Source organism: Cinclus cinclus, chromosome 8, assembly GCF_963662255.1.
Source record: "Cinclus cinclus chromosome 8, bCinCin1.1, whole genome shotgun sequence".
Classification (NCBI taxonomy): Eukaryota; Metazoa; Chordata; class Aves; order Passeriformes; family Cinclidae; genus Cinclus; species Cinclus cinclus.
Genome location: NC_085053.1, coordinates 12,488,223 through 12,560,311, shown reverse-complemented (window position 1 = coordinate 12,560,311; position 72,089 = coordinate 12,488,223). Strand labels below are relative to the sequence as shown.

At 39.1% G+C, this 72,089-nt stretch overlaps 1 protein-coding gene across 1 annotated transcript; it reads left to right on the top strand.

The window, feature by feature from the left end:
* Positions 1-36,566: 36,566 nt before the first annotated feature.
* SNX7 (sorting nexin 7) lies at positions 36,567-65,246 on the top strand. Its single transcript, XM_062497421.1, has 9 exons — positions 36,567-36,740; positions 42,489-42,671; positions 44,505-44,615; positions 45,027-45,191; positions 46,104-46,305; positions 48,149-48,348; positions 51,763-51,849; positions 57,274-57,426; positions 65,166-65,246. The coding sequence occupies exons 1-9, from the start codon at positions 36,567-36,569 to the stop codon at positions 65,244-65,246; spliced, it is 1,356 nt and encodes a 451-aa protein (XP_062353405.1).
* The last annotated feature ends 6,843 nt before the right edge of the window (positions 65,247-72,089 follow it).

Genomic DNA, 72,089 nt, shown 5'->3' with positions numbered 1-72,089 from the left:
GAGTAAATGAAGGGTAAAACTGCACAGAAATTGAGATAATGCATAGAAAGAACAAGACTTCATATAACTAACAAGAACAAAGAAAGCTTTATTCAGCTAAATTCACAGAAATTGGTTGTTGTTTTTTTTATTGAACAAAGCAGTACATAAGTGTGTAATAAATAACCACAGACAATCAGGACAAAATTCAAAATAATATATGATAATGTAGTAATATAGTCCCAAATAGGTATTTATGTGTACACCTAACTAATCAAATGGCTCTTGTCACAGGTCTGCTGTGAGCCATCACCTGGATTTAGCATACCTTTGCACCTTCCTCTGATAGTAAGAATTACAGTGCAGAAACACAATGTGAGTCCCAGTCTTTCACTTTCTTCCTCAATTAAGAAGACAAATATAACAAAAATGGAGAAAATAACATTGACAAAGAACTGCCATGGGGGTACAGCCTGAAATACGGGGCTGGCTGAAGCTCCTGTCTGAGGGGAGGCACTGCACAGTTGAGGGCCCCTGCTTTCTCACGGGACAGAGGATTGGGGTGCCTCCAGCCTCCAGAGCATGTCCTGGTTTAGCTGTCCCCTCCATCCAGGATGTTGCCAGTGTGTCCTGGCTTAGCTCTCCACTCCATCCAAGATGTTCCCAGCATGTACTAGCTTAGCTGTCTGCTCTATCCAGGATGTTCTCAGCGTGTCCTGTTTTAGCTGTCTGTTCCATCCGGGATGCTCCCAGCACCCACAGCCTGCCCGTGTCCCCTCCCAGCCTCAGCACTGGGAGGTGTCCCCATGGCCCTGCCTTGCAGTGCTTGGCTGTGCCGTGGGTTTTTGCAGGAGGCAGCATGAGCAAGGTCCCCTTCCCATCGGGGAGAAGGAACAAACACAGAGCTTTCAGCTTCTCAACAAACACTACCAAATTCAAGAGCTTCCTCTCAGGAATCATTAGAGGCACTTTGTGTGGCATTGTAACTGGAGCATCTAAACATCTTTTAGGTTCCTTGTAGCACAAGTTAGTGACTTGATAAAAAGGGCTGAAAATCAAGGACAGAATACTGCTGAGTTACTCAAGTAACAAAGAGGTGAATAGGTAAGAAATACCTGTATTGCTTCACTGCAACCAAAGGAACAAGGAAACCCAGAGCTTTCCAGTCTAGATTCCCATGGAATCAAACCTGAAGATGTGCAGGAAGACATTTACCCTGGTCCACAATCTATACAACGTGTTCATTAGATTTTAAAATAATAGGGCACTATATCTCTTCACCTCAGGGTGTAGTTTCTTGTGATTTCCATTAAAAGTTTTGTTGACAGCAGGGTTTGTTCAATGAAGTGTGAACAAAATGATGGCTTTACGGAGTTTTACAAAGTAACTTACATTCACAGAAAGCTCCCCACACCTCTGTATCAAAAACAATTTGCAGAATTAAATATTTAACAAACAAGTTTGAAATCTGCAGTGATTAAATTAGTGAGATAATTAGCAAGATATTTAAGGTTAATGTTTACGAGTAGGTTAATTATATCCTTTCCCAAATCTCTGTTTTCATTTCATTTGACACATGTTGCAATAACAGTGAAAGTGAGGCCGCGCTTGCAGAGGTAGCAGCAAGGCAGCATGTGCCACCAAAGGTGACTAAACGCATGCTTCTGAGGGAACTTTTGTCCAAAATACAGTCTTAGAGCCTTATGTTCTTCATGTTCCAGCAATTCTCCATCTTTTACAGTGAATTCCTTTGAAGAACACTTCAGATCTGTATAAAGAAACATTTTCTACAGAACTTAAGGGATTTCATAGCTTCAAGGCTTCATCTAGGTCTCTGATGTTAATGACGAAAGTGGTGGCGTTTAATGCTCTATACTGAATTTAGTCTACATGAACAGCTCCTGTGTACAAGACTAAAGACCCAAGGCAATGTAGAGAACTGACATTCCCTCTGATTGGATGTCAATGAGGTTACATTACATTTATTGTAATGAAATTAAGAACAGAATTTGCTAAATGATCAGAAGGATGGTTGTAGAGAATCAAGAAGGGAATCATGTGCTTCAATAAAGTTTTAAAAAGCTATTTAGGAGCTATTTGTGCACAGGCAACAGGACATGACATCTGGATTAACTTAAATAAAGCTACTCTGAAAACATGTCAAGTCACTGTGGCCATAGGCTCTGAGAAACCAGGGAGCACAGCCATGCATGCAGTGCAATGCTCCCTGGCCCTGAGCTCAGCTATAAGATGATGCTGTTGAAGGGAAAGGTGCTGAAGCTTCCCAGTAGCAGAAGCAATATTTTTCAAGCATCTGACCACTATTGCCTCTTCTTCCTGAAAGAGTCTGTACATTTGTTGTCTTCTCAGCACACCAGAGCCCAGGACCAAACTTCCCAAAACCTGATGGGACTAAAATCCTGCATTATGGGGATGAGCCTCAAAATTTCCACCTTTAAACAAGGGAAATTGAGACCTAGATATTGTCAAACATTACAACATTTGATATTCGGATCTTATTTAGACAGCACATGTGATTTGTAACCATTACATCTGCCCCAGTACAGTTTACAAGGTTTCCTCCTTGGTAAACATACAATGTGTAGTCTGCTAAAAGACTCCCAGTCCAGCCGCCCTCCTTCAGCCACTAGCAGCCTCAGAAAAAGTTAATTTTTCATTTATTGCCAATTTTTGATTCTTTCATCTGGAAAGACAGCTGCCTTTCCCATAGGGCCAGGGCTGCTGGGGGCCCTGTTCTCATGAGCCATGGGATCCTGTCCTGCCCCAGTCCCTTGGAGGGGGTGCTGTTGGCTGTCACGGCACAGCAAGGGGGGCTCCTGGAGAGACTCTGCTCCTTCTCATTCTCACACAGCTCCAGTGCTCCCATTCCCTGGCATCGCTTCCTCCCCAGGAAGAGGGTGATGCTTGCTGGCTATTAACTGACACTTGCTTTCCCTCGTGTGGACTCATGGCCCAACCTTCCCTTGGGAGAAGCAGAGCCAAGGCTGCCAGGCTCCTGCCCAGCTTCTCGACCCCTCCCCTCCATTGTGGGGTTATAAAACTGTTACTGGGAAAGTAAAGCACACCTACCATGCTCCAGGGGGGAGGGAAGCCAGGACTGTAGGGGACAACTGCATAAAATGGTTTTTGTAAAAAATTATCGAGCTACCATTTTACTGAGCAAAAGGATGGATTTGGAAGTCTTATCCCTGTCTAGGGAGGATGTGCTTTTCTATACCTCTGCAGCTACAGGAGTCAACTTTCTGAGCTAAAGGAGTCACCTTTTAAACTAGAGTGAGCCACAGCAGTCGGTTCTTGGGTTCTGCATTCTAAGAAACTCACTGCGCTATGTTGAAACTTTGTTTTCTGAATTTTTTAAGGTGCAAAATGTTACTCAGTGTTGTTTTGTTTGGGTTTTTTTGTTTTGTTTTGTTTCATTCTAGTATGGTGCTGTTATTTGATATATTATTTGATCATTTTGCCACACCATTGCAAAACATTAACGTGCCCATGCCTGCTGGTCACTGCTGATAAGGAGGCTCACAAGACAGGAGCTGGTGCAAATCAGTCTCTGTCCTTTTGAAAAATTAGTTGAAGTAATTTTACATTTTTACTTTCCCAAAGAGACACTGCAGCCATTTCTCTTCCTTTCTTGTTTATTGTTCAAACCACTGCAATGTAAATATATACTTCTCTATCCTACATCCCTACTGCCAGACAAGCCCTCCCCTGCAGTATTTCAGGGGCAAGCACAGAGATGGGGATGCTCTGGGCTGCACTGCATTTGCACAAGTGACTGCTGTGAGTATACATGCAAGTAGAGCAACTGATTTTTGAAAGGCAGTTAGATACCCAACCAGTAATTGTGTGCACAATTACTGTGATTACATATGTAATCACGGTCATTGTGCTTTTAAATGATGCATGTGCTATTCTAAAAATTCACTGTATTACTAAAATTAATGGGAGCTTTGTCATCAATTTAAACTGATGGAGGATCAAACACTATGCATTGTGGCAATATCCAAGACGTATCCAAGAACAAACGCAATTTTTGCAACACAAATGCTAAATTCTCAGTATATTGAAACAGTAAAAGACGGATGGAGACACAGCTTTTTTAGCATTTATAGGTATATATTCATTATGCATTCATTAATAAATTATCATTTTTGAATAGAGTTCTGGATTTGATTCAAACTACACTGACCTTAAGAGAAAACCGGGGCTCTGGATCAAGTCTTCTTTCCCTAATGTTTCCAATTAGCTCAGGTTATAGAGCTCTGCATGCATTTGTTCATGAAAAAATCTTTGGCTTTTGACTGCCTGGTCTTTCAAGAGTTAAACAGGATTTTGCAGTGAAGATGCTGTGCAATACAGTAGGTATAGTGATATGTAGTATTTCACATCTAGTCTTTGTCCATGTTCTAACAATGTGCATTAAATGTGTTACTATTGTCTCTTTTCCCGATTAGTTTACAGCCCTGTAGTTCCAGCTGTTTTATTCTGAAACTCTTAAAACCCTGTCACTAGGGAGTTCTGTGTAATTGCCCATAATATGCACCACATTATCCATTTCAGGAACTGTGCTGAAAGACAGCAGCAATAAGGGGTTTTCTAAAGGCAGTCTGGTTTACACTAATGGATCTAACAGGAAGGAAATGCAATTTGAAAGAAGCTGATGCATATGTTCTATTGTTGAATATAATGTTTGATTTAATTATTAACTGTCTGTGATGGAAAGTCAGATCCTGCTCAGTTCTGCTTACAGTTTGGTACTCTGCTACCAGTAAAAACAGATGAGATTCAGTCTAAAGATTTAAGAGTTCTTTGTAAAGTAGTGACATTTAATTGTGCTTTTATAAAATATCAGCTGAGGAACTTCAATTGCACACTTCTTCCATGCAGACTGGCTTCCTTTTATCAAGCTAAATATACAATATAGAAGCCAACTCTCTTTCATTTTCCCTTGCATAAATCAGGAGATTCTCAAAGTTAACAATCTGCTGTAAATATTTAAATAAATATGACCAAATTGAGTTCATATTCACTGCTGTTCATGACCTATTCATTTTTATTTTATTTTACTTTCATGTCATACACATAGCACTGCAGTCAATCTACTGTATCACTGAGGATGTTCACAATGGACCCAAGTGAATTTTTAGGAAGGAGTTAAAATGTGCTGGCATGACTATACCTATCCTTCTTTTATCAGGGACAGAGGATTTGGCAGCTCGTTTCAATCCAATTCTATAATTGGTGTTTTGTGATGTCTAGTAAATTGTTGCATTGTGTTACAAAGGTCCCTAATTCCATGGGTGGGTGTTAACATGCTGTAAGGAATGAATTCATTATGGAGAACTCTTACCTGAAATTCCATTATCCCTTCTTCACCATGGTGACTCCTATCAAACTCATTCATATAACGTAATCTGGGAAGAAATAGGTACTGATGCTAAACAGCTGTATTTTCAGAGGAGCTTAAAGGTAAAAAAAAAACAAAAAACCCACAGCTCTTCTGCATGATTCAGACAAAAACAGTAGTTTAACACCACTAGTAAACAAAATAATTGAGCAACATAATTTCAGTTTTGCACTTTGTATCTGTCTGGTGAGATTATTATCTTTGAAACTATCTTAAACAGATGCCGAACTGCAGCTGAAATTAAACAATAGTAATGATATTTGGAGGGCATCCAGAATGCAGCTTTTGCTAAACATACCTTTCTACAAGAAGTGCACCCAGCATTAGATCTGTGGGATGCACCTTACTTTGCAAGCTCCAAAGAGATTGGTTACTTTTGTCAGGAAGGCAATAGAAAGAAATTTAAGTTCCTAGGAAATGCACCACTATGCCTCAGATCCCTAATTGATTTTGACAGCTTAAGAAAAAGTAGAGTCCCTGTCCCTGGCATACTTGTGTTATTGGTGTCAGTTAGTAAACTTCAGGTAAAGAGTGTGAAAGAGCCATTAGAGCAAAATCCATCTCACAATTATCTGGAGAGTTTTGCTTGTAATCTGTTCTCGGTTGTAAGGATTGGAGAAGATTTTCTGAAGACCTCAAGCATTTTGAATAATTTGTTTTAGAGAAAGCATTTTGAATAATTTGTTTTAGAGAAATACCTAAGAGCTTAGATCAAAATATATCCAGACAGCTTTAGCCCATGGCTCCTGGCAGAGCAGATTTCTGCTGGATCTTTCCTGGGTCAAGAACATCATAACACCAATCTTTCATAGGCTGTTTCAGGACTCCTGAAAAGGACCTTCTAAAAAGCCTTGCCAGAAACCAACAAATGCCAAGGTGCGCAGCCTCTTTTAAAAAGTTAACAATAAACCCACAAAACAGGTATGAACTGAGGTCAGCTCTCGTTTTGCCTAAAGTTTTCCCTCAGTTACACTGTTACTCCTACTCCCAATTAAAAGTTTATTGAAGCACTTTGCATACTCTAGTGTATTGAAGAAGCAATTGTTGAAGTGAAAAGGAAAACTGTCAGTTCTGAAAATAGCTTGGACTACTCATGTGTCATTCTCAGTGTATGCTGAAATATCCAGAAAAACGTGGCTCACACTGCAGATTGCATCAGATACCGACACATGTATAAGCAACTCTCTCCCCACTTTCTCCTCCTGAGGCTCATTTTTACAAAACGCATGGTTAGAACTAAGCTGTGCTTTCTGCCATTGGAGTAAACTACAATGGAGCAGAGCACAAAGGAAATTTATTCCCCATGCGTGTGTAGGATCTGCCTGTAGAGCTCAGTGTGAGAATCAACGGCAGACACGTGTAACAAGCACACTGCAGGGGAGGAGGAAACAGCCTGCTTCATTTTCTTGAATCCCATGACCAGACCTCAGGTACAGCTCTGTATGTGCCAGTGTCAGATTATTTGCAGATGACAAACGTGAAGTTCTTGTGCAGGTCCTGGGGGCTCATCCTCCCATCTCAGCCATGCCACAACCCATCTGGCCTGAGCATCCCCAGTGCACCCCCAATGCACCTGTGTGACCAATCCATCCACTCATTCCCTTCTCAACATGCAGCACCCTGCACTGTTCATTCTTTGTCTCCATCCCAAAGTACTGCTCTGTGCTGCCTTAGGCATGTCCAAGAGGGGGACTGCAAAGGGTCTCAGTGGCTACACAGAACAGCAATGGAATAAGGGTGGAAATCATATTCACAGGGAGACAGAACTGAACTCACGCAGGTGTTTCTCCATGTCTGCTGTGACTCCTCTAGGCAGCAAAACAGGTGAGTTTCCTGCATGCTAATCAGGAAAAAACCATCTGAAATATGCATCTGCACATGAGCATCTGTGCAGAGTTTCTCCAAACCAGTTCTCAAGTGCATTTTTTCCCTGTACGGGCCTCTTTTGTACTTTGTTGTGCCAAGAGGCTCATTTTGTATAGGTGGAGAGACCCCTATCCACCAGTCATCAGGGAGTGCTATTAATATGCAACATCTTGAATACATGAGCTGAATGACAAGCTGGCAGTGTTTGAGAATGTGTGGTCCAAGTTTATGTCTCTCCCTGAAGAGGCGAAAAGCCCCTTCCCGAACTCTCTGCCAGACTGTGCAAGAGATGAAAGAAAGGAGAATGGGCAACCTATTTTTTTGCTTCTCTCTTACTAATACCTTGATGCGATTGTTTCCTTCCCCAGTGACTGTGACTATGACTGTGAATGGCTGATTTCAAATAGTTTGCTACTGACTTCCAATGTTGAAACAGAACAGGACTGCAGAGTTGTTAATTTTTTTTTGTTAATGCTTGTGGAAGAAATTTGAAACATTCATTAAACCTTTTGTACAAAAAATTGTCTGTTGGATTCATGTGTCATTCTCGACCTTCTGTCTGAAATGTCCCAACAAAAGTGAGTTAAATTGAGGTCCTGAATTTTGGGCATTTTTGTATTTCACTTTTGGTCACACAGTGTCACCACACAAGGCTCAACTCAGTGAGATTTTAAGCCTGGAAAAACTTGCTGAGTTTTATGTGCCTGAGTAGCAAGGAAGGATACTAGCATGTCTCATTATTGATTAGCTGCAGTTTGGAAGGAAAAATAAATGGGTGTTTCTTATACTTCTCACCAAGAATATGGGAAATGATGTAAAGGGAAGAGGAGGAATCAGTCACCATCCCCGGCCTCTAAACCAGCCTGTGGCTGTTCCCAGACATTCTGTGGGGCTCAGGAGCTGGACTCTGCTTGTGCAATTTAGCTGCATCTACTGAGATACTCACCTAGGTCCTCCTGCACAAGAAATGTGCTGGATGCCGCTATGACATGGCATAACAGAACCATGCTGTAGTTGGTTTGCAGCCTAGGTGCCATAAACACATATTTTTGGTCTTCATCAGCTGATCATCTTTGGGGTAACCAGAAAGAATTAGAGAAGCAAAGGCCACAGATCAAAAAATTGCTTCCAAGTCTTGTGATAGAAGAACCAGAAGTACCCTGACATGCCCACATGTATCCACGTAGTTTAGGAGCAATGTCCACTGTGCAAGCATAACTGAAACAAGCCCACCCAGAGACCTTTCCTTGGTACAGTCATTCCCACTGAGTCCATGTGGCCAAGCAAGAAGCTGGTTTACAATTCTCCATGGCAGTGTAGAGTTAGGACGTGGTTTTGCTGTACTCAATCCCAGCTGGCTGGGGCCTCCTAAGCCATGAGTTTCAGATCAGCATCTCCCCAGCATTATCCTTGCACGAGCCTGGCCTGATCAGCCTGGGCTCCACCCCAGCCTCCACACAGAGCAATAACGGGAACAGCAAACTGGGCTTTTCAGACACCAGCTGTTTCCCTGGCATCGCTGCCTCCCTCTCTGCATGTGCCTTTGTCATTCCCTGAATCTCTGCCCACTGCACAACTCTTGGAATCAGTTAAAATGACTTTCGGTATGTTTTCCTCTTGCCTTAAAGGACTCGTGTGCTTTGCTTTTCCCTCAGTCACAGTAGCACATAGAAAATGGTCTACATGGAAAATGTGAAAGATGGTTTCTATGTAAATTGAGGTAATGTCAGCCAAATTAATTTGTTCATTCAACACCTATAAATAATTTTGTATTCCACATTTACAAATTTATATTATTTCTTATGGGGAATCTATTTTCTCCATATTCAATTCATTTTTTCACTGCTCCAACCATTTTTCACCTTTCAATAGAGCAGGTTCATTTACAAATTATGCCTATCAATTACAAGGAAATTACATCTTTTATTCCTTATTATGAGATTGAAGTTCTATCCCTTTTTTGGGAAGATTATGTAGTGTCTTACCAAAAATTCTTTTTGATTCAGGGAACAGAGGAAAGTAGGGAAGGTCAGACAAATGCTGCCAAAGTAATAAAATTATTAGCTACAATTATCAGCTTGAGTAAAAAACAGCTACAGTTTGTAGAGTGATGTGGTACAAATACATACTCTTATAATGTTATGGCCTTCCTTAAAATTCATTCATGCAAATTCGTTAAAATTTAGGTGAGTTATTAAGAACCCCATAAAATAGATAATCTATTAATGCAGAAGGCGCTAGCAACATTGATACTTTAAATCTAGGAAATACGGTTTTTTATCAGCTTGCCCTCAGAAAGGGTGAAGAGATTTTCCAGGATAAGAGACACCTGAGAAATTTAAACTTTCAGGCTGACATGTCTCTGTTGTTGAGTGCATGTAACCTCCCCAAGATCACAGACAGGTGCCAGGCACAGGTCTTCCACAGAAGAGAAAATCAAAGCTTTGAATCATACATTCAAGGGCCTCTCACTGAGAGAGAAGTGAAATAATTTTAAACAAAATTCTAGGTATTGATTAAACACCTCAGCAGCGGGGATAGTGGCAGCAGAAGCTGGGGGGTACCTGGGCTGTTCCCCAGCTCTGGCCCTGGCTTTGCATAACACTGTGTCTGGGAGCAGGGCAATTCCAGCTGTGCCAGAGCAAGTGTGGGAGTGTCCCCTCAAGCAGCCAGATGAGTCACCTCCTGTGTGGGCAGCACCAACCTCTGCTCACTAGAGAGGCCATGCCTGCAACATCAAGCATCCTTTCTCCAGGCACACTGTGGTGTTTTCCAGTTACAACCCCTCTGTGTATGGCCAATATCCTTGTAAACATCCTGTTCCTTCTGCGAGCCACGGTGGCTTTACACCAGCAGGCAGCAGTGGATAGAAAACATCTCAGAGTTAGAATTCATCATTTCAGCCTCCTGCTCAACTGGCCCCCAGAAAATACCATACACATCTAGGCTAGGGGCTATTTGAATGACATCAGATAGATTCCTCTTACCCTGCTGAGGGTATCCTCTGATCCCACCACAGTGAGGAATAACTTCCCCCTACACTGTCAGCAGGACAAATGTGGATTTCTTCAAAATAATAGAGATCTGAAAATAAAAGGATATTGATTTAGGCCATCTTGTCAATCACAGGAAAGAGCAGTCCAATGGGTATAGCATAAAGAGAGTTGGTAACAAAATGTGCTTTCCTTTCTGAAGACCAGCATATATACATGGTTTTAACATTGGATGGATGGATGGACTACGAACTTCCAAGCATTTCCTCTGAGACAAAGTATTTTGCTGGAGACAAGCAAGACCAAGAGACTTTCCACATGACCAAAAATAATGACTCAACCTACAACTTCATTAGCACCTTAGAAGGGCAACAGCAGGAAAATCTGAGCAATGTGCTATGCAGCTGAACTTGGAAAGCATCTGGTAACTCTCTCCTTGTTCAGATCCCTCAGCCACTGCTGGCACTCACATATTGCCCAGGTTCCTGATACCTGGTTGTCTTGGGATGCTACTGACACAAAAGCCTCCACCATTTGGATTTTGCTGTGTTCCCTCTCATTCAAAACAGGAAGGATGCTGCCAGCCTCAGGCATGCTGCTCCACTCTGCCCAGTAACCCCAGATCATACAACCAGCTATGAAAATGCACAGGGAGGCAGCCCAGGGTCTCACAGCACAGGCCTGCACAGGCTGACCCATGCATGGCATGGGACACTACACAGCCTTTATATTAAATAGAGCTTCAAAGCTCCAAAAATATTAACAGACACCAAAAAATAGAAGCATAAAGGTCCTTTAATAGCGCTATGCTGCCCTTGCCACGAGCTCAAGCGCTTAGTGAGGAAGTGACCTTTACAAAATTATTGTTTATGATCTCTCCGTGTGTGCCAGTATAGGCACAAAGAGTATTCCAATTTATTTAAAAGGTTACATATCAAAACTGAATATGCAGTACAACTGTGTTATCACATTGTATAGCTTTTACACAGGAAATCCAATCCTTGAGTATGACTTCTAGGCCGGATTCTCTCACTATTCAAACTAGAGATGAAGAAGCAATACATAACAAAATAATTCATTCATCCTACATTTCTTGGTTTTGAATTATCTAAAAATCACTCACTAAATTTCCCAAATAATTCCTGGCTTTAAATTACTCACAAATTTCTTCCAATAAACAGTATTTTAGCTTGCAAAATATTTGAACATGGAATCCAAGGTACTCAATACCCTGGAAAGCTAAAGATGGTCATGTTGAAAAATTTGGTTGTCTCAGTTTCAGAACCTGATTCAATTTCTTTTGAGTTCTATTACCCTCTTATGGTACCTTATGCATCATAAACAATCTCCCCCTCCCCTGCTGCTTGCTAGAGGCACTGGCTTTGCCTGCTGAGGGAGACTGACCCAGCACTGCCTGTTACCTGCCCTCAAGCTGGCTCCAGTAACCAGGTGGGAAACCACTCCCCTGCTCTGAGGGAATACCTGTGCCTGTGTATTTCCTTGCTCCACCAGTAAGAAAGTGCCCTGAACCAACCATAGGGAATATGCCATTCATTTGCCAAGGAAAAGAGGATATCAGGACACATTTAGTCCAGCAAAATAAGCTATTACACTCCTGTGCACAACAATGGATAAACTCACAAAATAAAAACTAAAATGAAATTTAGAAGTGCATTCCTAGACTGCAGTTGCCAACGAGGACCTCTCCTCCCCTGCAAGATTAGTAGCATGGGAGGTGCTAAGGCCAGGTGCAAACCTTGCTCAGGCTGTTCCCCCTGAGCAGCCCCTTCCCCTTGTTCAAGGTGGGTGAGCTCACGTTCCTGAGCTGGCCCATGGGGTCCTGTGGTCACCTCCACAGGTGGTGGTGACTTACCAAACTGTCATTTCTATTGTGTTCCTTAGTAAGAATATTGTTTTCAGCTTCAATTTTTCCTGCAAGTCAGTGGGCTCTAGATAATGTTTAAGCTGGATACACCATGAGGACAGTCTTATACAAACATCTTATTACATCTAGGACTTCTTAGGTGAAGTCAGCTTCTAATTGAAACCACACATCTCATTTTGGAGCTCCAATTACAGTCATTGCATGTACACCACTTTTTCTAAGCTACCCCAAACTATCAGCCATTGCAATCTACCATGTTTCTTGTCTTCAGTGGTTAAAACCCAAACAGCCACTTCCTTAAAATTATTCTGTTTGGACATAGTCACTGAACTTGGCTGTGATCATGGCCTGACAGCACAAATGAGGAGAAATTTGCCTCTAAGATTCACTTCATGCTGAAGAACAATGTTCAATATATTTCTTTAAAAATCCTCAAATGGAAATTGAAAATCTGCACAGTTTCTTATTTTCTTGTATATTCTGTTTCTGCTTCTAGGTGAATCCCGTAATTCACAAGGTAACGGTTTTCCAAAGTGTTCCACCTAGCTAAAATCTTCCTGGAGGCCTTCAAATATGCAGTCCCACAGAAGAGACCACAGATATCAGGCAGCATGATGTAAAATCCAAATTTCACAATTAAATATGTAACTAAAAAAATATTTTCTGCAAGTATATGAAATATCTAATTGAAAATTTGCTTTTGCAAATATTCATGAAAGTTAATTTCAAGTGCATGTATGCTAGTAGAGAGCAAATTCACAAAGTCATAGGCATGATCAATTTGGAGTTAATTTCTGAATTTAAATGAATATTCATACACACTTTGAACTATTCATTTAACTTCAATACAGACTCATCAGCACTCATTTGCACCTAGTTTTTATTAGTGCAAATCAGGATTAAAAACACTGAAATCAAAAGTTGAGCATGTCTGAAAAATCCTTAAAAATCACAATTAAATCAGCCTTTCTTATCTTGAGAATGGAATAAATCTAGCTTTCTTTTTCTAGCTTCCTTTTCTATCAAAATTTGAGAATGATTTGTTAACTTTTGAAGTTATTGTTCAGCTGTCAGCTAAAGCTATTTATATGCTTTGATACTAAACATTCCTTTATATAATGGTGCCTCTTCCTCCCAATTCCTTAAAAATTAATCATCCACAATACTTTTCCCCACATTTCCTTGGATTCAGTTTAAATGAAGTTTATAAAACTCTCATAAAATTGTCTATTTCAGGCTGATTTCAAATGCTACCAAATTGAATATTAAAAATTCTTCCACTTATGAAAAAAATTGACAATATAATGAAAAAGGAGGATTATATTTTAGAGAGCAAACTTAAGCAATGGGACATCAATGAATTATTGAACCATTTTCCTAAAGAGCAGCAACAGTCACACTTAGGCTATTTACATGCTTCGTGTTCTCATGTGACTAAAGAACTAGTGGGATATGATAATACAGTAAAATTGCATTGTTTGAAAAGCTTTAGTCATGGAACTTTTTCTTTTTTCCACATCTCATGATATATTCTCTCTCAGTTTGAAGGGAACTCAGCAGTTCCTCATTTTATTTGTCTTCAAATTTATCTGGAAACTCTGGGATGACCCCTGAAGCTGTTTAGAAAGATGGGATGATATTAAAGGTCATATTTTCAAAGACTTCACAGGTGATTCAGAAGTGTAAAGGTCTATTCTCCTGTAGGATCCATAATGTCCTAGTCACTTCTAGAAAGGGCATAAATCTGTGACTATTTAGCTCTTTTGACTGTCAACATTACTTGATCAGAGCAATGCACAATGACATACACTGAGTTGCATCACAAAAGCTATCAAATTACATTAGAGTTAATCGAGTTTGTGCTCTGTGATATCAAACATAAGCCTTTTCAGAAGATCCAACAGTGAACCTGATGCCCATCATTCTCAAAGACTAACCATTCCTTTCTTCCTCCTTTCCCCTGGAAAGATGAAGAAGAGCTGTAGAACAACATCTCTTAAGAATGCAATGGAACTTTCTGGATGTCGCAAATGCAATATTTGCAGTTGTTTGCATTTATATGGAGCTAATTACTTCACTACAACAGCATTTTCTGGGAAGTGTTTGCAACAAATGACAAATCTAAAAAAAAAGAGAGAGAAAGAAAAAAGGGTTCCTCCTCCCCTTTTATTTTTGAACCATTTTTTCTTAGATTATTTTAACATCTAAAATCAATATTTTTCTCTCTACTTATTTTCTTCAGAATGCAGCTTCTGGGCATATTTTACACAAGGCAAAGTGAAAGGCTTAGCTTTGAAGTCACAGAAAACTCAGTGGCCAAGTGTATCAACAATTCATGGAAATACATGTGAAGGCATAGAGCACAGAACTGGTACAGATCAGAGAAACCACCGGAGCTGCTGTATCAGTTCAGCTTCATTTATTAAAAGGAATTGACAAGATATTCTGTATTGGAGTCTCGGATATATTACTTACAGAACAACAGGTCAAACTTTATGAGAAATTTCTGTTACTGCCTTTCAAGGATGCAAAGGTCTCACTGCAGGAGGATCATTTAACTCCCCTGAGATAAGACATTCTCATTCCATCCTCTTCACCTTTATTTCTTAGATGATATTCACTCTTGTGCAATAATCAGTAATTATCTACAGTTCTGAAAATACAAACGAAAAATGACATTTCCTTAAATCCTTTGCTATTATTAGAATACTGAGACAGTCAATGATAATTGATTAGCTAAGACATGTCTTAGTGAAGGAAACTGGTTTAACACAAGTTTTAATTTCAGTTGCAGAATTCTGCAGTATTCTTTCCTATTCAGCAGAAAGAATTTTTATCCTTGTCCTCTTTGTTTTCTCATTCACCCTACAGTCATTTATTCAACTCTGTGGTTGTGAAGACTGCAGTAGCTGTTAGTCTACATGAAGAAATTATTATAGGCACACCAAATAGATGGTATGCAAATATACCATTGTGATTCATATGTTTCTTTAGGCTAATTTATATTTTAATGAATTTGGTCATTGGGAATTGAAGTACTTGAGCTTCAGAAAGAGGTTGTTGAAAACCTTTCACTGAAATACATAAATTTCAAGCAGGTTTTCAGCCAGCTCAAATCACTGTTGAGATCCTTTATTTAGTGAACCAACATTTCAATAAATAAGACAGAGATACAACTTTTGTATAATAATCCATAATTTGATACATGAGAGCTAGGGATAGCAGAGAAAGCCATGCCCACTGAGACAAGCTATTTCTGAGGTACAATACAGTTATAAACCACAATCTGAAAATTATTCTAAAATCACCTTGCCATTGTTTTGTTGCAGGAGTAGCTTCTTTCAGGAGATAATTTAAAGCAATTTGAAAGATGCCATCAAGATTGAATAGACAAGTTTCTAGTCATAATTGGGAAACACAGGAGTGGCTCACGTGTTGGGCAGAGGCAGGAATAGCCTGGTGGGAACACTGATAAGGTGGAAGTGGTCAGTGTTGCAGCCTGGTGTCACCAGAGCTGCTCTGAAGAAGATCGTCCATACCAAGACTTCCACAGATACTAAAGAACTGTAAAACAAGCATAGTTCTTACAGAATTTTGGCGGGAAAAATCCAGAACTCAGGTTGGTGAAAAGAATTCAGGCACCAATGAAACTGCTTTGGGGAGGGATGTAAGCCTTACACACACCAGGTGTGACAAAGATTTGCCAGTGCCTTCTGAATTCATACTGAGGCTTTAAGGTGCTCATTTTCCCTGAAAAAAAAGAACAAAACAACAAACCCACTGAATTTGAATTTTACCTAGGCTAGATACAGTCCAACATCTGTAAAATCTAGATTTCCATTGGCAATGCTCAGCTACAGGAGATCTGAGTTTTTAAAGAAGCCCCTGCACAATGGACATTTTGGAGCTCTGGCTCATTAGCTGTGGATTACTGAGCTCACTGCTGCTGGAAAGCCTGCGCTGTCATGGTCAAGCCAGAGTCGTCCGTGGTGGCCGCTGTTGGCTCTTTAAATAGATTACTTCAGTTTGGATAGAAAGAACATGCAGATTTAAGATCACAATCTGGAGGATAGGGAAAGACAGAATGAGATTAAGAGAGATATCACTAAAAAACCTCACACGCTGAAAACAATGGCAGTAAAATCACAATGACAGAACAATCATTTATGTCATACCAGTTTGAGAGAACATCGATTTAAAAGGTGTAATCAGATCCATTTATTGCAAGGACTAAAAAAAACATGGAAACTGTGAAAGTGAATACAAATACATTCTTTGCTGTATTTTAAACCAGTAGCATAGCTTTACCCAATTAGAATGAAATCCATCTTATAAGAAATATCTAATTAGATATGGTAAACTTATTTTATTTTAAAAGAAAGACATTGATGACTCCTAATTATACACATGCATGTTCTCTAAGTAAATTACTCATTGTCTAAGTCATTATGCCCAACATGCTCTTATACAACAGTGGCATCTAGTGGCCAGCGGCCAGGCTCTGCTCTGGCTGGAACAGGGAGACGGTCAAACGCAGGGGTAATAATAAACACCACCGGGTTTTTTGTTTAATAGATCGCATTATTTCAGATAACGAAATACGTCATGGATTGTTATGCTCGTGTTAATTACAGGCCTTTTAGCATCCTAGCAGAAGGCACGAACCGATTGATACTTGGGCACTGGGAGAGGAAAGGAAAGCCCATCCACTGCCAGTCCAGTGGAAACTAGGGCTGTGCCAGGTGCTTTCTGCCACGCCAGAATCGAAACACGGAGCCTCTTTCTGTACCTCCAGAGTTGTTCCCTGTAGTCCATTTGGTGCAGGTTTATCATTCAGGTTGGGAGAACTTTTGCCGTCAGCCGGGCGTTCAGCAGGGGGCTGAGCGGGCGGGTCCATGGTACCGCACAGCCCCGGCGGCCCCACGGGCGGCAGCACCAGCACCGGCAGCACCGGGCAGTACCGGCACCGCTAGCACCGGCACTGGCAGCACCAGCGGTACCGGCACCGGCAGCACCGGCACCGGCAGCACCAGCACCGGCAGCACCAGCGGTACCGGCACCAGCGGTAGCGGCGCTGGCAGCACCGGGCAGTACCGGCACCGCTAGCACCGGCAGGAGCCCCCAGCCAGCCCCGCACGGCCGAGGCAACCCGGAGCACTCGTGCGTTCTAGCGCACACCACCTCGCATGAAGCTGTTCGGCTCCATGCCCCACACCTCGACTGGAGTCAGCAAAGTCTTTTGCAAGCCCCTTTGCTTCCTGTAGCCACCCACTGCACGCTGGTGAGAATACAGCAGCGTGTGCTGCCTCTGATTGCAGCACTAGAGATAAAACACCCAATGGAATAAATAATTACATTTTACAGACCTGCATCCTGGAAGTATTTGTAATTAATGAGAAACAGAAAAAAAATGATGTGATGACAGCATGCCCCAAAAGCAATGCATCACCATGGCCCTGAATAACCTGCCATCAGCTGAGCATTGTATTTACCAGTAAATCTTATTTTACAAAAAATAATAAGTTTATATTTTAGAACTAGCTGGAAGCTCTGGATAACAACATTTTGAGTATAGACTCTTGCTACAGATGTCTACCACAGGCTTCAGTGAAAGCCATGTTTTAAAAAGTGTATGCCTCTGAGATCCAATACTGATCTTATTGGTCAGACATGCAAATCTAAATAGTAGGTCTCAGCTCCTCGTTGTAACAGGCTACTCCTATTTCCAGAAAAGCCCTGAGGCTTGACACCACAAGTCCTGACAATCATGGAACTGTCAGATTGGCAAAGGGTGATCTTGGTTATCTGTGATAGATTCCACCTCAATTCACAGGAATGCAATACTATTTCTACGAGTCTACAAATTCAAATGTATTCCGGGCAGATTTGAGCCCTTATTTCTTGACAAATAAATATCATAATTGAGATCATTAATTAAATTTGGAAGGTCTTCATGTGTTTTCTGAAAAAAATCACAATACATTAAACATGGATTTACAGTATTATCCACTTATTACAACTAGTATTGTCTTATTTTTAATTTCTCCTGATCAATCACACTATGAAAAGACTGACAGAAAATCTTGTAGAAATCAGCTGCTTTGTCCAGTTGTTTGGGAGGTAAAATACAAGCCGCCAAGGATTTCCTGCACCAAACCTGATCTCTAACCAGTCTGGGATTTTCCCAATTCTCTGCTGCTGGGTCCCACTCACCTGTTTTTTTTCTCAATCCAGCCGTCCTGCAAAGGGCTGCACTAAGTCAGCATTCTTCGACTGGATTGTTCCAGTGATCAATACAGAAAGGACAATGATTTATTTATAAAGCAGCAATGCAGCACTGCAAGAATTAGTTCTGTTCTGGAAATGTTTCCCATTTTACACATTTCCTACATGAAAGAATGTATAAACACAGTAACCTTCAGTATGAATTGCAGTGCAAATCACATTTTAACTGTACTCCTTCATTTGCTTCTTTTTGGGAAGGATTGTGTGGTTTTGCTGTTTGGCTGTTGGGGTTTTGGGGGGAAGGGCATAGGGGTGTGTTATTATTTATTTCTTTATTTATTTAAAACTTGTGTATTGATTTAGCAAGGAACAGGTAATAGCCGTATCAATTTTCTCACAGTGAGATGTATTGGTAGAAAAACTATTTTATAACTAAACAGAAATGACTGATCTATTGGCTAGCATGAGCTATTCTATTGCACATAGATTACAGAGCTGATATATAGATATAAATAACTTAAGCAATATCTGTATTTTAGATATGCTTCAACTAACATAGGCAGTGTTGTTAAAAGCAAAAAGGCCACATCAGCAGTATAACATACACTAGAAACTGATATTTCGTGTAGGAAATGGAATATATGTCTCTGTGTTCCTTATCATGTTGATTATTACATTTGGGAGAAATAACATTGAATATTATTATGGCAGCTTGAGAAATAACAATATATCTGAATCTGCAAAAAATACAGCTCATAACAATCTGGGCACACACTCTGTTTCCTAAAAAGTAAATGTGATAGAAAGTATGTTTTACATCTTCAAGAAGAGATTTTCCTCCCCCTTTTGGGTTGTATGTTTCTTCATAATCATCATTTTGCAATTTAATGTCAGAATGAAGCACAAAAGAGATTTTTTTCCAACAATTGGAATTGCCATGGCAACACCCTAGATCTCAGATAAAGTTTGGTCCTGTACTGATAGTCACATTAGCATTTGTTTTTGTGCTAAGTGCAATACTGCATGTGAAAAGCACCTCAGTCTCTCTAGTTATGTATAAGAAGATGTAATTTGATTATTTCAGAAATGTGAAATATAAAATTTTGACAGCTACATAGAAAGCTTCACCTTTAAAATCACATTTTTGAAATGACACAAACCATCAGAAGAAAATCAGGTACGGCTTTCAATATTAAAAGCAGTTATTTGCATCTCTAGTCTCACTTATGCTGAATCTGAGTAACTGTACACTGTCCCCTTCCCAGAAGCTCTTAACTTTCTCAAACATATTAATCTTCAGTCTTTGAATTCACATACATATATAAAGAAACTGATGAATTTAAGCAACACCTACTAAAGAATTAAAGGAAACTATTTTTACCAGACATATTTATAATTGCCTTACACTATTGCAAAAAAACAGTTGAAGACAGACATTTCTTCTCTGACACACAAAAATCCTATCCAAACTATAAGGAAACTAAACCCTTGAAATTACAAATATTCTGTGCTGGCAAATCAACATGTCTGTAAAACATATACATGTCAAAACATTTAGGATATATTCAGGAGGCTTTTATTCTCTATCATTACTCTGCAGTTTTGTAGAACAACCTACCAGAAACAAAATACAGAGGGACAACCATGACCATTTGAGCTGAAACCCGATTCCTCCCCAGGCAGAAAACAAAACCAGGATATAGTTTCTATCATGGTAGCGTACAGTTCAGATTTCAATCACTGATTTTTTCAAATACTGTAGAGCCAAATGCTGTGTTTCAGAAAAACATGATGGAAATACCTAGGAGATAACCATAATTGTTCCCAAATAAACTGCCTAACAAATAGACAAGAGTGCCAAATCACTTATGAATTTTAATAGTTTTGATGACAAAATAAATAGTAGAGAATGCAAGTTGAGACTGAAATTCTCTTGCAAAAATGAGATTTAAGTGTAAATCATTGGGCAAATTTAATGAACAATAAAAAAGAAAAGCAATTCAAGTATGTGGTCTTGGCATACTCAAGCAGGTACCACATACTCTGTAATAAATACAGTAAAGAATGCACTACGCAACGTTTCCAGCTGGAGAAAGAGTAACTCAAATGCAAGATCTGTGTCTCCTTTCTCTTGAAGGGACAGATAGGTAAACAACATTGGCTAGGAAAGGATCTTTCAGAAGCCTGCTATTAAACAAAGCAGCCATGGCTGTCATTGGAAAAATCCTAAATTCTAACATTTTATAAGTATACAGGGTCTGCCTGAAATACATGCTGGTTTTTGAAGTGTTACTACTCTCCTTTTCATAGTAGAGATACAACTTCATGGATGAAGGATGACAAGCTAAACTCCTCAAACTAAAAACCTGACAAGCTATAAACTGTATTTAAAGGCAGAATAAGCTAATGACCAAAGCATGAAGCTATGAAAATAAAAAAGCCTAGGACCAGATAGTGCTGGCTGTTGTGCGGCTCAGTTTCTAAACACCCAGAAAAACTTTTAAGTGCCTGTTTACTTGGCCCAAGAAGTGCACATTAGTCTTTACTGGGTATCTTAATACCTTCACACAATAGCCTTCCAACCTGACACTTAAGTCCTTAGAGCTAGGTGAAGAGTCCTGCACCACTTTTGAGTTCAACGACCTCCACAGCTGCAAAATCCTTGGCAGATAAACTCTGCATGTCCTGGATAAGGTCCTGAGAAGCCAGGAAAACATGCTGCACCAAAGTCAACTCAAATATGGCTCCTTTTTAATATTTAAATATTTTTTAATATTTAGGATACTAGGGAAGAGAAAGGAACATTCTGCTACAGTTCCTCAACAATGTTTAACTTTTTTCTTTATCCTATTAATTTCTATCCTGCAGAACAGGCTGTGAGCTTTACAATCATCATTTGAGTTTACTCCTGCTTTAATGCACAAATTCTAAATTAAGAGACCATTGCTATGGAAAAGGTAAAGCATTCTGTTAATGTGCATCATATCACACTCTCACAAGCAAAATGTTCACTTTGTGCAGGTAAAAACTGGGACCTTTTTGAAGATATAGGCATACTTTGAATCAGCTTTTCCGTATTTGACATTGTTAGGCATTCCCTGTGATGTGAGGCAAAAAAAATAAGTTGAGCTATGAAAACTCAGTATTCTGGTGATCATAAAACAGAAAATTGGGAGGGAGATGGGAAGACAGACAGCAGTAAGATTACATCACTAAGCATCTGGTTTTTTTCATACACTGCCTTGCCTCCCTATAATTTTTCTAGTGGCTCCCCTTTGAAGGGAATAACACACAGGTAGCTGAGTCACTGGCAGCTCTGTGTGCAAGCAAGCAGTTGTGATTTGCTTATGCAGTGTTGTGGTTTAGTAGCCATTTGAAAGCATTACTGAAATATCCCACTGCACATTACAAAGACTCTTGTACTAAAGATGTAACCAAAGATGTAGGCCCCAGGAAGTGCCATTTGTGTCAGTGGAGCACAGCTGCTCTGGAGAAAAAAGCCTGGGGCACCTGCAGCACCAACAGGGAAGCAAAGGGAATCAGCAGCTTTGGTCTCATTTGAAATAGGATTCACCTTAAAGTATTTATTTGCAAACACCTTGCAAAACATTTTTAGAGGAGTCTCCATTTTTTCCATTCCTAACTATTTATTTCTTCAGGTGTTTAGATTATTTTGCTAATCTTTCTCCATGCAAATATATCTATTCCTTTTTAAAAAGTCTATCAGTTCATTTTTTAGCATCCAGTATGTGCATAAATGAAGTTACACATTGAAAAACATACGCCCCTTTACAACTTATTCTTGAGCTCTAATGGAGAAAAAACAGAAACCTTTGAAATGTCTTTCTTCCTATGAAAAAAGTTACTTTTTTTTCCATTTTAGAAAAACATTCCAGAATGACAATTGGAAGCAGTAGTTTCTGAAACAGTTTCAAAGAGGTTTAAAACAGCCACTGTTTATAGTTATAATTATTTATGTACAGAGGCACAAAAAGGACAAAAATAAAATCCAAGACAATTCCAAACTCCTCACCTCTTCTTAAAAATCAGGACTACGTTTCTGATGACTCCTAGTTTAGTAGCTGGGCTAGGAATCTGCTTCTCATGCTGTCAAAGTTGTGTGTTGCGATATGGAACAGGTCACTCAATCTGTATCTGCTGCTCTCCTTCTCCCTTCCTTAGCTGTCTAATTTATACAGTGAAATATCAGGACAGACTACAACACTGCAGCCGACACAGCACATAGAAAAATGAGGCATGATCTTTTAAACATAGTACTCATTATAACACTGGCACTGGAAACACTTTACTCTTTTACAATGCAAATAAGCACATCTTAGTTGTGGAGGTTACATATACAGATGTCACAAAAGCACATTTAAAGACAGGCAAATATATGAAAAAAAATCCCCAGAGGAATCTGAATGAAGATTAAATTTCATGGGGTTGAACTCTGATCATGAAGGACACTTTCTGCACAGTGCATAATGGAGGGTACAGTATTCATTTTTATTTCTCAAACGTGTACATTTTCAGTGTGTACACTTTTAGTAATTAGAAAATAAATTTGGATGTTAGACTTTACATAAATGACAAAAAACACCAAGATGCCTTTTTCTTGTGATTTTTTTCCTTTCTATGTGCTTTATAATTTTTAAAATTTCCTTTATATGATCTCAAGATATTAAAGTTCAAATCACCTAGTATATCACTGGCAAAATAAGTCATATGTCATGCTCAATTTTAGAGTCATTAGCTATCTGTAGACACTGTCTTCTGCAGTGGAGTTAAAAAACCTAAAGAGAGAAAGACAGAATACATCTGAGGGTAAAAAGCCTTTGTGGGTGTTCATGGGAGTATATGGAAGAAACCAGCAAGAACAGTGAATAATGGAAGATTGCTAGTGCAGGTAGTGGGCTTATCTATATGACAAATTGATGAAGAATGAGGAGGAAAACTATGTTGATTTAATGCTGGCAATTTGAAGCATAGGCTGCACAGCTGTTTCAGACAGAAATACTAAGATAAATTCAGAAGCAACCCCTACTCTGACAGATTAATAAAAGACCAGGAATTATTTGAGCTTCTTAGAGGAAGGGATCACTAAAGAGCCCTTCAAATACCCAAGATATTGCACATAAGAATAGAAGAACAGCTCATCCAGCCCTTGCCTGTCTGTTATCAAGAATATGCTTTAAACTAAGAGTCAAGCTTTTCTAGTAGACATGAAAAAATACATATTAGAAGTGAAAAAGTAAAGAACAAAGTGAACACTTGCTACCGATACAGTTTTAGGAAAATAAAGTAATTGGTAGAGCCTTCAAACTCAAAAAAAAAAAAAATTCCTAACATAAATTTTTAAAAAAGCTGTACTGGATCTTCTATTTCAACTTGTTTCTTAAAATCATTACTAGCAATAGGAACACTTACCCAGGTAAAGTGAAGATACAGGCTTTTTACACTTCAGAAGTCAGACAAACCAACTCCATGTACACATTTCTACCAGTGCTTTAAACATGCCTGTGAATGCTGAGCCCTCCATTCTCGGTCAAATATGAAAAGGTTCCTTCCCCTGGTTCTGCCAGGAGCGTACTACGTGTCCTGCATGCTCACTGCTGGCAGTGTAAACCTACACAGTCATTTCAAACATGTTTTGGCACATTTTACTAAACAACCAGCCATTCTTCTTAGCTGGATTTCTGAAAGTTCGATTTACTGGCATTATTGTTCAGTTCCAGACAACCCAGCACTATCAGAAACGTTAAACTGCATCAGCAGCTTTCCACTGCTCTGATCCAGAACCCTTTGGAAAAATTATATGGATTAATTCACAGACCAAAGGATCAGAACTGAGAGTTAGTTCTATGTTAGTGGAAGAACATTTAGGAAATGTTAAGACTGCAAGGTAGAATTAAAAAAAGTTTTAAAAAAGCCCCCAAAACCAAAAGTAAGTAGCTTTGGTATCCCTCCCCTCCTTCCTCAAAAGAAGGGAATATTTCAGCGTGATGGCTCACTAATGAATTATTCACAGAAAGGTAGGGCTTTCTTTCCCAGAGGTTAAAGCAATGTCAAGTGAAAACATGTCAGTCTGCCAAGAAACACCAGTGGTGTGAAATATTTCAATGGAAGATGACACAATCGCCCCACTAATGATGTGAGCTCTTTTGGTGAGTGTATCTGAATTACATTCTTACAAAGGATGCCAGGCATTACCAATAATCCAATATTTAATTTTCGGAAAATTTAAAGATTAACAAGCTCTTCTGAGCAAATTCTAAAACCATGTTTTATTTTTCATTTATCAGCACTGCCTAAGCTTATTATTCATCACACAGTCCTCTTCCAGCACTCTTTATTGAGTATAAGCACTGATAATTTTAATACTAAAATGATCTATGTTGTAAAAATGCTCACCACCACCTCATCTTAGTTCTGGAAAGAACTTCTCAAACCTCAGTCCAACAGACAGTCCTAAACTGTGGGGAAGATCACAGGCCACAAAGTGTGACTTACTCTCTGGTATTTCGGTTAAACCTATTTTTCTTACACTTCCAGCAGATAAAGTAGAGAAAATCTGGTATTTAGGATGCTTTTTGTCAGGCTGTTCATTCTGATAATCAAGAAGAAAATTCCTTTGTCAGGAAACCTATTGGGAAAAGATCTGTTGTAGGCTTTTTCACCTCATTCACATCACCACTTATACACAACTTAGAAATAATTTTAACTTTTCTAAACAGATTGCAATTCACAACTTGATTTATGCCTAGTGCTAGTAAGAGATCTAAAGTACTTACCTTACAGGACAAAATTTGAAATTCATCCAGTGGACTTGATTCTCATGGGAAAATCTTTGTAGACTCAAGTGTGTTCTTCACAATCTCTCTCAATCTCAAGAAGAAAGTTCAGATCAGTTCAGAGTTCGCTGCACTTGTGAGTGGGAGGAGAATCTCACAGAAACTCCACAATCTCTGTTCTGCACCTATATTAAATTTTGGTGCATTGTATGAGAAAATTTTAGCCTACAACTCAAACAAACAACAAAGCTTCATCTGCCCAATATGCATGAAATTAAATTACAGGCAAGGAATTAAGAATAATTTCTAGACTGAGCCATGCTCAGATACTTAAAAAAAAACAAACAAAAAAAACCCCCTAATACTACTTAAAGATTCAAATTGTACAGAAGTAAACTGGCCCCTAAAAACACATGGTCTCTGAGGATATGTGTGCGTGCAGTGCCTGCAGCACTGCCAACATTGGCTGTGACAGCCAACGTTTAAAATCAAAACTAGAATCAGTCAAGCATTTATTTACAGGTACAGGAAGGATTCCTTCAAAAGTTGTTCTCAAGCCTCAAGGTAGGACTAATGCACCTCTAACCATTTGGATCATTACTCTTTCTCCCTAATCACTGTGTATTTGCTGTCATATGTTCAGATATGAGACTTCATGAGCGACGATCTTTCTGGCCAAGGAACTGTTGATTGCCATCCTTCACTCCATCAAACTGCTTGGATCTTGGCTGCAATGATTTTTATTAAGCCTGTGGATTTATTCCTACAATGCAACCTCCTCACCACAATCAGCACCAATGCCTCTAATAAAGACAGAATAACATATTTCATTATTTTTGGGGCAATACATTTAATACCTCAACAGTGACTACATGTTGTTCTTAGTGGCTTGCTTCTGAATCTACTTGCTTAAGGCTGAGTAATTTTATCATGTTTAATATCCAGTGCAAGGTCTAGCTCTGCTTGACTTTAATTTACCTTACTCCTACCCTTTTCTAACTCTTTTGCATACATTTCTACTCCTGTCAGTCCTTTCTGCAATCTTTTTACACTCTGCTAATTTACTTTTAATTATATGGCTATTGATCCAGTTATAGTATTTCTACAATGCTTCTTTCTTTGTTCCAGATATTTATGCCAGAGAGTGTTAAAAGCTTTTGAATAAGGAAGTTCCAGACCTTTTCCACATTTAAGTTTCTGGGCTTCTTTGGTAGATTGATTCACATCTCTAGAGTATTAAGCTTTGAAATCCTCATTTACACACAGATTTCTTTTCCTCTTGTCATTTAATTTTATCTGAATCATACATCATACATTCCTCAATCACCTCATCTAGAATATCTTCATTACTTAAATGAAGCCTTATTGATGAAGTGAAAAAACTGCCAGCTATTATCAGCAGAAATAACCAGTATTATCAGCATTTCTTCTTCAAGCTATTCTGAAGTTAAATACTTCCATATGCAGGGCTGCCCACCCATATGGTCACAACTCCTAGTAGTACTTAAAAGCTTTAACCACGCACAGAATGTTAAAATATAAAATGCTTTAAAAAGATCCCTTTTAGTATGCAAATTCAACCCTACAATATCCCACAGACCCACAAAACTCATGGAATTTTTCTATCATTCCCTGATTTTAAGGTGTTTTTGATTCAAAAAACATAGCTACACTAAAACTATTAATTTCTTTAATCTGCCTCATAAATTAACATGCAATTCTACCTTTTGTGATTACCACATCAGATTTCTCACATGTTTTTCCACTATATGCTTGTAATCCATCTAACATAGAATCATTAAGGTTGGAAAAAACCTCCAAGATCATCAAGTCCAACCTCTGACCTAATGCATCACGACTACTAAAGCCTATCTCAGTGCCACATCTCATTTTTTGAACTGTGTTTCTGCTCAATGTCAGTTCCATCATCATTGGAAAACACTTGAACCGATTTTTTCTGTTAACAGGAGATAGGTTGGGTAGTCCAAAAAATCTGTCTTACCCTGTTTCTTGGCTTCAGACTCATTTTATCCATCATGCCAACCTCAACCCCCAGAGGCAGATTACAGAAGCTATTTCCAATTTTCAGCTTCTTCAATATACAGCAGTACACACCATTACCTACCTCTTGATCAACCACCAGATAATTTGCATCCATTCCACTCTGCATTGTGGTAACCTAAAAATTGACTGATTAATTTTTTAAATAGACATACTTTTGTTTAAAAATCATTTGCATTTCAGGCCATATTTTTACTGGAGACCCATTCCTCCAGTTTCCATCCTGATCTGCATGTTACTACATCACTTGGTTTTTTTGTACTAAAATATAATGAGAAAAAAAAGATTTGTTAATTAGATTATACTTTTAAATATACTGCATAACCAGTGGACTGTTGAAACCTTTCATCTGGGTTTCAGTGGATTGTTGAAACCTTTCTTCATCTGAGTTTAAGTTAATAACTACCATGTTTGCGTTTATTATTTACTTTCACCTCCATTCTGTACTCCTATCAGGCATGTTTTTTTGTTCCAGTGTGCATGTAAAATTAAAGTTAAAGCATCCTAAAAACAGTAGCATATTTTCATGGAAACCTTCAGCTAATTTGTTGTCTGGTGAATAATCTGAACTGGTTGTGCAAAGCACAGGAATTAGGAATCTTCTAATTTAGGGGTATGCTCCTAAAGCCCTCAAAAGGCACACAGATATCAAAGGAGATTTGCTCCAATCTATTCAATTACTCTTCTTAGCAGAGGGAATAGCTGAAGGCAAGAATGGCTGCAGCACTATATCCAAAACACTTCTGTATTGCCTTAGCAGCACAGGGCTTCAAACAGAATCCACACAGCTTATAGGAAATTATATGAGATATTTTTGGCAGAATGGGTGCCAAATATAAGTCCTCCAAGTCTTGTATCATTCCTCCTGATGGCTTGAAGGGCTTTCAGAAACACAGAAATACAAATTCACATGAAGGCACTCCTAAAGTATTCCAGCCTGCTAAAGAGCTGGAGTAATTCCCAGCTGGTTGAAAACCAGATGAGTTTACCACTGAGACCCTTCTCTCTACACTCAGCTATTAGTCTGGCCTCAACAGAGTTTGCCCATCTAAGAGATAGTCTCAAAGGTGCTAGAATGGTTAAACTGGAATTTCTCTTGAGCAAAACCAAAGGTGCTTTCAGAGATGTTGAACATGGAACATGTACCCTTTCCAATAGTTGTGATCTGCTCATTGCTTTCTTCCTCATGCATATCACATGAGAACAAGAAAAATCTAAAATTCTAGTCTGTTTCAATAGTTTCATGTACAGTATAGAAATGTGAATAATTTGATAGAATAAATCATGAACTCAGTTTGAAGAGAAATTTTAACAGAGCACCAAAACAACTACTATAGTATATGTGGCCACAGGCTGAGGAATGCAATCTAACAGATGGTCATTTGCTGTCTTAAGTGATATGGCATATAGAAAGGAAAATACTATTCTGTTAATGCTTCAGAAGCTCAACAAAGCCAAAAATATCATGGAACTTAGCTTCACAGATAAGAAAAGCACAATATTAAAGGCAGAAGGAACCAACCTCTCTGATTTCTAAACTTTTTTAGAATATGGAGTAGGTTAAGTGCAATTATTGTATTACATGCCTCTTATGTATATTCATTCCTATAGTCTTCCTTTTTGAAGTCTACAGCATCCTTCTAGCAATTGCTTATCAGAAAGATGAATAAAGAAGAGAAATTCAATGTATTTAAGCTTTCATGTAATATGACAGGGATTTAATTCCTGGCAGCTGGGGACGTACACCTACTCTCCCCTGCAGTTTCATCTTGCCTAACAGCTTTTCTGTTTCTCTCAGCAGTAAACAAGTACCAGTGCTAACTACAGAGCTCACTGCAACTCACCAGAACACAGTATTTGAATGCCACAGTCTATCCACCAACCTCATTTTAAACAGAACTTCTTCTGCAAATCCACAGGATCAACATCATCAGTGCATTGCTATTACATAAAATCTGTTGGATATAATAATGACCTAATTAATTCCATTGTGTCCCCTCTAAGACACAGACCAATCTGGTCATTTTCATTTTCTCACAACAGAGAAAACTGCAGGAAGCAAATGACTGCTTGTGCTGCCACTGTAAATCACATCTGCTGGAATACTTCCTTCCCATCTGATCTAGAGCTCTTGCAGCTGCAGTCTGACCATACTGTCCAAAGTCACTCTATTCTTGGACTACATCATGGTATAAAGTCTTGAAATTTAAATTGCTTTCCCTGCCACTCTTTTCTAGAATTTGGCAGTAGTTATTCTCAGTATCTGGAGACAAATACTTCTCAGTTTTCAAGACACAGAGCCTCCAAAATTGTACACAATGCAAACACACTAAGACATGTTAAGAGGAAATTAAAATAAAAAAATATACAAAATTACTGAAGTCTGCTGCCCTGTGCACTTGTGTTCGTGCACACATTTGCTATTAGCATTCCCACCAGATAGATCACATACCTTAGCTAATCCCAAGCATGTCATGCAGTGGTGAGGGGACACCACTGGTTTGTTGCTTTTGATGTGTTCTGAGAAATGGGAAATAAATACGCTGTCACTTTACTGTCCACCAGAAGCAATAGATATTTTTAAATAATGAAGACATATGGGGGGGCTAAATATAAAATTAGGGCACATGAGTAGCACAGTTGTCTACTATACTACCAGTTTTATATGTATTTATTCTGGCAGGAAAGTTTTGAGGTTTCCTGAGAAGTTTTGCCTAAGGGGTAAGAGATCAAGGCATAGTGCAACAATCATTCATTCTTCTATAAATCTATCTCAGTATTTTTTTGAGATTTAGGTATCTCTTTTAAAGGTGTTGAAACTATTCTGAGCTATTCAGCAACTTTATAACAAATAAAGTTAGGAGAGGAAGAGGATGGTCAGGTGGAGGAAGAATCTTAGACCAACTGCCAAGTTTTCACACAAGGGCATTTCCACATGTTAATCTTTGATAAGAAAACTATCCTAAAATACTGTAAAGGCAGCCATTCCCATTTTAAGTGTGACATCTTCTATATTGGGGAAGATCGGTGCTCACAAAAGACCCCAGTATTACTCCTTTGTATTTTTAAATTATTCATAAACCTGCTTCCCTGACCAGTCAGATTGTCTGTAAAGATAAATTGTTCTTTGGTCACTTCTGAGTCTCACCAGTTTCCAGATTTTTAAAATAACCTCCACTATTAACTAAAATGCATCCTTTGTTTACAAGGACTTAGCAAAAGCTCCTCATACACTGAGAATAGTTTTTGGCTTATAGATTGCAAAAAAAAAAAAAAAATCAATTACAAATGACAAGAAAAGCTCTCCATGAAGTAAATTCAGAATTTATACCTAAAGTCATTTCAGGTACCCTGTCAGGCTGTGTGGATTTTCCTCCAGCTCTGGCAGACTGTAATTGTTTACTTAACCTGGATATTGATTGTAGTTAGACTGCTGGCTCACTTCCTTCAGCCAATTCTTACTTTGGCAGTTTCACATACATCAATAAAATTTTCTCTCTGCAGCCATGCTGTTCACATTCTTTCCTCTGGGTCATAATCTACTAAACATGACCATACTTTCATTTCTGCATTATGATGATTTTTTTTTTTAATTTTCTGATCTTTGTAGAACAAAAAGTGGAAGATTTGAGCAAGAATAACCTTGAATCACTGTCCTTTACAATTATTATTATACAGAGTTTTATGGAAGAGCTCAGATAAAAGTGAGAGATGCTCCAGCAGTGTAGCTGCAGTATGAATTTTCTATGTGTTTTATGAATACATATATAAATGTCATTTTTTATCAATTAGTATTAAATTGTTAATGAGGTTGCATGTTTTTCCAAACTTTATGTCAATAGTTCAGATGTGAATCTGAGAATTAAAAAAATCTCATATATAAAACTTTCTTAGTAATCATCCTGGTAGTAATAGACTGAGGCAAAAGGCACATTAATTTGCTATCTAAAAAAAAAAAGTCTATTAAAACATCATGAATACAAAGTGTTAATTCAACCATGATGTGACTTCTCTATTGGTTCAAGTACTCTCACCTACTACAAACATACTTAGGCTTACCTACTAAAAAAGTTTTGAGGGTCGCTGAAAGCATGTGTGAACATTAAAGATTGCTAAATCCATACAAATTAATTCTGTAAAGGTGAATTAACCTTGAAATGGTGGCAAAACCTGTGCCTAAAATGTAAAAAAATTATCACCAGTTTGCAGTGTTTTCAGAACCACTACACTGTACCAGCTGAAATACAGAATTCTTCAATTTAAATGAATTATAAACAGATACTTGCAAAGAAATAACATTCATATCAACCACTGCCACTTTTTAAAATTTATTTAACAAGCACCTGGTCATTGATAAACAGGAAAACTGAGGTCCAGTATTAATCTGTTTCTCTTTAGCTAGAGTTCCAAACTAGTCTTGAGAAAAATTAAATAGAGAGAATTCCAACTCCTGTATCAAATTAATTCAATAAGCCTTTATATGTATGTAATGTATAAATATTTTTTGCATAGTTTCTGACTAGGAGGATACCAGCAGATACTCTAGTATTTCACACCATACAGTACAGATTGCTAAATATACAGTTCCTCAAAAAACAAGGACAGAAGCATTTATTTGAAAATAGGAAACCATTTTTTCAGCAGAAAAGACAATGCTGCATTAGAACAGGTAGACTCTATTTGACAACAGTGCAAAGTATTACATCCCCTCACCCCCCCAAAAAAAATCAATGCTTTCATATCTAATGAAGCCTGAGAACTGTTTTTTGATATTGTAAAACATGTGAAACCAAATAGTGCTTCACCTGGAATATTTTCATGTCTAAAATTTGGCAGTAACATAACTTAAAAGGATAGCACATCTCCAGATATTGATCAGGACTTTGTACAGCTGCATTGCCATAAAAATGATCTGCAGCTATAAAAGAGATAACATGATTATGAGTACACTACATTGTAATTTCCTTTGGGCAGTCAGAAAGGAAAAACAGTCTGATAGTCTCTGAGGAAAATAAGCTTGCAGGACATCCACCATCTGACAGACAAATCATTTTACAATATTCCAATTAAAGAATCATCCAAACTTAAATTAACAACAACAAAAATAACACAAGAACTTTACCTTTCAACCACAAAACAAGAGGCAGCTGAAAAGCCAAGCAGCTCACAATGTATAGAGTTTAATGTTCAATTTCCTTGCGAGTTCAGGCATGGAACATAAATAGTTAACCTTATTCTGAGCCATTAAATGGAGCTTACTAAAAAGCTTGCTCTAATAAATGGTATGATATGAAGGTCAGCCCTTAATTCACCATCAAAATATCTTCTGGGTGTAAACATAATGACTTCTGCTTATGCACTACACAACCCTGACAAGAATGCTACTTGACAATCCATTTCAGACCTAGAAAAATGTTCTCATTTGCGTCAAGGTGCTGAATGTCAGCAGATTCACTAACACGCTTATTTGCACTGCGGTGGTGGAACAGAGTGAAACACCATGAGCCCTCCATACCCTGCTGCTGCCTGGCTAGGGAGATGGTAAAATAAGACAAGATTTAATCCTGTCCATATCACTGTGCAGTTGGTGAAACTTGACAAGTCAACATTAAGTATTCAAAGTGGTATTGTGGCCTAAAGGGATCACATGGAGCCTGCACATAAGAGCAAAGGAATAGCTTGGTTCTGCTTCGGTGTTTGTAAATTTAATTTGTTCAAGGAAAAGCAACTCTGGAAGGGATTACTAGCTAGGATCAACACTCTTACCAAAGAAAAAGAGAAAATGCAAGTAGGAATAACATTGACGTTTCTGTAATACAAAATAGCTTTTTGGGCTTAAGTGCATAAATAAAATTTAGAGGCGATTGCAGCTCAACCCCAGCATATGAAAATATTCCACTTAGTGTTCCTGAGTAGGAGGGCCTGGGAAGCTTGAGTGTTTCATGAAAATTGCATAGGAATTTAGAAAACACACTTTACAAAATATTAAAATTTATTTAGCAAAAGATCATTGAGTATTGTTTCAGTGCAATACCTACTTCTTTAAATAAGTGGGGCAAAAAAAAAAAAGCATAGTACAACAACATCTAATATATTGACTCTTAATTATTGCCAAGATCTCATTCCAGAGGTGCAGGGAAGGTAGTCAGGAAGTAAAATGTGTAAATCCCTGGTGCCCAGGAAACATGGAACCTGTGAATATACACACATGGAAATGAATTAAAACCAAGATCTATAGCAATGCACTTCTGAAATAAAAGTACAAGCAAAACCTGCAAATTTCCTTTGATAAGTGCAGCTCTGTATTTACACTGTCTAAAATATCTTTGAATTGAACAATTATTCAACTATTTAAAGTCATCTCTGGTCCTAGAGCAGGAAATGAGCATGAAATTCCTGAGTCTGTAAAATGCTCTTTTTGCTAAACAATGCAGGGGAGACGGGCAGGCAACCTCCCTGGGACTCAGCATGGGTGGGAAGGTGCCCTGAAGATGTATTTGCTTTTGAAGATGTATTGCCCTTTCAATAGAAATTAGGGACTACTGGGGTAGAGGGTGGGGAGGACAGCTGAAAGTGATCGCAGAATTGTCCCTATTTTGTTTTAGCAGGGGTCCTTTTGATGATTAAACCTCCAAATGACTGCTAAATGCAATGTATATTTTTCTAGAGTGAAGGGCAATGAATACCTTTTCCTTACAGATTGATGCTTCAAATATAAAGCAGAGAAAGATAAGCACTGCCAGCAAGAAATCTAAAAATATATCTTCTTAAGCTTGATTAATGAGCTAATAAAAAGCTATAATAAGAAAAAATCCAATTAAAGCATCTTGTGATATTTCTCTCAAACAGATAAAGAATCCAAGAGCACAGTAAAACTTTGAAAAATTAGTATGATTCAGACAACAGCTTTAGTATTCAAGCCTACAATACATCAATTTTATACTTTCTTTGACTGGCTGTCCTTTATTTATCATCTCTGATGTGTATTGTCTGAAATTGTGATCCTTGATGAGTTTTATTTTGTTATTGACTCACAAGTATATCATCTGAATTTAAATACAGATTTATTAAAAACTCGGGTATTATACAGGTTGTAGGCACTTATTCTATCCAGAAAACCTGTAGGCCTCTAGCAGAACATGTAGAAATAAGGGTAAAGCCAGTGGAAACTATATACTATCAGGTATATATGAAGTCAGACAACAAATTGGCCACACTTCTCACTGATGGACAAAAGAGTAGAACATTTATATTGTAATAGTCACTTTTCATCAGTCTTTGGTACCTGATCAAAGGACACAGGAGCAGCAACCACACTGGAAAGGAACCGTAAAAAACACAGAGGTAGGAAAAGCTGCAGATTTGACACCAGGTGAGAAGCACGTGAAGCACAGGGAGCTGCAGCACGGCCCTGGCAGCACCGGGAGGGGAGCGGCGCTCAGCTGAGGGCTGTGGGGAAGGCAGCACCCCAAGGGCACCCCGAGGGCCGTGCAGGCCGTGGGGAAGGCAGCACCCCAAGGGCACCCCGAGGGCCGTGCAGGCCGTGGGGAAGGCAGCACCCCAAGGGCACCCCGAGGGCCGTGCAGGCCGTGGGGAAGGCAGCACCCCAAGGGCACCCCGAGGGCCGTGCAGGCCGTGGGGAAGGCAGCACCCCAAGGGCACCCCGGAGGCGCAGAGCTGAGGCACAGCAAAGAGCAGTAGGGCAGAGAGTCTCCAGTCTACGGAGAGTCCGAATGAAATCGGGAATCCTGTTATCCTGTTGTTATTCTAATACTACAGAAACTGTTTCTTTTCACTTACTGGAATGTCCTCAGGCACCAGCGAGTGTCCTTTTGTCCCGGACAGGCGCGTCCCCTCTCCCTCCATGCCAGGCCCTGCCGCAAACGCTGCCGGCACCTGAGGCGTGGAGCGGGCACCGGCCCCGGCTCCTCGTGAATTTTAGGGTATTTCTTAAACAACAATTAAAACGTCTTAGTAAACACTCTGTAATTAGGCAGACATAGTCCTTGTCTCATTGCACAGTTCAGTGAACATTTGTTTTATTTTTTTTTAAATTTCAATCCCTTTATTTCAAGTTGTGGTTGAAGACTTCGCTGAAAAGTGTGAAATATCAGATGTATTTCCTCATCAGCTGCCAGCAGTATTTCACGAAGGAATACTTTTTCAAAATACTTTAGTTTGATTACGAGGTTTGCCTTTTCTAATATGACAGCAAAGGAACCAGGCTACACAAAGCCAATGTTGTATCTGCCTGTTTGAGAACCCGCCCACGACTCCTGAAATTTACATTAACAACAAAGTTGACTTCAACTATTTCAGGCGGCGCCTGGGAAGGCACTGGGCCCCGTTCCGCACGGAGCGAACGCGGCCTCGGGGCCGAGGGCGGCAGAGTCGGTGCCAGGGAAGGGCTGCAGCCCTCGGCAGGACAGAGCTGCCTTCCCCTCCCGCCGATCCCTGCTCGGCCCTGGCTCCTGCCACCAATAGCGCCGATCATTACTTCAGTTCAGTACTGGCAACTTTGAAATCCCACAATTCCGATGGCTTTACTTTTAAAAAAAGCACGGCTTTGCTGCTTTTAAATGTTTGGTGTCTCCCTCCCCGCTGCTTTCCTGACGTAATGTGGTGTCACTTTGTCCTCACAAGCACATTTCTTAACGCCAAGTAGTCCCTAGCCTCAGCATCAGGACGCACTCCTGATCCCAGAAGGGGTCCAGCTACGACCGACAACCCAAGAGAAGCTGTACGAGAGGCAAGAGACAAAGCAGCAACGCGTGCGTGTTGCCCGCTGCCCGGGTGGCGGCACATGGACATCTACCAGGAGGGAAAAAAAAGCAACCCCAAGAGCGCAGGAAAGCAAGCCTGGGTACGTCCCTGCCGGGCCCTGGGAGCTGCCGAGGGCAGAACGCGCGGCTGCCTGGGAGCGCACAGAGCTCTCCAGATCAAGGCACTGCACACACTTTCCACGGTCCCCGGCCAGCGGCAGCCCCACGGGCGGCTCGCCCAGTCCCCAAGCACTGCCTCGGGCGGCTCGGGCGGGGTCCCCCGCGCCGCCACGAACACGCCTGTGGGCGTTGAGCCGCCCCGTCCCGCCTCCGCAGAGGCCGCAGCCGCAGTCCCCTCGCCCGCTGTCCGGGCCTGCCGGCAGGCTCGACACCTCCCGGCCCCGCTCGCTCCCTGCCCGGCCCAGCAGCGCGGCCCTCCCGCCGCCGCTTCCACTCCTGCGCACTGGGCGCGCCCCCCGGGCCGTCCGCGGCCAGGGGCGGGCGGGGGAGCCGCCAATTGCGGCCCCGCAGGGAGCGGCTGTGGTGGGGTCGCCGCAACGCTCGCAGGGCAGGATGGAAGCGGAGGGCCGGGTATCGGGGCCACCGCTCCCCGCCGGCGGGGAAGGGCCCGGGACCGACTCGCATCTCGCTGCGGGTGCCCTCGGCACGGCCCGGGGGCCGCTGCTCGCCGCCGCCGACGTGCTGGCGCTGGACGATGAGGAAGACGACTTGGAGGTGTTCAGCAAGGTACGGCAGCGCCCTCCGCGCCGAGGGCGGCCGGGCCGGCTCGCTGGTACTTTGCCCCAGCGGGCGCCGGGCGGGACGCGACGGGACGGGACGGGAGGGCTCCGCCCCGGGCGGCGATCGCGGCCTCTGCCCGCCCGGCCTTCGCACGCACGCTGCTCCCGGTGCTCCCGGGGCTGGTGACGGGCCGGGCTGCCCCGGGGCGCGGCGCTGATGGGGGCAGCGCTCGGCGGTGCCCGCACTCCCGGGTGGTTTCTCGGGCACGAAACGCGGAGTTGCTGCTTCGGACCAGCACTGGGAGTCATGACTGCGCTTACCTTAAACGTGCCATCTAATCTGGGTTCGCTGTACCCTTATCATCACTTACGTTCGTCAGGTGCCACATGTGTATCTGTAAATTAAATAAACAGCCGTTTTTAGTAATTGCAGTTGTGTTTGAATGTTTCCAAGTTTCAGTTTTCTTCTAAAGATGAGGTCTCACACCTTCACATAGGAGATTTGAGAAGATAACATCTGAATTTTGATGAACGGAATAAAATGAACATAACTGTCAATGTAGCAGGGTCCACGTTCAGAGAGCATACAGCCAGGTGCACGCATGCCAATCTGGCTGATAGTGCTGGTTTTAATTAAACAAGTGAGGTTTCCATGTATATTGTTTCTCATTAAGTACCGATTTAGTACAGGTTAAGAGAAGACTTATGTCTTGTCTCCTCAGTAGTTAAAGAAGATGGCATGTCATGGATCTATTTGCCTTAACAAGGCAGCATCTAAAATACAAGTGCATACAGAGAGCTAGGGTGGAAAAAATAGATATGGGGCTAGGGTGTCATCCACCATCTGAGACTTGTGAACTGCTGTGACAGGATGTGTGCCATGGGAGAGAAATAGCAGTTACATTTCTGATTCGAAAAAGTGACAGTGTATTTCTATTCAGTAGGACAGATTGTCCTAGGGAGTAAATGTGTGGTTTTTATATTTCTGTAGGTGAGAAACACTGTTGTGGTATGCATGAATACAACTATTGGAACAGACTTCCTTCTTAGGAGTTATGTATTTAAATTCTGACTGTAATAGAATTCTTGAAACTCACAGCTTTTAATGCCAGAAGGGACTCTTCAGTGCTTTAATAGTCTGTAACGTGCAAGAGATTAGGCTAAATTTCACCAAGTTACATGTATTTTTCTGAAGCATAACTAGGGTTGAGCTGAATTATATTTTCTTGGAAAGCACCAGTCCTGATTTGACATAAAAAGATTAATGATTCACTGAACTTGCATGCAAAAGCAGTGCTAAAATATTATTCTAGTTGTTTATGCTCACTTTGCATCCATTTCCTTTTGTGAGTGAAGTTCAGGCATTTCTGCATGAACATACCTGCTTGCCAACACAGTGTGTTGATGCTTATGCTGCTTGCTTATTAAGAGCAATTCTCCTTTGGAATAAAAAAATGAAATCAAGTGGAGTTGACACAAGTTACTGCTGCTTTATTGGAAATATTGAGATCTTTAAATTTCTACCTGGATTCGTGCCAACGATGACATATACAAAATCTTAACTACATATATTAATGCATGCTATGTGATAAGTTATTAATGCAAACAATAAAATTTGTCATGTTATATGAAAATACAGCTTTCCTTCCAAAGCTTGGATACCTGCATGTAGTAGTTGTATATGTCAACCAGAAATTAATGGTTTGTTTTCAAGTGCAATTTGAGATCTGATCTTTTGAGCTGATGAAAATCTGTGAGGTTGGTTGGGCTTTACATGCTATTTATTCATGTTCCATATATTCAAAGGACTCTGACAGGCTAAATGTAGCTTACAACTAAGTGTTGTAAAAGCAATTTTTCCATAACATACTGTTCCAGGAGTACCTTGTTTTAAATTGCATCTTAATGGGGTTCCTCATGCAGTGTCTGCAAGGCAGTGGTGTAGCCTTTGCAGGCCAAGCGGGACGGCAGCAGCCATGCAGAGCTCGCTGCCTGCCACTCCTGTCAGCTTCATCTTTCTCAGTCTAGGCAGTGGAATGTGCCAGCTAACAAAATGGTGAAAAATGAGTTTCTTAAAAATTGTCAACCTCAATACCCCAAGTTATTACTCAGAATATAAATGCTGGGTTTTTATTTTATGAAAACCCCTAGATGTTTAACGTGATAGTGTTATAAACCATTGACCTGGTATCCTCTGACATATCTCAAATATTACAGACCAGCATCTTCAGCAGCTCTGATAAAGCATTTAATGATGTGACATGCATTTCACTTTTTATCCTAGTTTTCACTGCCACTGAAAAAGTTCTGAATTCTTTTCAGCACAGACAAATTCTAGGAGCTGAGTTATGAGTCACACAGATGGAATGTTTTCAACCTGCTTTCCTCCCTTGGCTTCTAAGTATAGAGTACTGCCTGCATCACAAATACCCATTCAGTTGTCTTTTGCATTCCTTGATAACTGATATGTAGCATTGACAAAGCTGTCAGCAATTTGGTTAATACTTAAAATCTTTAGCACCTCTGCTTTCAAACTCTGTTTCACAGTGTTTGTCTGCATTTCATAATTGCAGAAAACTTAATGGTATTTCTGAAGAACATGTATATGCCACTTCAGAATTGCATAGGTACTAATTTTTCTTCAAAATTTTTCTTCAAATTCATCAAGGATTTGAGACAGAATAGTGCCTTGGCCAAAAAATGCACTTATAAATCAGTCTTCCTGAATCTCTTTGCTCTTTGAAGAATGCTCCAACAACCAAGCTATTCACTTACAAGACAAACCCCGCCCCATGTCCTTTTTCTCAAGACTTGGATCCTGGCTTCAGATCATTGCAAGCTCAAGATCCTTGCTGGGATGGATGGATGGATGGATGGATGGATGGATGGATGGATGGATGGATGGATGGATGGACGGATGGATGGAGCACAGAGGTGACCTTGGGTCAAGGACCTATGCCGTGGGAGAGAGCATTGTTTGTACAAACCCCCAGGCTTTGTGTCGTCTCTGGACATCTGCAGTCTCACCTGTGTGCATAGCTTGTTTTGAGGCTGCTCCAGCTGTAGGAGTGTTTTCTTCCCTTACGTATTTTGGAGTGTTGCTGACCAGTTGCAGTGAAATGTGAGACTGAGATAGGGTAACTGCAAGTGTTAGAGAAAGAAGACCCAGAAAAAGGGCTCATGCTGCGAGGAGCTAATTGATTTTCTATTGCTTTGGTCTCTTGGCCAGTAAATCAGAAGGTATGAACCTGTTTGTGGACTGGCACACACAGCTCTGCCAACTGCTCTGTCAGGAGGAAGGGGCTTGGAAAGAGAAGGGGTACTGCAGGTAGGTGGGGATGGGGGAGATGTGGGAAAGGACACAACTTTCTGGGACAGAGCCTTCATGCTCTTTGCATGGAAAAAGGTTACACAACCCAAGAGCTAGAATTGTCTGTTTTTCCTGTGCTACAAAACTCCTGCCCTCATCTGTATGCACACAAAAACATAGTTCCAACAACAAAATTATAGCTGTATAGAAAAATTATCATTTTTTTACTGTGTTTCTGTGATGACATCAGACTTAGATCACACGAATCTCAAGAATTACTGAGAGTTAACCTGAACTATCATGAGGATAAAGATACAGATGCTTGTTTGAACTCACGTGTATACATTCATGTGCACGTGAATATTGCACTTATTAAACTGTATTAAACAAAACCAAGACTTGCTTATTCTGTGGATTTTTATTGCCCATATTTTGTTTCTCCAACTATATATTCATAAGCCCTTTCACATAACCATATACTTTCAGACACCTGCATGAATAGAACAACTTTAGGAGCAGCCTAGAAGAAGGAATAAAACATTAAGATATTAATGCCCCATGGAAAATGAAAAAATATGAAACACATTTACCTTGATCCAATTTAGGCCTTGCAGAGTCATTGTTCCTCAAATTATATGACCATTCAAGTCCTTTACATGCTCACATGCATTTTTCTTTCCCTGGAAATTTCCCATTGCATCAGCACTTTGAATTGCATGGGCTGCTCTGAGCTAGCAGTCCTCATTCTTCACCTAGAGCATAGACAGCCAGTGCTAGTGGGCTCTAGGAACAGCTCTGTTTGTTTTGCATGACTCAGGGTAGTGCTGGCTGTATAGAAATCGTGTAGAAACACTGAGTAAAAGTAATATGACTGACAGGTGTACAAGGAAGTGCTGTGTAATATTTAAAGTGTTGTCTTTAGTCTTGTTTGTTGCTTTTGTCTCCCTGTTCAAAGAACTGCATGTAAGTGATGGGAGGGGAACTGGTACATAAGCACTTTCTGGGCATATTCTGGTCATTCCTGGTATGAATGTCTCTTCCATATTTGTGGGAGCACATTGATAATCCAAAGATAAAGAACAAGATAAGGTGTTTCTTTCCAGAGAGTTTTGATCCAGTTGAATTCAAAGGCAAAAAGCAACTCTCATGCAGCTCAGCAGCACTACAGTGGAGCTCTCTTCATTCCTGTGAGATCAGCCTTGGGATGATGCTGTGACTCCAGTGTGGACTCACACTTTTCCAGTCCTTCCATTTGAGCAGTTTGCTCTTTAATTGCATCCCTGTTCTCCTTTGCCCACAGTTAAAAAGGCACTCAAGAGGGCAACTCCTTGCCACTCACGGTTAGTGTAGTCTAACTACTCTTCTAGAAAACTTCTAGAAAATAGATTAATTTTGAAGTTTGCTATGAAAATAATTCTTTGCATTGCATATATTTAAAAAGCCACATAAAGTATTTGATATTTAAAATATAATTATTTATTTCAATTTTTCTATTATCTCTAATGATTTATTCATTTGTTACGCTCTTTCATTAAGTTAGTTAATTCAATTTATTTTTACGGTAACTGTATCCTTCCAGATTGTGGATTAATAGATCTCATGCAGACTTGTGTCTAAGGAATAAAATGAGATTTCTTGCCTGTTTCCAATTTCCACCTTATTCCTCAGCAGTTGAGTGAGCACCATTGAATGCACTAACAGAAGCAGCTGCTATGGGGACATATTCTTACTGAGTTGTGTGGAAGTGATCAGTGGTATCAAAAAGAGGTTTTTTACTTCAGCAAAACAGTGGTTTGATTTTGTTTTTATAAATAAAGAAGCAGCAAAAAAGTGGCTTGACTTATTTTTTAGAAATTAAACAGCAAATTTTTACTGAATCTTTACTTACTGTTTTCCTTAAAACAAAAACACTATTAATTTATGTACCCCTAATTGTTTTCCATCTCAAATTTTATTTTAAAATAAACTCAAACTGAAATATCTAATTCCATTAAAAAATCTGATTTGGATTTTGCCTTGTTTTTTTTGAATAATCTTTTTTTTATCCATCCTGTTCAGGTAATTAGAGATAATTCAAACACCCTAAGTCCTCAGTAACTCGCTTCTAACAATTTTAATAAAACCAGTAAATACCCTACACAGTTAATGGCTGCTTGGTTCATAGCCAATTTTAATATTCATAAGCAAGTTCTCTTTCTAGCTATGCATAACATTCTTCTCAAACAGGTAGTGTTTTGTTCTTTCATCCATTTTAGAATAAATCTCATTTCTTACATCCTCACCAAAGCAAATACTGAAAAGGATAATAGATTTGCTATGTACTACATAATTCTTCCATCTGCTCCCAATTTTATCTGCCCTGTCAGATTATTTTAAAGCTTGCCATTGGAGACGTGTTTGTATACAAAGATTATTAATGTGGATCTTCTCATATCTTACCTGTAGGATACATCTCTGACTGAGGTAAACTCATTCAGTCCTTCAGTGCCAATATCCCCCTCATCAATGATAAACCAGTATAAATTTGAAGATGGGCCAGAATTAAGAGATCTCTTCATTACAGTTGATGATCCTGAAAGCCACATTACAGCCATTGAAACATTTATTACATACAGAGTAGTCACAAAGGTAAGTATCTATTCATGGTTTAATGGCTTACTTGGATAACAATTGGCATTTTCACTCTTCTTGCACACAATTCTCTGGCATATTACTTAATCTAAACTTTAATTTTGCCATGAGTTATAGACGACTTAAGCTGCATGAAACTGTGCTATATACTAGAAAAAAAATCAGTGTGAGTCTGCATACACACGTACTTAGATTTTTTATGTTGAGAAAATAGTTAATAGTTCTTCAGTGAGCAAATGAGTGCCGTGAGGCAATAATGTTTTCTGCTGCGATCTTCAGCAGGAACAGGAAACGGCCAAAGGACTGATCCACTTTGAAGACACTACATTAGCACAAGTATTGATGACTTTGGATCACTTACAGGCTACCAGTCTCATGTCTTGCATAAACATTACCCCCTACAGTCTTCAAATTCCATTGTTTCCTAGTTGCAGTGTCTATTAGCATGTGGATGTTTGCTTCCCATGTACAGTTGCTTGTGATTTCTGGGGAAACTGCCACAATTCTCTAATGAAAAAGTAGTATTAGGAAACAATTAAGTGCATTTTTAGTTGTCCTAAATGCAAGTTATTTACAGGAAATCAGGAAGAAAGTCGGCTTTGTGAGACTAGCCAGGTCTTCTGATACTACCAGTAAATATTCTGCAGGCTCCATTTTTGAGAATTGCACTGTTACTTTATTTTACTTCGAGTTCTTTTTAAAAGATTCATTTAAAAGCAGATTTTCAAATGGGCATTATCTATCTTTAAATAAGAGAAGACATCAATTCCTCCTAAAATATTTAATGAGTAGGAAGAGAGCTATCTTTGTTAGGTTGCTAGCAATAATTTTCACTTTATGCCCGTTTCTGTAGACGAGAGAACATTTTTTCTTCAGGCAAGTATGAGAGGGCTGTAAGGTGGATTGCTTTTGCTTTTTTTATCTCTTCTTTCTTATCATATTTAATTTGGAGTGCTGGTTGTTGATGATAAAGTAATAGCATTCCTCCCACATACCTTGAAAAATTTTTATTCAACCCTCAAAAATGTTTAGATTACAAAAGCATGTTTTGAGGTTTTTAGAATTTCCTTGCATCGCATTATAAATCTCTGTGCAACAATGAATGCTAAATAGCACAAATTAATGAAAACATGGGCTCTTTGTGGCTTGCCTCCAGAAGACAGAGCAGTGGTAAAATAAATCTCACGGTCTGACAATTTTGTAATCTGTAATAAGCATTTTTTGTAGGCATTAAAGGTTTGTTGGCAAGTTCTAACAGGGGGCTACAAAACTGGAATCGATGATGGGCTGCAGAATCCATTAAGCAGTGCAGGAAGTGTTATTGCTGTGATATGCTGAAGTTTCCCTGTTTTGAATATGAGGATTATTGAGTAATGTCACCAGGTCCCAAGGACGTGTGTCAGCTCTCTGGGCTTTGTTCAGAGTGCTGAAAAACAGACCTTCCTCACTTGTAGATTACTAATCACTTTAAAATAAGTGCTCTAAAAGGACTGAACATAACTGTGATTGCTGAAAGAAAAATGCCACTAAAGTAATTATTGCAATAATTCGGAAACATTGCAGTGAGATAATCATTATACTTCACTGCACAAACTGCAGCTTTGTACTCACTTGTTTTTTATTTTCCCAATAGAACTTTGATGTCTTGCTGAAATAGGATGTGTTAACTCTTCAAGGAGTTGATCATTGTTCTTTAAAATAACAGCAAGCCAGTAACAGGGACCAAATAGAATGTATGCATGCCCTCAGGTACTCAGTTTTCTCCAAAATTTAAAACTTTTTTTTCTGGTATTCTAACCTAAGCCTGTTTTTTCTGCTTTTGATTTTCAGACAACCCGTGGTGAATTTGACTCCAGTGAATATGAAGTTCGAAGGAGATATCAGGATTTCCATTGGTTGAAGAGCAAACTTGAAGAAGCACATCCAACACTGATTATTCCTGTTTGTTTGCTAAAACTTAAGTTATTTTTATTTTTTTATAAGGTGGTTCCAGTTTTATTCAGAGATGTTTGAGGTCTTTGTTCAGCTTCTGAATTTTCACAAATATTAAGCCAACCTATTTTCCTTAGCTTTATATGTATGTGACAAAAATCACATAAAGGTATTTTTTAGGTTTTTAATTGTGGCATTTGCAATAATTTATGTCCTTTCTTAGTTGTACTTGTGTTCTTCTGCACTCTATATTACAAGAAAAATGGTATATCTTAGTTGAATATAACTTTACATAGCTTTTGGGTTATTGCATAGTGGGTTTTACAGGGTATACCTATGGTTTTTAGTAAGCAGAAGAACTATTGTAATACTCCAAATATTATTGAAATTATACGATATATTTCTTCTTTTTTTCCTTAGCCATTGCCTGAGAAATTCATAATGAAGGGAATGGTAGAACGATTTAGTGACGATTTCATTGAGACTCGAAGAAAAGCTTTACATAAATTTTTGAACCGTATTGCTGATCATCCAACTTTAACTTTCAATGAGGACTTCAAAATTTTTCTTACTGCACAAGCCTGGGTAAAATGCCTTTTTTTTTTTACTTTCAGTTATGTGAAACCACATGTTGTGTTAGTAGGTTATATGGGGAGTCTCCCTGGTTCAGTACTTAGTAGTGTCATCCCATGGCTTGGTACAGAAGTGGCAGAAGCAGGCAAGGGTTTGTGGAATATTCATAAACTGAGATAACCTTTTCTTCTGTGGTTCTGGTAATCATGCACATGACCATAAATATTGCTGTGCCTTCCAAAGTTGGTTTTGTTGCTGCATTTTGGATTTTTGTGGCAAATTCATGGTATTTCAGCTCTGCATGTTTTTTGGTACACTTATAAGTTTCCAAGATTATGAGGAAAACAATGGTTTTAATTAATTTTTTTTGTATGGCACTGTCTTTTTTTTAAGTTTTAGTAATCTCATAAAAGAAAAATATAGATTTTACTTGTTGCATTGATGTAAAATGTGTCCAGTTGCAAACTGGAGTTTCGTACTCAGAAAAGCCTTCCTATGAATTTCAGCAATGGGTATTCTAGCAAGATATAAAATGAGTTTAAAAAAATAGATTGATTCCTTCCTCCAGTAGGAGCATTGTCTGCTTTTCTCAAAGACTTATTTCTGCAATCATTACCTCTGCTTTCCTCTTCATAAAGTTAAATTGCAAACTAGGTAACTCACCCTGAGGAGTGAAGGGGTGAACGTTCTCTGCCATCTTCAGCCATTCTTGTGACACCATCATGCCTGTGTTCACTCAGGAAGGTCTAGCTAATAAATGCACAAGACAGCAATGGTTCTGACACTGTTCTAATAATAAAATTTATACACTAAAAAGACAGAGGTTTATATATGTATTTTTGTTAAAAAAACCCCACTTTATTTATTATTTTCAGAGAATTCACAAAAATACCTGGAAGTAAAGAGATCTTATTCTGTCTTTAGGAACTCTCCTCACACAAGAAGCAGGGTCCTGGTTTGCTGAGCAGGATGGGACAGACTGTCAGAGCGGTAGCGTCCTCAGTAAGAGGAGCAGTTAAAAATCGTCCTGAAATGTTTACAGAAATGAACAATTACATGGAAACATTTAGTCAGAAAATAAACTTACTAGATAAAATAGCTCATAGGATTTACAAGGAAGAAAGGGGTAAGTAGAAAACACGTATCAGTTTTATTGATGTAAGAAATTAAAAAAGAAATCAGTTTTCACTATGGCAGGCAAAATGCTCTTTCCAGCAACAAAGGAAAAAGGGAGATTTTTATGTTGTGTTTTTCTTTCTGGTCATGTTCTTGACAGACCTTCAAGTTTGAATAATTTTTTAATAGGAAGAGTTTTAACATGTCATTCAGCTACTTAAAAGCAACTTAGAAAAATATTTTAACATGTGCTTTTTGGAAAGCTGCATGACCTTTGGTTTTTAACTTTCAAGGGAATGTACTTCTGTGCAATCTCATAGTGACAAGACTGTCTTGATTCCAGGTCTCTAAACTTCTCTTTGTTTAGTTTATTTCTGTACCTTTTTTTCTGTTGAAAAAATAGATTTTAATTTTTTAATAGCTGTACTGTTGGCCATAATTTTTGTCACAGTAAGCTGTGCCTAGTAGAGTTTTCTCAAGAAGGATGGCTTAAACTGAATTTTTTCCTTAAGAGCAGTTCACACATCTAGTTGGAAAGCTAAGTATCCTGAGATACTGAGATGATCCTGATCTCAGACTATGCCTGTTGAGTAGAATTTCCAGTGGGCAGCACTTGAAGTATTTACTTATCTATAAAATATAATTTGAAGAGCTGCACTGTGTTAATAACCAAGTCCTTGAGCTTTCTTGTGCAGTACCAGCTCTCGGTGTGTCCTCACCAAACTGAAAGGGTGTTTCAAAAGAAAAATGCATGTCAGTGAAAAGAGCTGCTATTGATATTGTTCCCTCCAGTGAAAATGGTTGTCTGAGGTCTGTAAGCTCAAAGTATCAGTGCCAAAATATTTCTTGGAAAAGCTTAAGAATTTTGACATGCTCCCAAATGTTGTAGGTTATAACTTCTTTCTGGATTTTCCAAGCAACACTTGGCAGAACACTTGTGTGCAAGGCCATGCTGTTGTGGATAGGAATTGTTGATAGCTGTGATGCAGAGAACATTCCTGCTTGCACTACCTTAACGTGGGGTTACTGATTATATATTCCGTAAAGGATTTGCTTTTTGTCCAAATAATCTCAAAGTAAACATTGCATTCTTTATGTCACATGACTGCTTTCATCTTTCTTAGGACATTTATTCATTATCAATTTAGTAGTGACAAAATTTCATTTTCAATTCACTACCAGTGTGTTCAAAGTGTCCTCCTGTGAACTGCAGCCCTGCCCATGTTTAACCCTGCCAAATATCACAGTGATTTGTGGGCCTTCTCTCTGCTTATGGATTATCACTTGTCTAGAAACATAAGAGAAGTAATTAATAGAATATCCCTGTATTTAAATTAATAATAACTACTGAAGGAGATACCTGCCAAGCAGGAGTGAACTTCAGTGTTTCTTCTGAAGCTTTTGGGACATAACAAAGCTTCTAGTTTTAATAACTGAGACTGTTTTTGGACCATTACTGTATACCAAGAAGCAGAGGAATTCAGGGCAGTAGAAGTCAGCAAGTGAGACCAACTGCTGTGGCTCCTATTGCTCTGTATGAAGACAGTGTGAAATAATGCAGGTCACTGGTGTCTGAATACAGCTCTTCAGGTCTACCTCAGTATGTGTGGTGTTGTGAAATGTCTGGGGCATTTTTGCTGATAGATTTCTCTGAGCTACTTAATTAGAATGCATTAATTGATTAGTTTATTCATAAACAGTGAACCGCAGTTTACTTATCTGGGCCATTTGAGCAAATTTAAACATCAGCGTCAGTCTCTTGCTCAGTTCACAGTAAATACAAAGTTGCAGTTGTATCACTCAGACCTCTGTTAATGAAGAAAAGAGTAACACGTGTATGTGTTCCTTTTAAGACTATTTTAATGAAATGAAGGAGTATGGCCCCATCCACACGCTGTGGTCAGCATCAGAAGAAGACCTTGCAGACTCCCTGAAGGGCATTGCCAGCTGCATCGAGCGCTGCTGCAGGGCCACGGAGAAGCGAATGGCAGGGCTCTCAGAACACCTGCTGCCCATCTTACATGAATATGTTCTCTACAGTGAAATTCTCATGGTAAGCTCTCCTGAAGGACTCTCTGTGGCTCAGTGGAAGATTTGGCTTAGTCCAGTGGCAGTGTCCAGGAAAGAATTTGTAGCTGATGAAAATGACTTTACAGTCTCTGCATTTACTCAGTAGAAAGCATGCACAGCATATAATACCTGTCCATTACTGGGGAATCAATTGGTCCTGTTTCTCTTGCTAACCAGGCAAAGGGTGCCCCTTCCAAATAAGAAGGGTAACTGGGTAACTGAGCTAGGGTGCCTAGTTTTGCCATCTTCAATGAGCGCTGCATTGTAGCAGAGAGGGTTTGGGGACAGCAGCTGAGAAATACCTTCCCTGACACTGCCAAAATATGAACTCATTGAGTAACAGATTGTGTGTGGGAAAAGGAGTGGAGAGGTTTTTCCCTTTCTAGGAGTTCTTCTTAAGTATGTTTTCTTTTTCCAGAATAGCTGGGAGCTTCCAGTCCCTGCACCATTATGTAAGCATGTGTTAGTCTTTGCCATAAGCTACTGCTCTCAGTTCCCTTTATGTATGTATTTTTCTTACACTTGGAGAGGATGTAAAAAATCAGACTCCAGAGTTGATATAGTCAGTGCTGGTGGATAATCAACATAATTAAGTAACTGAATTCAGTATGTCATAATTCCCACTTTGCTGCCTGCAGAAAGCAGAACATGTGTACAAACGCCCTTTGTCTAGGTTTTGAGCAATGCCAGCTGCAGAATCTGTTTTTGTGGTACTGCTGGGAACTCAGTTACTGCTGCAGTGGTTTCTGGGTGGGGGCTGCAAGAGCCTTAGAGGCCACGTTTAGAGTAGGACCCAAGTTAACTGAGCTTCTGGGGCACTCTGCAGGGTATCGCCACTTTCTCAGTAAGGCTCAGCTACTGAGAGTGAGGAATTCCTGCTGCAATGACTGCTGTCTTTAGAACAAGCTTCACAGAAAAAGGGGGCATACAAAATGTCTGGTATCTCAGAGGCTTCATTAGTTGCTTGTAGATGGAGGTAGGTACTACTTTGCTTAAAGATCTGAACAGATTACTGTCCTGGCAATTGCAGGTCATCTTCTTCCCCAGTTGCAACCTTATTGTTCAGAATTTCTATGTCTGTTGCCCATAAGCAATTGTAGTCTTCATGCTACTGAGGAGATGCTGTCTGTCCATTGCCTTGTGTTTTGCAGCCTGGCTCACCCTCACCCTTTCTCAGACATGTCTGTTTTGTCCAGAGCACAGAGAGGTTTCTGGGGACAAGCCCCAGGATAACTACCTGGCTTTTCCTGCACAACTTACTGTTGCCCACTGCAATTTTTTTCTGCTTGTAGCTTTCTTGATGCAGCACTTACAGCACAGTATTAGGCTGCCATGAGGTCTTGTCCAGAGGAGAATCTTCCTTCAGTAGCTCATTCCTGTTCCACAATTGTTCCTTTCCCTTCATTCACCATGGATTTTTTTTATTTTTCTTTGTGCTTATTTCCCTCTTGCACTTTGGAGAGGGAAATACTAGTCACTAAAATAAAATACCTAAAAATACCATGAGGAAGTCACCCACTAGTAAACCTTTCAGAGTTTAACCCCTCATCAAAGGGACCTTGGTGCCATGCTGCCAAGATCACATGCAAATGTGCAGTACAAGATGTGATTGATACAATACAGTCCTTGTATTTTCCAGTGTTGAGAGTCAGACTGTAACTGGGAAAATAATTGAATTCATAGCTAAAATACTTATATCTGGACCAGCCCCTTCTTAACTGACCCACAGAGCAAGTCTGCTGTCCCTCAGGGTACAAATTACAATATTAATTAGTTTTAATAGTTGTCCACATAAAATTATTTGTGGGTTTTGTGGCAAGGTACCATTAAATGTTATACACAAAACCTCTAAAAGTATAATAATATGTTTTAAAATTATACTGTCTTTGTTTGCCATTAGAAGTCAGCACTTGTATATAGATCTAGCACCTTAATATTAAAGTAATTGGTATTGTCTTGTAATATAAAGTGCGTGTGTGATAAATGTTGCCAAGCAGTCAAGTTTTAAAAGAGGCAAAAGAAATAGGGAAAAACAGAGAAGACATTTGTTATTATGAAGAAAAGCTGTTCCAGACATTTGTTTTGCTCTGTGCTTCCAGCTGAACATTTTCTGTATTTATCTAACTGAAAGATTTCAAGCTATTGATGAGCATTTGTCTATATTGCTAATTTATTGCTCAAAGTCAGGTTTACCAATTTTTTATAGTGATTACCTGTTCAAAAAGAAACATGGAAAAATTATTTGAAAATTAAGCTCCTAAATTATTTTATCATGTTTGATAAAGTGTCAAGATTTCAGAGAGAACTCAGTCATATAAGAGAGCTAGAGAAGGTAGAGCTGCTTGTGCCCTGTGCTGTTTCAACATGCCCTATGCTAGAGGTGAATACTGAGCATCTCTGCAGAAGAAGCAGTAAAACCAGTTGTGGCAAGGTAATGTAAAAGAAGGTTTTGAGATTTGTAATTATATATGTCCTGCTTCTGATTTTTTTTCAAGAAGACTAAAGCCTTGCAACACTTCCACAAGATAAGCATACCAGAGTGTGCTTTTACAGATGAGGAAGCTGTGACAAAGAGGCATTTGTAAGGTTTCATCAAGGTGTCAGAGCAAATGAGCATTGGAAATGGAAATGTTATTTGTAATACTGTTCCTGTTTTGTAGCTTAACAAGTAATATTCCTTCCCCTTTCTAATTATTTTTTTTTTTACATTATGGCAAAAACCCAGTACCTGATAAGATAATTTCAAAGGAGGTAAAAATTACATATGCTGAAAATAAGCACATATATTAATGGTAGGAAAGCTATCATTCCTGTGATAACTATCTGATTTTTCTGATACTTTTTTTCTGATTTGCCAGAATTATATTTAGCACTCACAAAATCATGTTAAAGGTTAAAGTCACAATTTCAAAAACACCTTATATACCATTTCTAGTCATTCTACTTTAAATTTTACTCAGAGAAGATTCTTCTGTTCATGAGATTTGGCAAACTCAAGTTGCTGTTTTTAAATGAATATGTAGTAAGTTAAGCTGATACTAAGTAAACTGCTATAGCAGTTCTGTTGGTACAACTGGCAGTGATACTGTGTATGGCAGATTTTTGTGGCACTGATTTTGGATTTAGTGAGATTATTGAAAAAACTGTAAGATGAAATGCAGGTATGGAAAAATAAGTCTTCATTTTTTTTAATAAAACATATATCACGTAAAATTATTAAATTATATCGTTCTGTCATCTTCTGTATCAAAGAGCCAAGTTGTTTGATGGTTTTCTGAAAGAGTTAAAATCTGGTGCAGTTTACTTCTTTTTCTCTTTTCTTCCTTTTTTTTGTTTGTGGTTTTTTTTGTTTGTTTGTTTTTGTTTGTTTTGTTTTGTTTTTTTCTTCCATACTAAGGGTGTTTTGAAAAGGAGAGACCAAATTCAAGGCGAGCTGGATTCCAAAGTTGATGCTTTAGCCAATAAAAAGGCAGAAAAGGATCTGGTGAGTATTTTCAGAAAGCTGGACTCTTCCAGGCCTTATTGTGACAGCAGGAGAGGTGCAGAAGGACAGAAGGACGCTGTCCCCTGAGGCCACGTGCTGGGACTGGCTGCTGTCTCTGCCCCTCTGGTAGCTCTTGGTGCCAGGCAAAGGCCATCAGGAGACAGAAGCAGCATTTCAGCAGCTGGGCTGCTGGAGGGAAGGACTGGTCTTGGTGGGCCAGTGACCACTGGCCTTTGTCTGCACAGACTGTGCCACACCTTATTTTTAGCTTTTCTATTTGCTAAAATAATTAAAAGAAAGTAACAGTTGCTGCAATGCTCTTGTAACTGCTTCTTCATTGCTGCAGGAGAAGTAGAGGATGTGATTAGAGTCAGCAAAGCTGTTCATTAAACTTACTTAAACTAAAATGTTCTGCATTCTGTTTTTCAGGTTTGTTTTTTCTAGTTGGGCCCAGGGATATTTTTTTTTGTTTCCAGTATGAAGCCTTCATGCATTCTAGTGAAGTCAGACTGTAACTGGTACCCCATGGGGACAGGCGTCCCCAAACCACCAGCAGGGCTCAGCAGTCAATTAAAAACTACTTCTGGGATGAGAATTGGCATTTTTAAAATTTTTGATTGTTAAACTCTCCAGCCTTAATAATGTCCTTTTAGTACAGTATTAGCACCAAGTGTTACACAGTGTAAATAATATATAAAAATGACTAATAACTTTTTTAGTACATCAAAGGTGAAAATACTTAACATTTCAGATACCTTTTATTAGGCATGTTGTAATTAGTTTCCATGTAAAGATGAGCTGTTTAGATAGTTTTTGGCACTTGAAATGCATATTTTCATTTAACTTTTTTGCCACTGAGATGAATAAATAAGAATATATTGCTGATATCTACAATGGCTATAGTATATTATATAACAATTTGCCTCTGTGTACTGCAGTGGGACATTAAGTAAATATCTGTGGTTTTGTTTTGTTTTTTTCCTGAAGCAGAAATTTTGTTTGTTACTGCCTTTGTGTTCTGTAATTTGTTTCTCTTCTTTCTTTGCTTTGTTTCTCCTGTCCTTTTTCTTTAGTTTAAAGCCTGAGGTTCTTACAAAATGCACAGAGAATGGTGAGTTGGAGAAGCCTCCTAGGCTGGGAGTTGGATAGCCAAGGCAGGTGCATGCAGTGATGAATTAAGCTCCATACAGCTTGTTTAGCAGGCAGAACCATTGTTGTTTACTGTAGAAAAGACACCATAGCCTGGCAGGACGTGCCATCTTTTCAAGATGCATTTCTGTTATAATCTGATGGAGTTCTCAGACAACATGCATGAACTCCCTTTTCCTGAACTGTTACAAATAAAATAGGAGTATTTTTATTTTAGCATAGTACTGATCATACCATGTTGATTTGATATTGACAATGGTTTACTCCATCATGAGATGTTTGTACTTGCTTCCAGTAGGATTTTGAAATCAGTTTGCCCAAACTTATTTTTTTCACTGTGTATATGTTTCCATATCTGCATTTACAGTTTGGTAAAGGCTTTGGACACTTGGATTACCCAGGTGTTCAGATCTTTGCTTTATCTTTCCAACCCCTCTGTTTCTTACTAATTTTAAAGAATCCTGTTTTTGAGAGCCTGGTTCTCCTTGCAGTCTCAGAAGAGGAGTAAAACAGATGTCTGTTAGTCTAATCTGATAATAAAATCCTGTGTTCTCTAATTGAGTGGCAGCTGTATCCTGAAGACTTTTTCTTAATTAGAAGATGAAGCTTTTTTCTTCTAGTAAGGATAGTTTGGCAACAGAGAATGCTGTACTACTGTTCTTAACCATTCAAGTGACTTAACTATATTCTTTGTCCTTTTTTAACTATTTTTTTCATTCCTGTGTTGAAATATTTTTCTGACATTTCTAACCAAACGTATTTCATAATAAAAGGTTTTCATAACACAGGTATGTTGTTGGAATGGGTGTCAGACACCAAGTTTGGGTGTATTTGCACATATCTATTCCTAAGCAGAACTCCTGTAGCTTCTAATGATCTCATAGATGTCAGATTGAACTTGTCAGTGCAATCTAGCAGCCAGAAATTTTGCTGACAATGAGTGGCATGAAACCTAATCTCATTTGAAGTACATTTCTGCCACAGATAAGGAGTCTCAGACTGTCATTAGAGCTGATAAAAGGCTGTGAGATACTTAGCATTGGTCATGGCAAACATTAAATGATTTAACAAACATAAGGTTGTACAGCAGAAGAATGCAAAACATCCCTAAGGTCAGTGCAGATGAAATAGGCTGGAACTGCAAATTAAACGTTATGGGACATTAAGCTCATTGGCTGGGAAAAAATGTTTTCTTGAGCTGTGTTAGAAGGCTGCTTGTGATGCTGCTACAAAAGCCAAAATCTTGGTTTCTGCTCCAAAATCTGGTCCACAAAGGAGGAAGTTGTTCAGGGTATGGATGGTTTGAAGACTGGTTTTGGATGCAGGCTCTGACAGAGAGATTGGCAGGACTTTGGTACCCTCCTGCTTATCTAGACATTTCTTACCTCCAGAGCTGTGGCTGATAGCTGTAATGATAGTGGCATGCACTGCTCCATGACTCCCACACTCCATCCTGAAGGTTACACAGCAATGCTAGTGTATCCCTCTACAGTGTGGTCATTTTTACAGTAGGGCTGATAATAATTCTGAAAAAAGGTTGGTGTAAATGTGCTCTGACAGAACTAGATAAGCATTAAATGCCAACTTTAAAGATTCTAGTGTTCAGGCTTGAAACTGAGTAGTAAAGAGATGAAATGCTGAATCTATTATATTCTGAATATATTTTGTGTTTTAACTCCAGGCTAAAAAGAGGTTAGTATCACCAAGCTGTATGATTAATTCACGTAGCAGATAGAAATTTGTGCTGTTTTGCATAGTGAGATAGTGTAAAATGCTGTGTCACTTACCATGTAATTTGGCCATTGGGCCTGGTCTCTTTAGCTACAGTCACACGGCCCATGTCTGGTAGCATTCTGTCCTAGCAGTGCCTGGCTCCCACCTTCCTGTGCTCTGGTCCCATGTCTGTTGGTGCTGTGCTGGCCTCTGGCCATCACTGATGGGAGATTTCATTTCTCAAACTGGCTGCCTCAGTGAGATCAGTGTAAGAAAATGAATTCAGAATCCTGTTTAATTTGCAGGATCAATTGTAACAATTTACACCTTGTAAATGAGAACACACTAGATATATGTTTTTAAGTCCAAGTCATCTTTCATTTCTGCTGTCATGGCAGCTAAAGAGAGTAGCATTGATGGGTTTTTTCAATTTTGAAAAAGTAGACCTTGAACATGGCATGGTGACATGTAGCATAATGCTTTAGACCTTAAGTCCAACCCTTGCCTTAATACAACATGTGGTTTCTTTGGGGCATTAGAGTGACGTGTTTAAACTGCATATCCAGGCAGAGTGGTATAACAGAGTCTGCCTGTCCATATCATGTTCTGACTACAGTGTGGAAGAAATTCATAGTTCCTAGAAAAGTTCCTAGACAAAAACAAACTGTATAATAACTTAAAGTTGTAAAGTTATAAAGAATGAAGTAAGGGGAAGCTGCTGCAGCCAGGGCTTCTAAGTCAGAGAAGTTCTGTATGTGTATAGACTAGTGCATTCCAATATAGGAACTTTTTTTTTTTTTGCAAAACAGAGAATGGATTCAACTGCCTTTCCTACTCTAAATCATCTTAAAATGTCATCATTTTCAGTATTCTGTTCACATTCATCTTTAGGTATTTGAAGGAAAGGCAATTAGCGTGGAGCATGGTCAAAATATTAAATCCAGTTGTCTGTAATTCCTTTAAAGGTAATTCCCCCACAATTAAACTTTGGATTAACCTTTTCATTTTGAATTCAGTGATGGTAGTTGAATTTACCCTTGTCTGTAACTTGATTAGTGGTCTGGCCAGATAACTGAACTTGGGCTTTTCAGTAAAGTAGAATTTTATTTTTTTTTCATTTTGTTCCTCATTAATAACCAGTATTTCATTCATCTAGAAGTGTAGCAAAGAAAGTCAGTGTAGAAATCAAATCTAACCAAAAATGTTTATTATTGGCTGTGTATAACATCAATTCAGATGTAACTTTCAGTTTTACTATCTAAGGAGTTCTTGGCTTCTTTAAGAGTGGAATGGGATCCAGGTTCCATGACCATTTCATGCAGTGTTTGGTGATTCAGTTTGTGTCTGATGGTAGCATCACTGCTGTTGCACTCAGCCACTGTTCTCTGCATGGTCCAAGCTGGAGGCTGTGCACCCACACTTTCTATGCCTTGCTCTGAATTCTGACATTTCTGTGTTCTACCAGTCCTGGATGTAAGCCCAGGAATCCTCCTATCAGTGAAAACAGCAGCTCTGTGGAAAGCAAAAGTAGCTATCCCACCTTACACAGGTGTGGTATGAGGAAGAAACTGTTTGCTTTGTGGCAGAATATAAGGATGAAGAAGAACGGTATGGAGCCCGAGTTGCAGTGGAAGCAATTTGTGGAATTAAATTTTCCTGTCTGATGTTCCTTATTTTGGTTGTGTTTGTCCCTGCCCTCCCTCCTGCTGCAGACAGTGGCTCTGTAGTCCCATCTCTGCAGCAGATGATTTTTCACTGTAGCCACTCATGTACCTCATTCTGTAAACCAGTGCCAGCCAGAACAGACACAGCTGATGAGTAAATGACAATAGGTAACCAAATTACTGAGAAATCAGAAGAACTCATTAAAGACAGAGTTGCTGTCCACTCACTCCCATTAGCTGGCAAGTCAGTTTGTGCATCTACAGTAATTAGAAGCAAGTAATGTCTGTAGAGTAGCCCTCGAGGTTTTGAGTCCTGGATTGCTGTGAAGGAGTTTGTTCTCTGTAGAAGTCCTTTCATTTAATTTCTTTCTCTGCTTCTGTACTTCTTTTTCCCTCATATGGTCACACACAGTTCCACAAGAAAAGATGGTAATGTGACAGGCAAGAAATCAGAAAGTTTGTGATTTTGATTTCTGCTGTCTTCTCCTCATTCTGTTTTCTCCTGTTATCAAAGATTCTGTCAGGATTTTCTCAGCTTTTCTGGCCAAATCTAATTTGTACGATTGATTCTGCTTCAGTTAAACCCTCTATTTCTTTTTTGATGCAATAATGTCAAGTGCCAGTGAAAAGGTGCCAAAGTCTGTAACTGCTCAGTGAATAAAAATATCTCCAGGAACATTTTAATTCTGGTCTATATTTTCTGTTATTAATATTTCAGAAATAATAGTGAGTTATTAATTAATAATTAAATTTTTCCCTGGGGAAAGACTTTTTTGCTAAGTTAAATACCAGTCTTGGTTCTGCAGTTCTCTTTGTCTCCACTATCATCAGTTGATTTCAATAATTTTGGAAATGTTGATTTTCCTAATGGTTTTTAATGTTTACAATTAATATTTAGTTTTCAGAGGAGATGGGGAAACTTGAAGACAAAGTTGAACGTGCCAATAATGCTCTGAAAGCAGATTGGGACAGGTGGAAGGAGAACATGCAGTTGGATATGAGATCAACATTCACTAATGTGGCTGAGAATAATCTCCGTTATTACGAAGAGGTAAAACTATTTCTCAAGAAATTTTATTTTTCATTATTTCAGTGAAGAAGTCCATGGGTTCTCTGTAAAAAGGAATTTTTCCATTTTAGTTCAAACATTTGGTAACTTTGGATGAGTTTTCTGTGGGAATAGTGAGGCAGTTATCCTTAATTTGACAGATTTCAAGCAGAATATATTTTATTGTGCCCAAGTCTTTGATCCTGAATTCATCATCGACAGAGGGCACTCTTGTTTTACTAACCACAACAACTTGGAACATGATTTTCAGTCCAATGTCAGCTGCTGTATTTCAGTTTGGAAACATTTTGCTGTGAGAGCATGAAGAAGCCCTCTGAAAGGCTCAGACCTGTATGAGGAAAACCTTTAAATGTGATTCCATCAGATTTTTACTTTCGGCTCAAATGCCTCAGGTAATATTCTTGGTAAGAATTTCCAAGAATATATGCTAGGAAGGAGAATTTGAAAACATATAGCAAAATATATTGAGCATTCTGTGAAGTTTCCTCATGGGGAACACAATGTTGATTGAAATGCGCATTTTGAAAATATCCCAGATATCTCCAAGTTCTTAAAATGATTTCTCCTTACTTTTGGGGGAAAATGGAATGCACTGAGCCATCTATTAATCATAAATTAGTCATTTTCACAGATATATTTTGGTATCTGTAACTTCAGTCCTGTAGTCTGAGCCTTTTATGGATTGCGCATTAGCCAATGGCAGTGCTCTGATTTTACAAATCATTTTGTTAAAACATAATTGAAAAGACAGAGCTCTTGATCATCAAGTCAAATTAATTAACATGCAGTCTGTGAGAGGCATGGACATTGACAATCTGTTGTTACATATTAAGATCAAAATATTTTCAGAAATCAGGCAGCAAGCTTTTGGCATCCTCTAACATTGTCTTCATTTATTGATGGTCTCTGGCTTCTATAGCAGCAATATGTATGTTAAAACGATGCTGAATATATAAGAATATTTTCTTTGGGAATTATTAGCCAAAATATAAAAATAATTATTTTGTTATTTTTCCTGTCTAGAAATGCTTTCTGCTGAATTAGAAGTTTAATTCACAACACCAAAGCTGATATTGTACATAAAATTACTATTCTTAAGGCACAAACTGCAGAAAATTATTCAGCTGTCTCTGCAACTGCCAGAGGTTCTTCTTAAATAGTCTCTGAAATACCAGACAAATTGGTTTATACTGAGACACAATCTTTTGTTGGTGCTTTTCTTGAATATTGAAATCTTCATTAAATTGTTTTGCTGTTACATCTTTGTAGATCTACATTTTAGAAAAAGCACCTTGTATTACTACAGCAGTTGCAATAATAAGCAACATTGTTCTAACTGTATCACTCCTTGCTTGCAAAGCCAGCACTTACCAATTTCTTTCTGTTTTATCAGAAAATCATTATCTAATCCTGCTATTCAGAAGAACTTACTGAAGTTACTATTTTGATTGGGAGTTTTGACCTAAAATACGTTTATTTAAGACCCATGGTTAATGTTGATGGTTAATTATTAGAGAAGTGATTACTGATTACTGTCAGAGGCCTGTGTATCTCAAACTACAAGTGTGTACTCCTGAAAGCAGCAGGAAATGAAGCACTGGCATCTGCTCCTGCTGTTTGGGAGTGAAACGTCAGGAAGGGAATCTCAGAAACCTGAGAAGAAGATTATTTTTATGCTTTCAGTAGGAAAGAAAATCCAACTTTAAATGTAATAGTTTGAGTCTGACTCATTAAACTCATGCACAAGCACTGTGTCTGTTACAGTGTTTTTCTCTTGTTCAATTATTACTTGCTTCATTAGCATTCTTTCACATGTCTGAAGTTACTCATTCAGACTTTTGATGCACCATTTGATGCTTACTAAGCCTTTTCTTGCTGTAACATCCCTCACGTTATTTCCTGCCTTTTCTCTTCCCCAAAGCACATTCTGTGCATTTTCCCAGGCACCATGGATGCTATGAATGTGATTCAGTTGCCCAGTTCTTCTGGCCAGCTCCTATGAAGAATCATCTCCTGCTTTCTAACTCAGTGACTACCTGCTTCTCATCCTTTCCACAACTTCCCCTACCCCTCAGTTAAACTATTCTTGCCTCTCTACAAGCAGTATCCCATTTTCTTCTCTACAGCAGCATTTCATTGTGCTTCTCATTACTCCCCTTGCTAAATGCATTCCCCAGGCACACAACCAGAAAAGGAGTAATTTCTGTTAAGTCATTCTCTGCATCCCTTAAACTTTGGGAACCACAGAGTAATGAGAGACAGGCATCTTGTATTTTCTTGTATTACAGGCTGCTGTAGTAGAGAATGCAGTCCTTCAAAACTGTTTAAAACCTAAGCTAGAATTTCTAAAATGTCATTTAATCTTCGTCACAATTTGGGCAAAGAGTATGACCTTACCTTTGTTTAGGTTTTTCCTTAAATGTAGTTGCCTAAGGATTCTGCTGTCAACTTGTCAAGTATCACTTAGCTAGCATAAAAGAGTATCTCTTCCTTAAGCTGAGTTAATGTTCACATTAATTAAGTGTTAATCTAAAGTGTTAACTTTAATTATGTTTTTCCAGATTTACAAATTTAAGAGTCTGTAGTCTTCCAATTCATTGGCTAGCTGCATTTAGTATACTTGAATAAGAAGTGTTCTTTTGTTTCTGCAGCTGTTTTGTGTCTCTCAATGCTGTGGTAACAAAGATGTGAATAAAAGCCCAGTGTTGCAGATTTACAGGGCAGATTTACAGGGTGCTCCTGTGCAGGCCTATGAAAACAAAAGCTTTCAAGTGGTAATGTGCAAGCTTTGTTATAATATATTTTAAATAATTTAGGAGCCAAGAACTGCTGTGACTGACCAATCATTTGGTATTCCTGTAGCTAGTCTTAATGGTTCATACAGTTCTGTACTTCCTTTCTTCTGGAAAAGAGTTGAATACATTCTTAAGTCTCTCTGTATTCCACAAAGTCTTAAATCCAAAAAAATATTGTACTAACAATGGCAGTAAATGCATTGCTAAAATAAGGAGGACTTTCTGAAACAAAATGAAAAAGTTTTTAAAAGCTCATAAATTTACTCCTATTTCTGAAGTAAATAGCATTGATTCGGCATGTGTTAACACCGTACCATTTATTTTATTCCTTTTCATCAGGCCTTAGTCATGACTCCGTTGTCTGACAGCTTAGTCCAGAAGAGGTATCTGCCAAACAGCTGGAATCACAGACTGTCCACAGGGTGGAGCTTTCGTCTGAGAAACTGATTGTCACCATGAATTTTTCATTAATTTAGAAACAGATATTCTAAAGATGCAGCATTACTAAACCCAAAGCAGGATACAGAGTTAGTGGTGGTGCTGGCAGTGTTATTTAGCTGGAAGGTTTGAAGTGTTGCTCTTGCAGACTAGCAGAACCAAACCAGGCACTGTTGCACTCTGGCATCAAAGAGCAGAAACAATTAAACATATGCTAAATTTGTCCCTTTTTTTCTCATGTGTTTAGTATAGCTAGTACATATGCAGCCAAAGAATTTTGGTAACCTGTTCTTTTCAGGAATACCACCAGAATAAGTGGCTAGGTTTTACAGCCCAACCCAAAGACTGGTTAGACATTGTAGATCCAACAAATATACCAGAGTCTGGGTTTCCACTGCTTTTTGGGAACTGCAGGAAATGCAGGTAGATTGGTGTTTTTTCCTAATCTGGGATGATAAGTTAGTTTTGGCATTGAAAGAATGTGTTTTTTCTTGAGCATGGATGAACCTTTCTTTTAAAGCATAGCATTTGATTTTATTTATCTCATGTGAAATTAATGCTGTTAAACCCTTGCATCTTAATCAGATAATCAGTTACCTTTGATATAGTCAGATTCTTGTGGGTATTGCCACACCTTTATATTTTCTGATTTTCTTATGAATTTCAAGCACAATTTAGTATATTTCTGTGAGTTACATGGTTATACAGGCATAAATTGATCCAAAAGATTCTTTATGGCACAACAATACTTGTTCCGCATTACAGCAACTTCCCTCTAACTCCAAAGCCATTATGTACCTCTTGGTCATGCAAAAGCTGTAGAAAAACAGATGAGATTTGTTATTTGCCCTAGAGGCCTCTGTAGTGATGCATTTCAGCAATCATTTGGCTGTGTAGCAGAAAGTTGGCTGCTCCTGTGTGTTGATCACTTCCTACCTTAGCCATGCCTGGGAGTTCAGCTACCAAACTTCACAGGATTTTCAAAAGCTCCCCCATCTGAGCTCTTTGTCCCTGTGCTTCAAAGACAGACCCATCTTTGAACCCTCATTCACTTCAGCCTTTTAAAATTTTTTAAAAATAATTTTGGGAAGATGTTTTTTAGAGTGGGAATTACTATTTCTGTGCGGTCTAGTTTTTGTTTCCCTGCACACAGAGATCATGAAAATATTTTCTGTTTCTCTCAGACACAAACAAGACTTCATTTTCAGATTCTACTCCAAAAAAGGCTATTTTTAAGGTATCAGCCATGGATAACTGGGAACTGGAACAGAAACACACGTGGCAAGTGACACACTGCTTCTGCAAGCATTCTTACTACATGTTCTATTTTTATTGAAATATTCAATATTAAAAACTTACTGCTACTTTTTCTAAGAATGATGTTGCAGAGTAGATATGTGTCCTCCAATACTAATCAGAATATTTTAGGTAAAGTAGCCTTATTTAAGCTCTTTGTATTCCATTTTGTGTATTTAGACTTTTTTATGTTTTTCCATTGGGCTTTTACGAGTAATTGGATTATGAATTTCAATCCTGTGCAAACACATTTAATTTCCTCAGTTTGGATTTTCTGGGTTTTTTTCCCTTTCTGTCTCCTTTTTTGAAAACTAGCTGATCCTCTATTTAGATCTCCATTTTCAACCTCCCAGGAGAATGGAGTCATATCATTCTGTAATACTGTTGAAGTATACATCACTAACAAAATGTCGTTTATGCAGTTCATGCTTCACAATATGAAAAGCTTGAGCCTAAGGCACAGAGACCTAGTTTTGTTTTGGTGTGGTTAATTATAAAATTTGTGAGCTGTAGCAGCACTGATGTCTGACAGTGAAATGAGCCACCATTGCTCTTACATTTTGAAAAATGTGTTTTGGTTATGTAAACAGAGATAAATTAAAAGCTGAATAACTTATGTGAAAAAATGCTTTGCATCTTTGTCTGGACAGACTTCAGTAGATTACATCTATCTGGTTAAGCAATGTGTTATGATTGAATTTTAACAAGTGCAGCTTGGCTCAGTGTTGCAAAGATAACACAAAGCCATTTATACATTGCAGCCAGTGCTGATACATGTATTTTAACTCACATTACTGATATTGCAGAATAACCAAACATGGACTTACGTGGTAATTAAATTAAACTGTGGATCAGAAAAAAATCTGTCATTGCTAATGAAAGACTCTTCAAGAAGTGATGTTTTCTTGTACCACACCTAGAAAAAGCATAGAAAAAACAGCTGTGCCTTGCAGCTTTCTAGGATGGTAATCCAGGCTGGGCTGTAACAAACAGAAATTCATGAGTTTGAGTACCACTGTGAAAGCACATCACTAGCAGCTGCTTCACTGATACTTCAAAACCAAGAGGCCGTGTTCCATCTCAGGCCTCTAGATAGACTCAGCTGCAACAATGGCACATGAAGCTGGGGAGAATCTGACGACCAAACTTAAAGGCTTTATGCTAAAGGTTAAAAAGACCTTTTAAATCAGAAATCAGTTTTCAACACTTGTGGTTCACTGTTCAGGCTGGCAGTATCTTCACTGTTTCTCCCTGGTGTACTATTTCAAAATAACATTTCTCCAAAAAGTCAATGAAGAAAGCAGATTTCCACGTGAATCTTACCCTACTAGTCCTCTCTTTTCACAATAATTCAAACCTTAGATACACTCTGAACAGCATCATAATGTTGTGTGCAATAGCAGCAGAAGTTAATTGGGGCTTTTGTCAGCAAGATCAGAGAAAGACTGGGGCAGTAAATTCATGGTATCCATAGTCTAGGAGACAAAATGTGAATAACAGGAATGATCTCTACCATGCCCGATATACTAGCCAAAAAACCTGTGCAAAAAAAAGCTCATACTTTTTCATTGTGATATTTTAGTTCAGTTGGCTGTTTTAAGTGCTCTCATTGTCTTGCAGACTCACGTGTTCTACTTTCTTGTGTCTTCAGAGACAAAGCTACTGCTGACTTGTTTTTTTCTTTTTCTTGTTACTTTTGTCACCCTTAATTTTATGGGTATCCCTGGTTCTATATCCTTGTGTCATGATGGATTCCCCTAGCTCCAGTCATCTTGTGTGTATTCTTTGTTTTTCTCTTTGAGCTTATATTTAACATTATCAGATCCTCCCACTCATCTGCTTACACACAGTTATACCAGGACCTAGCTCTTCCCTGTAGTGTGATTAAATCTCCATATTCAATGGCAGAGTTTGGAAGTCATTCACAAGAAATGTCTAATGGAGTCAGGTGGCTGCAACTTCAGGCAGGGTCATTTCCGTGTCTCCTTAAGCAATGACAGATGGATACCAGGTGTTTCAATGAGCTGGGCTTAGCAAGTTGATGTGGCTTGAATGGTTTATGGCAGAAGATTTCAGTTAGGAAATAACGCTGTTTTCAGGGCACTGATTTAATTCAAAGTTCAGGTAAATGGAGTGGGCTGTCCAGGTTTTAATATATATGTCCTGGGAAGTTTCAGAAGACTTATTTATGGTGCATAATAAAGATTTTTCACGAAAAAAAAATCTGTAGAATATGTAGTAAATCAGCTGTAATGTCAAGAACAATAGGTATGAATGTATAAGTCAAAATCTTGAAAGAACAATTCCATTTCAAGGGCTTTCTTTCAGTAGCATCAGAACAAGGAAATTATTGCAGCAATTTGCCTGTCCTGTTCTACTGACAGACTTGAAATAGTAGAAACCTGGTGCTTTGGGTGACAAGCATCAGCTCACTACAGGTTAACTCCTGATAGCCTTGCCATGGCTCTCAACACTAATTAGTGATTTAGAATGGCTTGCCAAGCTCCCAACTCATTTAAGCCACATTGAACCAAAGTCATTTGGGGGTTTTGTTGTTTTGAGTTTTTTTCATTTTACTGCCTGCAGAATTGATGCTTCAAATAAAAAAAATAGGTTTTACAATTGTAAATATATTTTTCCATAAGCCAAGAAATACCACTTGTAAGGATAACAATTTCCCTACTCCCAGCCCCTGCCTTTCTAGTTCTATTTCTTTCCCATTACTCTGGGGGAAAATGAATTCTCTTCTTATTTAGGAAAAAACCGGTTTAATTTAACTTGGAAGGAAAATTGGGCATACATTAAGAATCCACAGAGATTAGAAGGGAACAGTGCCTGACAATGTGCTTTCTATTTGGAAGATATCTTTGCCTGTAACTAAAGGAAGAGATTAAAGAAGAGCATAATTAATGTTAGCATCTTCCATGCTACAACATACAATTACAGTGCTCACAGTGTGTGCTTGTCATTATGTAAAATTGACCTTTACAGCTCACTCAGCATGTTAGCTAACATTTTGCATATCACTGAGCTGCCTAGGAAACCGTACTTTGCTTTTACCATGGTCCTACAAAAGCAGCTTGTGACAATGTGTATGTATTCTGCTACTTTTTAGAATTCATTTTCTCCTTGGCTCACAGCTTACAGAAATCTCTCTGCTGTACTCATATGCATGTGTTTGTTTTTTTTAAGTGCCTTGCTACGTGGGAGTCCTTCCTAACATCTCAAACAGTGGATCTTCATGTGGACGAAGATTCTGAAGACAGGCCTTGAATAATAATCTCTGCTTGATCTCTGCCTTTTCCATGAAGTTTCTCCCAACCAAAGTGCTTTGTATGAGATCAGATACATTATTAAATTTTAAGTGTTAAAATCAGTGAAATGCAGGAAACCAGCTTATTGAACACTCAGGTATTCTAGTCCTGAAATACATTTTGAAACATGCTATATTGCTTTATATTGCTTAGCTCTGATTTTATATATTTTTATGCATTTGCATACAATTGTTTTCATAAATACAGTGTAATTTTGATATAAAATATTTTAAATAAACAAAGATAGCTCCATTTTAATAAAAAGTTGAATAAGGAAAGTTTGTCATCAGTCTGTATCCTAGTCTTTTTTAGAAGTATTTTGGTATTTTAGCATGCTTCTTAGATTCTCTTTCTTGAGTAATTTCTTGTACTTATATAATTATATTACATACTCCTCAAGGACTAGGACTTTAGGATAATTTTAATAGATCCTGCTAGTTGCCCAATGGCAGCATAGGACATAAAGATGTCAAACATGTTCTTCGAGAATAATGCTGCTTTTAAGTGTTGATAATTTATTTTTCAGTTTTTATTTACGTGTTTATTAGACATCTTCAATTTGATGGTTTTTAAAGGATAAAGAAAAAAGTGACAGCTCATGAAACACTCTGTTTGTACAGTGATACCATTAGTCACAGCACTGATCCTGCCAACACAAGAACTTCCATTTGGAGTTTGCAGGGTGAAACTGCTCCCATGGCTGACCCTCCTGTAATCTTTAACTTCTTTCCTCTTTAGAGAGTGTGGAAGAGAAGGGTTAAGATAATAAGAGGTTTGCATTAAAATGATCTACTGATTCACTCATGCAATATGCATTAAAGTCTTCCAGCAACTGAATTATTCCACCCAAAAGGTCGTCCAGTCTGCAGCTGTAGTTTCTGCAGTTCTCACTGGTGACTGAGGTCTGAGCAAGCCCCAGGCTTTATGTGTAAAGAATGAGATGCAGGAATCAGAGACAGCCTAACAGGGCTCTGGCCTTGCAGAAGAGCAGGGCTTCAGCCACCACCTGCAACTTTTGTGGTGGCATTTTGAGAGCTTGCTCTGGTCAGTCACCTGATGGCTGCAGGGGACAATTCCAGAGCACATGGCTGCTGCTCCTGGGTGGCTGTGACCTGTCTAAGATGGGCAAGGATTTTGTGGCTTTGATCTTAAAAAATGCACTTGCAAGTAAGACCTGGAATACCAGCATGACCTTTTCAGCAATGCTAGGAAAATGCTCTCATGCTGCCCCATGAAGTAGTAGTGAAAGTTCAGCTCTTTTTTTTTCCTTTTTTCATCTATGAAGTGTCAGTTAAGATGCTCCCAAAATCCTGCAGGCAGCATGCATCTCTCCCAGTGTGGAGGGCAGTGCAGTGCTGAAGGGCTGTTCCTCAAAGGGTCTTCTCCAGCTGTGCTGGCAGTGGATCCTTGCAGGAGGCAGGGGACAACAACATGGCTGGACTGTGCTCTTTTCCCACTCTACTTCCTGATAATTTTTTTTGTTTTAACACGAGAGTTTCTATCAATGTGCTTAATAGCCTTAATGGCTTTCCCCTTCCTTTTTTTTTTTCTTAATCTAAACTCATAGGATTTACCATGCTGAATATCAATGAATTCCACAACTTAATATGTAGGAAAAATCAATTAATTTTGAGATTTCCTAAACCAGCTGCCCAACAACTTCAGGTAATGTCTTCTGCCTGTTAAATTGTGAGAAGAGATGAGCAACTGTTTCCTATTTGTTTTCCCTGTGCCAATCAAGAGTTTACAGACCTCCGGAGTGTTTTCCAAGTACTGCCTGTTTTCCCAGAGGAAAAGCCATAGCTTAATACCATATTGTACAAAAGGCACTTCACATCTGTGCTCATTGTTACTGCTTTTCTCTGTATTTTCTAGTTCCGCTGCAACCAGTGTACAAAATGCAGACACACCAGAAATGTCCATGTTGTCATAATTATGCTTTGATTTTTGTCATCATGTTCCTAATTTATTTTTTGAAGTACCACTGAATGCTGAGCTGCCATTCTACAGAACTGTCCACAAAGCTATTCTGAAGGTTACTGAATAATTTAATATCCATCAGTGTGTATATATAGGAGAATTGGCTTTTCCCCAGTGAGCATTTATTTGCATTTATTAATACTCAATTTAGCCTGCTGTTTTTAGCAACTAATCTCTGTAGTGTACAGTTCTATAAACAGGATTGCAACAAGACAGACAGCAGTAACACACTGAATACCAGATCAGTGGAGGTTCAAGGAGTTGAGCCTGAACAGGCTTACTGGAAGGATAGAAATACTTGAGTGTAACCAAAAATTACTACCATGCTGCTAATTTAGGCACATCTAGGGACATAAAATGTCTGGTTAGGTGAGGTGGGGAGTGCCAATGTGTGTTGCATTGATTCTACCTGTATATTCTGCTGAACTGGAATGTTGTTAGCTGAGACATTTGGAAATCAGAATCACTACAGGACATTTTGCATTCTTGGTAAAAATATTATGTTCATGATTTATTTTTAATTTCTTTTTCTCTTAGCTAGGCCATAACTTATGGGGGAAAGACTTCATTAGTCAGTTTGATAGAGGCCTTCTTGTGACCACCTATTTATTTTCCTGATATTTTAGTAGCTCTAGCATCATGTAAAAATAAGGTCTATTGTTAAGTACAATCAAACAGTATTGTTTTTGTGTCATGCAAATACTTTTGAAACTTACCATTTTAGAAAGTCTATTGCATATTTAGACTTATTTCCAAAGATTTTTCTTCAATGGAGTCTTGCCTTCCTTAGGTTTATTAGAAAGTGCTTAATCTGGTTACTGAAAATCAGTCTGCCTCTTACTGGATTTTCATGCTGCCTCTGTGTATGTCAGTGTCTCCTACCTGGGGCCTTGGGGGCTAGGTTTCTTTCCTTTTGCTAATTTTTACTTACAGATTTTTTTTTCTCATAGTTGCTGGGAAACGCTAACAACTGGGTACTTAAGAAAAACAAAAGTGGCCAAGCTCAAGGTAGGAGGGTATCTGGTTGCGCTAATCTTTCTCTGAGGGTTTCTCTCCGAGGGGCAGAGATACAGCGAGAACTGGGCAGGTAAAGGATGGGGCTGGGGCAGCTGCTGGCTCTCTCTGGGCTTCGGAGGAGAAAGGTCGGAGCTGCTGCTTGGGGAAGGGAATTCTGCAGCGGGTGAGCCCCTGCTCGTGAGAGCAGCCACCTTATTAACACCCGTCTCACTAAAAGAGGGACTTTTCACTCGGGTGCCCGGGATCCTGAACTCGTCCTTCTCTGCCCTGCTGCTGGGAGCCGAGCTGCCACTGCCCTGCCCCAACCCTGCTGCTTCGGCGCTGCTCCGAGCTTTGGCCGCACTGCAGCCCCGCACCAGGGGTTGTCTGCCGAGACATCCTGCCGGCCCAGCCCGGTGCTCCCCAGAGCCCTGCCGGGGCACCGGGACCATCTGCCCCAGGGGTGCTTTATCCCCAAACCCTCTCCCTTTCCCATCCCTTCCCGCCCGGGCAGTGGGTTCGGCTGTCCCGGTGCTTTATCCCCAAACCCTCTCCCTTTCCCATCCCTTCCCGCCCGGGCAGTGGGTTCGGCTGTCCCGGTGCTTTATCCCCAAACCCTCTCCCTTTCCCATCCCTTCCCGCCCGGGCAGTGGGTTCGGCTGTCCCGGTGCTTTATCCCCAAACCCTCTCCCTTTCCCATCCCTTCCCGCCCGGGCAGTGGGTTCGGCTGTCCCGGTGCTTTATCCCCAAACCCTCTCCCTTTCCCATCCCTTCCCTTTCCCATCTCCCGTTCCCCCGCGCTCCCGGGCCCGCCCCGCAGCAGCGCCCCTGCCGGCTGTGCCCGGGACTGCACCCAGGGAAAGGTCCTTTTGAACCTAAAATATATATAACTCTATGAGTCTATGAAATAGAGCTGAAATTGACAGTAATTATATTATTAAGGAAAAATTATTGCAAGAATTCAGTAAATCCTCTCCTGCTTTCATCCACCAGATCTTTTGCAATAAACAAAACAACCTGGCAGATACTCAACTGATATAAAAGTAAATCTAAAGGCTAGAAAAATATTGGTAATTTGGTTTGAGAGAAAATACCTAAATAAGAATAGCTCTTTAGAGGCTATGTGTTCACTCACTGACAGGACAGGACAAATTTTAGAAGTGAATTAACTGTAACACTGTAAAGTAAGTTATTCAATATTTATTGGTGCACTCCAGACATTCCTTTATTCCTATGATTGCACCTGTTTTCTTACCATCGCATTGTAGGAAAGAAAATTAATGGAGAAGTATAAAAGGGGAGGTGCTAAAGCAGAGAAATCAACTCATTTCTAATCTGTGATGATGATTGTGCACTGTGACACACAATTGTTAAAAGAATTGTAAAATGTTATGCAAATACAGTTGTGCCTCATTTTGTCACATAAAGGTACAGCAAATGAAGAAATACACTTCTGCTACAAGCTGAACCTAGAACCTTTTATTTCTATTAGCCTTTTCTTCATATGAGTTTTTGCTGAAGCAGAGAGACACTCAGTACAGATGATTATCAACCCTATCCAGAATATCTAATACAGAATGGCAGTACTGGGTCAACCTGGCAAGTCTCAGCCAGGTCCTTACAACCAAACTAAAAAAACCTATCTGGTTAAAATGCAGAGACACCAAAAGAAGACATCCCCTGGCATTTTTTACCTTTTTTTCCCCTTTCCATAAGGGATGTAAAGCCACTGCTGCCCCTGGTTCCTGCTCATGCACTGAGCACCTGGCCCAGGTTTAATAAAGGACTTTTACAGCCATGCCAGGACAGAGTGCACAGTGCCCAGACTGAGGAGGTGACACACAGCAGGGCGTGCAGGGAGCCAGGCAAGGGTTGCTCCCTTTCTCCCGGCTACCCCACTGCCCAGAGATGCCAAGGAGCAAAAGGAGGAACTGCACTTTGTGTCTTACTCAGATTCTGGCATCTGTCACTTTCCAGACAGAGATTTCAGAATATAGAAAATCAGAAAATAGGACAGAAGGAAAAAAATACCTTGGATACAATTAGAAGGATATGTGCTTTCATGGTTTATATTATATTTAGCTTAGTTTTTAACCCTTAACTTGAAATGTTCCTACATTGTACGGCTTGCTGCCTACACTGAATGTGTAGTTTGTGAGGGTTGTGAAGTTTGTGAGGGTTGCCATGGGAATTCTGGCTTCCATGCCTGGAAAATCTCTGCAATTTGACAGAGTTCATCAATGCTATTGCTATATATGTTAATTTTCCCTTAGAAGCATTTGTTTTCTGGAAGACCTTTATGGAAAAAGTACAGTTTAATCTCTGCTTTGTAAATATGTAACTCATTTATCAAAAGTATTTATTCAGAACAAACATACTGCAGGGTTTTGAAGATTTTTCTTTGGAGCTCTTCTCCAATAACATGGATCCAGTTGTTAGATTGCTCTAATTCATTATTTGTGGTACAGCTATTTTATTAATTTATTAGTATTAACTTTAGTTTTTAAAAAATGTAAGATCAGGGCAGAAATTATTCTCTGAGTAATTCTAAGCATTCAGATGTATTTATATGGTGCCTCTTGGGTTTTTGGGTTTGTTCATTCATTCTGAGGTACATGAATATTCCCAGTATGATTGCTGACCATACCATCACCATACTGTGATCCAGGATCCATGGAAATGAATGAAGAGACCAAAGACTGTCTCCCAACTGATCAACATTCAAATTATTAATAGTATTTGGGGAGAATTTGCTCATTGAAAAGAAACAGGAGCAGAAAACTATAATCAGTATCTTGACTTACTTCTATATTTGACAGTGACCACAGTCTTTTCTGCCACCTTTTTCTAAAAGGCTGGAAGGTGATTTTTTGGGGGACGGGACAGCATTTTCCATTGTTTCATTTCAATTATCTCAATGGTTCTACAGCAGCAGCAACATGTTTAGAAGGGAAGCAATAAAGTCTTAATTATAGGGCAGTGTAACAGCTACAAATGCATATTCTACTGCTACATGTTCTTCAGAAGAATGTAATCAATTCACACTGTTTTTGAATGATGTTTCATATTGTCTTCTTGTAAACAGATCTTAAAATAGCCAGTTTATGCAGAAAGCTAATCTCTATAATTATGAGAGCTTTTCTTTTTTCCCACTTAATCCTAAAAGGAAAGGTGGAGGCTGGAGGTGCAGCAGCTTTGATTTTGAACCCCCTACTGAAGTAAAAGAATGCTAATAATTTGAAAGTGGGTTTGGGGTTTTTTTAAAGAAAAACGTACAGCCATTGAACAACATCCATGACTTTATGTGGTATGTCAGAGATGAACTTAAAATGGTGTTTCTGTAATGCCACATCACCATGATTTTGTTCATCTAGTGAACAGTGACACATTATTTTGGATTTCAGTAAGAAACATGAAAACAGAGTTGACAGAATTCACCTTTTTCAGAATTTGTTTTGTTCTGTATTATTTAACTAATGGCCAGTGGCTTCGGATCCACACTGTGAGGTCCTGTTGAAAGCTCAGATCTCTTGAGAACTGAAATGTAACCCTGGGTTTTAAACATGCCACCAACTGACTACTTGATAGCATACTATCAGTGAAAAACTTAACTAATGTTTCATTACAGTAGATGTTGAGAAAAGCTGCAAATCCCTTGCCATGGAAATGGAACTATCCAGAGTATATTTCATTCTTTGGGGTGAACTTCAAAGAAGCTGGGATCAATGGATAAATCACAGTTGTAACATGTCTGTTTCAGTATCTATAGCAAGATCATTACTATTGTCTAGTGAAAAAAAAGGATCCTGAATGAAGTCTAAGGGAG

Coding starts and splice junctions, on each gene's coding strand:
- SNX7 (XM_062497421.1), top strand. CDS start 36,567: ATGGAAGCGGAGGGCCGGGTATCGGGGCCACCGCTCCCCGCCGGCGGG. Junction 45,192..46,103: donor TTCTTACTGCACAAGCCTGG/GTAAAATGCCTT, acceptor TTCTGTCTTTAG/GAACTCTCCTCACACAAGAA. Junction 57,427..65,165: donor ATCTCCGTTATTACGAAGAG/GTAAAACTATTT, acceptor GTTTTTTTTAAG/TGCCTTGCTACGTGGGAGTC.